Source organism: Pteropus medius, unplaced genomic scaffold (assembly GCF_902729225.1).
Source record: "Pteropus medius unplaced genomic scaffold, Ma_sr-lr_union100, whole genome shotgun sequence".
NCBI lineage: Eukaryota > Metazoa > Chordata > Mammalia > Chiroptera > Pteropodidae > Pteropus > Pteropus medius.
In genome coordinates this window covers 15,496,804-15,568,257 of record NW_024342471.1, presented here as the reverse complement: position 1 = coordinate 15,568,257, position 71,454 = coordinate 15,496,804, and the positions used below count along the sequence as shown (strand labels likewise).

General features: G+C 42.3%; 3 protein-coding genes across 6 annotated transcripts in view; 1 reads left to right on the top strand and 2 right to left on the bottom strand.

Annotated features, from left to right (window-relative positions):
• PKIG (cAMP-dependent protein kinase inhibitor gamma) overlaps positions 1 to 11,945 on the bottom strand; it is a 71,945-nt gene extending 60,000 nt beyond the window's left edge. Inside the window, exon 1 of one of the 2 annotated variants that reach the window (XM_039864404.1) lies at positions 11,692 to 11,945. The gene's annotated coding sequence lies outside the window, so the exon portion shown is untranslated. The remainder of the gene's footprint in view (positions 1 to 11,691) is intronic. The other variant, XM_039864401.1, reaches the window with a different exon arrangement.
• Positions 11,946 to 14,777: 2,832 nt separating this feature from the next.
• Positions 14,778 to 29,766, top strand: SERINC3 (serine incorporator 3). Its single transcript, XM_039864392.1, has 10 exons — positions 14,778 to 14,935; positions 17,966 to 18,127; positions 18,720 to 18,913; positions 20,095 to 20,174; positions 20,812 to 20,949; positions 23,334 to 23,503; positions 24,326 to 24,416; positions 25,179 to 25,359; positions 27,922 to 28,149; positions 28,799 to 29,766. Exons 1-10 carry the CDS (start codon positions 14,897 to 14,899, stop codon positions 28,935 to 28,937), a joined length of 1,422 nt encoding a protein of 473 aa, XP_039720326.1. The 5' UTR covers positions 14,778 to 14,896; the 3' UTR covers positions 28,938 to 29,766.
• A 4,264-nt stretch (positions 29,767 to 34,030) lies between these two features.
• Positions 34,031 to 56,678, bottom strand: TTPAL (alpha tocopherol transfer protein like). 3 transcript variants are annotated; one of them, XM_039864398.1, is made up of 6 exons: positions 56,567 to 56,678; positions 54,008 to 54,224; positions 44,528 to 44,987; positions 41,779 to 41,972; positions 40,176 to 40,286; positions 34,031 to 38,325 (listed from the first exon to the last, which is right to left on the bottom strand). In XM_039864398.1, the coding sequence occupies exons 3-6, from the start codon at positions 44,970 to 44,972 to the stop codon at positions 38,047 to 38,049; spliced, it is 1,029 nt and encodes a 342-aa protein (XP_039720332.1). In that variant the 5' UTR covers positions 44,973 to 44,987; positions 54,008 to 54,224; positions 56,567 to 56,678; the 3' UTR covers positions 34,031 to 38,046. The 3 variants fall into 3 exon arrangements, with proteins under 3 accessions (XP_039720332.1, XP_039720333.1, XP_039720334.1); XM_039864399.1 differs by lacking the exon at positions 56,567 to 56,678 and adding an exon at positions 55,844 to 56,547; XM_039864400.1 differs by lacking the exon at positions 54,008 to 54,224.
• Positions 56,679 to 71,454: the final 14,776 nt, after the last annotated feature.

Here is a 71,454-nt window from a genome sequence, read left to right as displayed (position 1 = left end):
GCAAAAATAATGAATGGGACTATATTGAACTAAAAAGCTTCTGCACAGCAAAAGAAACCATCAACAAGGTAAAGAGACAACCATCCGAATGGGAAAATATATTTGCAAGCAACGCCTCCGATAAGGGCCTAATATCCAAAATATGCAAAGAACTCATACAACTCAATAACAACAAAAAACAAGCAATCCAATTAAAAAATGGGCAGAAGACCTTAACAGACACTTCTCCCAAGAAGACATACAAATGGCCAACAAACACATGAAAGGATGCTCAACATCGCCAGCTATTAGGGAACTGCAAATCAAAATCACAGTAAGATACCATCTCACAGCTGTTAGAATAGCTGTTATCAACAGGACAAGTAATAACAAACGTTGGAGAGGATGTGGAGAAAAAGGAACCCTCATACACTGCTGGTGTGACTGCAAATTGGTACAGCCACTATGGAAGACAGTATGGAGGTTCCTCAAAGAACTAAGAATTGATCTACCATGTGATCCCTCTACTGGATATTTACCCCAAAGACTTGAAAACTGATATCTGAAAAAGATATTTGCACACCAATGTTCATAGCAGCATTATTCAGTGGCCAGGACATGGAAGCAACCTAAGTGTCCCATGACAGATGACTGGATAAAGAAGATGTTGTACATATATGCAATGGAATATTACTCAGCCAAAAGAAGAGATGAAATACTGCCATTTGCAACAACATGGATGCACCTTGAAATAATCATGTTAAGTGAAATAAGCCAGACAGAAAAAGTTGAAAACCACATGAAAATCACTTATATGTGTGATATAAACCTAAAAGCAACAAACATGACAAACAGAGACTCATGGACATGGACAATAGACTAGTGGTTACTGGAAGGTAGAGGGCAGGGGGGAGGTAGATGGGGTAAAAGGGGTCAAAGATGTGGTGACGGAAAGAAATCTAACTATGGATGGTGAACATACAATACAAAATATATGTGACTTACTGTTGAATTGTAAAAAAATAAAAATAAAATAATAAAGTTCCTGCATGAACCACACCCATGATGCATGTCTATGATTTCCAGTTTTTACTGGAAAGCCACTAGTGAAATGGAGTCTAAAGGCAAAATTCTACATTTTGATGAATTTTTGTCCTCAGTCTTTTCAGAGATCTCTTCTACCTATAATTTGACAAGAACTTGTTTTTAGTTATTTATCTTTACTAGGTCTTTCAAATGCATTCAACTTATTTTTCACAAAAACAATGTTTTTCCTTTGTCCTCATATTTCATTAGTTAAGTTACTCTGTAATTCAATAATAAACTGGCATAAACAGGGGAAACGAACCCACCTGACTCTTGTTGACAGTCGTCGTCATGGCAAATGCTTACAATGTGTTCAGTATGTGCCAGGCACTCTACATATAAGTCCTTTAATCCTCAGAGACTAGGTACCACTGTGACCACTTTACAAATAAGGAAACTGAGGCACAGTGAAGTTAAGTAACTTGCTTGAGGTCACACAACTAGTAAATGGCAGAGTGAGAATTCTAATGCAGGTGGTTTGGTTCCAAGTTGGTGACTTTAATCACTACACTAAAAGTCCCTAAAAACAAACGAGAGCTGGTGTGCTCAGTCCTCTGGGGAAGTCCTGCTCACCATAAGCTTATTCTGTGACGTAAATGTTCTATATCTGAAACAGCTGTCCAGTACAGCAACCACTAGTCTAGTCCCTAGCGGCTATTTAGATTAAAAAACTGAATTTTAAATTTAATTTAAATGAACTAAAATTTAAACAGCCACACGTGGCTCATGGCCAGTATACCGGACAACACAGTAGAGTTGTTTACTAGTCAAGCGCATTCAGAAAGCCATGGAAATTAAACACTAAGTTTCATGATGAGGGTGAAAAGGATCTGTTAATTCAGCTTCTACTATATATTAACTGATATAAAAAGATACTCATGGTGTAGTTAAATGGAATATGAATTATAAAACATTAAAGTATGATCTCATTAGTATTTGATTTAAAAATGAACAGAAAGACAGTAAACATATACCTAAAACTGTGTTTTCCTCCGAGTGGAGGCTACAGTGGACACCGTGGGCTGCTTTCTGTTGTGGGCACTGCGCCTGGCCAGGCCTACAGCCATTTTCTCTTTCTCCCATAGCAACAGAATCCCTATAGGTGGGAACAGCAATGTGTCCATCTAAAAAAACTACATTCAATAGCCTCCCTCACAGATACCAATGTGTTGTAAATTGAACATGGTGGTTGGGACTTCTAGTACTTTAAAGGGTGTCCTTTACCTTCTCCTTTCATACATCTTCCTGCCTCAAGGAATGACTGTTTGGCTAGAGAATCAGAAGCCCACTTGTGGGCACAAGGTGCCCATGACAGTGCCAGTCATGGGGTAAGGATGGTGAAGCAGAAAGAGAATGGCCTAGACTGCCTGCTGGCACTGTGAAACTGCCATCCTAGCAACAGACTGCCTACTTCAACTTAATGGTTTTTTATAAGAAAAACAACCTGTATTATTAAAAGCATTCTTATCAGCAGCCAATACAATTCTTTGCTAACCAACCTGCTCAGCATCCATTCTTCCTACTCACAGAAAAACATCCTAAAACACAATTCTGTTCCTGATTGGCCTAAAGGTAGTTTCACCCCTCTCTGTAAATGACTTGCTTAAGAAATAGGCCTAAGCCAATAAGGCATGGCATTGCCCTGGTGACAGGAATCGGTTCAGGAATGGGCACATGACCCAATTCCAGCCAATGGGATTCTAAGATTAGTATTCTGGGGGCTTCTGAGAAAATTTCTCACTCTTAGGAGAACAGATGAAGAGAGAATCTTTCTATTCCTTTGGTGGGTGTCATAGTTGGATCTGGGGCCCAGAGGATGAAGCCAACTCCCCAGGGAGGGAACAACCAAGAGAATCGTGGGGAAAGAAGCCTGAGACAGCGGATTAAGTTAATCTTGAAGTCTGTCCTACTTCTGGGACAGCATACGTTATACAAGCCAAAAAATACCCACACTACAGAGAGATCATCTTAGAGGTTAATGGAATAGATGCTAAGAATTATTCAAATATTGTGAGAAAGACAAATTTGTCAGGTCTTCTGAGTGGGCATTAAGAGTTGGGCATTGGTTCTTTAAAATATTTCTGGGCCTTTTTCATACCACGCCCAATAAAGAAGTTATTATATAGTAATTTCCCAAATATTGAGTTAATTTAGGAGAGCTTTTCATACAGGCTTTTACAAAAAATGGTTACTGAATAAGTGAACATGTTTCAAAAGCCTTATTAACAATCACAACAGTTAACATTTGTCCATCAGGTACTTACTACCTGCCAGGCCTTGTGCTGAGCCCTTTATCTCATGTAATCCTCACAAGAGACAAAGAACCTCACTACATCCATTTTACAAACGAGGAAACGCTGAAGCTTAGGAAAAAAGGTTAAGTAACTTATGTTTGCAAGTAGACAGTGCTCGGGCCAAGATTTGAACTCTTGTCCAAAAGTGTCTCCTAACCATAGCTTTGTAATGTTTCCTTAGGATACATAAAAACACATCTGTGATTTCCCTGAGGCTGCACTATTTTACTTTTTGTTGTTGTTGTTGCTATTTTTTGTTATTTTTGTTTTGTTTTGTTTCGCTTTTGCACCATTTAAAAATATTCTGTTTCTCTCAACCCTCTGAGTATACTACTCATCAGACCACAAGTTTCAATTTTTGGGTTTGGAAACATGGCCACCGTATTTACTATGTACCACATACAACATGCAAGGGTCATCAAGAACCACTGAATTTTAAACCTATGCACAAGAGAGAGCAATATAATTACATATGTTTCACTGATGCTGAAGATTAGGATTAGACCATCAACTTTTCTAAGTTTCTATTTGGTGGCAAGTAGAAACAGAGTAGGTAGGCTTGTGGCATTGAGAATGGGAGAAAAAAGACAACTCACATTTATTAAGCCCCTTCTAGTGGCCAAGTTTTATAATGGTTAACTCTCAAAGGAGCTCATGAGACATTTTACAGATAAGGGAACTGAAACTATAAGACCTTGTCCAAGGTCACCCTGATCCGCCTGAAACCCAAGTTCTTGTTCTTCCCACAACTTTGCATTCCTCTGAGTTCCAAAACTTCTCAAACATTGGCTAAAAGAAAACAATGACTCTCAGGCCATAGGAAAGCTATGCCATTTTATTAGCCTCCCTGGAAATATTTTAATTAAGTTTCAGTTATTTTCAATCAAGGCGTCTTCAGCTTTAAAGCTTATCCATAATAACTTAAAGTGAAAAGATCTAATGCCTCAGGTTTTAACTTAAAAACGACAAAGAAACAGGTACTATGTTTCAGATAAACTAATTTGAAATAATACACGCAGTATTGATTTTCTTAGGTTGTAAAAATACAAGCAGCGATTTCTAAGCTTTGATACAAATATTCACAAAGAAACAGTCTAGTCTTAAAAGTACACTGGCTATGGAGAATCACTGAAAAAACCACCACCCAAATCTCCCTCATGTATAGCTAAATATTATCATAATAATTGCTTATGAAAACTCAGAAGCTGTATTTTTAAATAACATATGTATATAACATTCCTATTCTCCATGTAGCTGAGATCCCCAAATAATGTTATAGCATAGAATAAGAATTTATTGTTACGTTGATAAAAGTAAAAATTAAAAACAATAAAGGCTGTATGTACATTTCACATGTTTTCTTTGTTCGCAAGGTATAGATCATCTGCCTGTATCTCTCCCCCAAAACCTACCTTTTCTGGAGCCACCCCAACTGGGTGCTAATTTCTAATACCTTGTAGCTATTTGTTGTCTCAAACCGAAGGAGACTGCTAATCAGCTTTTCAATAAAAAGGGCGTGTCACCAGTCTATACAGAAGCAAAGGCAGCAGCTCAAAAATGAAACTGAGCAGGGCCTGGGGTAGCCAAAGGCTTAACTATTAAACACTGGAAAACATGTTTCAGAAATAATAACAACAGCTAATATTGACTGAGTAGTTCTCATAGCCAGGCACAGTATTAAGTGCTTTAACTACATAGTCAATTCTTACAACTCTATGCAGTGGGTATAATTATTAAGGAACTGACTCAACATCATACATTTATTCAAAATATTTCCAGGATATAGCAGAGTTTTGAAATTTGCCTCCCCCACCTACTGGCTGATTTTGAGCAACTTGCATTCTCTGAACCCCCATTTCCACAGCTTTAAAATGTTAACTGTGCACTGTAGTCTAACCTCTGCATTCGAGTTCCTCGAAATATCCCACCTGCTCATGTCCTAAACCAATACTGATTAGGGCAGAAACAATATTAGGGTTTTGTTATCACCGTGTACATGGGAGGTTAGATGCCCCTGCCCCACCTCCATGCCCTAGAAGCCAGAAAAAGGGTTCAATTTCTCCAACTGCCCAGATCTGACTTTCTTCCCTTCCCAATCATTGCCTATTAATGAGGCTCCAGCATGCCTTTGAATGATGCCAGTGCTGGCTGGAATCTTGAATTCAACTAATACTAGAGGATTAGGTCATAGAGGCAGTCACCCAAAAAAGCCTTTAAAGGAAATTCTAAAATGGATCAATATACTGTACTATTTCATAAGTAGTAGATTTGAATATGACTGAATCCTTAGCTGAGAAACTTGCTATTATCTCAAGGTGGCCATCTGAACACTGAAACAATATGGCTTTGACCATGACACAATAAGAAATACATTTTATAACATGGCTCAGACAGAGGTCATCCATAAAAAGAGGTGAAACAAAAGTTACAAAACAAAGCTTATTTACTATATGAGACGCACTCTTTTTTTTCTTTGTTTTTTATTGTTTGATTTTTAAAAATACTAGAACCCTGCCCCCAAATAATTGCTCAACCTTCTAATGTCTAACAATCTGCCCTTTGAAAAACAGTGATTCAGGCAGCCTTTCTACTCTGTGGTTTTGCCAGTACATAAGACCATTCAGTGTGGGACAGAGCATTTAGGTTCTGTTTGTTTAGTTTTGAAAAATATATTAAACTGAGGAATTTTTCTCTCTCTACCAGGGTAGAAAATACATGACAATGTACAAAGGCTTCCTTGAATCGAGACAGTGGGATTTAATAGAGCAGCATACGACTTGGCACCAGAAAACCTGGATTTATTTTGCAACCCCTAATGAAATAATAGATCTAGGCAATAACCATTAATAACTGCTAAAACTATTCTGTGAAAGACTGATAATGGATGGATCATGTAAACAATACCTGAACCCAATGATCAATCTTAGTATCACAGAGAGAGGACTAGACTGACTGCTGATGTGCACACAGTACGACCATTAAGGACAATGGCCAAATAAATAAATTAAAGAGAATACAGGAACACATTAAAGAGATGCAATCAGCAAAATCTGCAATTTAGAAGTTGTACGACAAACCACTTGAATTTTTCAATAAATGAAAGGCAAGGAGAGAAAAAAAAGAGGCGAAATTGCTGTAGAGCTAGAGACTTAGGACATAATCAGATGTAACAGGTGGACTTGTTTGGACACCAATTCAAATAAACCAACAGCATAAAACATTTATGAGAGAGTTAAACAAACTGAATGGATGTTAGGTAATATTTAGGAATTACTACTGTTCATGCTTAGGTGTGATGATGGTATATGATTACAGAGAAAAAAGAGAGAGAAAAAGTCCTTATCTCTTAGATATGCGTATTGAGTATTTACAAATGAAATGGTATGATGTCTATCTAGGATTTGCTTTAAAACAATCCAAGGAAGGGAGGGTGTGTGTGGGGGTATGTATAAAATAAAATGAGCATATGTTGATCCCTGTTAAAGCTAGGGTATGGGTATATTTACTATATTATTCTTAGTACTCTTGTATTTGTCTAAAATTTTCACGGTAAGAAACTATAATGTAAAAGTAAGAAAACCTAGATTCGAACACCAGAGTTTATTAAATGTAGCACCTCAGAGCTCTCTTGAATCCTCTGATGTTCAATTTTCTCATCTGAAAATGAGAATGGTAATCTCTACCTCACAAAATTGTTGCAAGGAATGAAATGAGATCATGGATTCACATCTTTTGGAAATTTAGCTCTTATAAACCACAAAACTCTTGCAAATATTAGCACAACAGTTAGCTCCCTCTCTCTCTGCGATGCCCTGGAAGCAGACAAAGATTACAGGTTTGTGGGAGTAGAAATGGTAACAGGCTGAATCCATTTGGACTCTTTAAGAATTTTTGTTTTGTAGTAACTCCTTAATATGACACTGTTTAGTTTATATTTCTCCCAATAAGGAGAATGTCAAAGATATTTGCAATAGACAGAAGGTCTCCAACTTGAGTTGTTCATATTCCTTGTTTACTTTCCCAATTATTCATATTTCCCCTACTAAACATAGAGAGTAAATTTACAGAAGACTGTGTTGTTGAGATAAAATTGAACACAATTAGGAATCAATGTAATCTAAATAGGACTTTGTTTAAAATATTCCAGGTGCTTTTAGAAGAATGTATCTTTCAGCACTAATGCTTCATCTCAAATGAAAGGAAATTAACAGAGGTTCAAGTCTAAGTAAACAAAGGGAAATCTGGCACAATCTGGCTTCAGCTTGCAGAATGGATTGGAGGGAGCCAGAGCGATCTTTCTATAATGCAAATCTGATTAAGTCATTTCCCTTCCATTCAATGGCTTCCTTCTGCTTTCAGGAAAAAGTCCAAACTCCTGAACAAAAGCTCAGGTGGCTCTTCAGCCTTATTTCCACCCTCCTCCAGGACTGATGCTCCCTTCCCACCATATGCAGGGAAGGCTTCCTCTTCTACTCCTCTCTCCCCTTAGCTCTTAACTGTCAAGTCCTGTTGATTCTCCTGAAACGTCTCTCAAATCTGCTCTCTCCATTCCATTCTTGCTGCCCCTACCCTCGATCAGCCTTTTTTAAACCTTTCCTCGTCCATCTCCCTAAACAGAATATATCCTTATTACTTTTTCTGATTATAAAAGCAATTCGTGCTCATAAAAAAAAAATAATAATGCAATAAGAAAAAGAATAAAAGTCTCCCCATGATCTCATGACACAGACATAAAGAACTTATCTTTCTAGTACATTCACGTTAATGGTAGCATTACTCATAATAGCCCAAATGAAGAAGCAACTCAATGTCCACCTATGAAATGGACGATCTATATACAAAATGTTTATATATGTACAATGGAATATTAGTCTTAAAAAGGAAGGAAATTCTGACATGTTACAAATAGAGGAACCTTAAAAACATTATGCTAAATGAAATAAGCCAATCACAAAAGGACAAATATTGCAAGATTCCACTTATATGAAATATCTAGAATAGTCAAATTCATAGAAATAGAAAGTAGAATGGTGGTTGCCAGGGGCTGGAGGGAGGGGGAAACGTGGAGTTGTTTAATAGACATAAACTTTCAGTTTTGCAAGATGAAAATGCTCTTGCAAACACTGATTGATTGCACAATATGATTATCCTCAACACTACTGAACTCTACACTTAAAATGATTAAGATGGTAAATTTTATGTTATGGGTATTTTACCCATAATTTAAAATAGATTTTTAAAAAACTAATCTTTCTAGACATTTTTCCTATAAATGTTTTAAAAATCAAAAATAGAAACATACTGTAATCTGTTTTTCATACCTAACCATATGATGTTAAACATCTGTCTCTCATATATAGCTCCCATTCTTTTAATGGCTGATATTACCCATCATACGACTGACTGTACTATAATTTAACCAGTCTGTTTGCAGTTTTTCAATATTATAAAAATCTGCTCTCTCCATTCCATTCATAGTCAACATCTTTGCATATTTTCTCATTATGTCTTATGATAGACATCTGTTTTACATGCCTTTTTTTGGGTATCAATACCCTGATTTTTCCAAGGGAATAATATCTCTTCACCCAAACACCTATCCTGCATCCTACCTCCTCTCCAGCCAACTTTTGTTCTATTTGGCTAGCCTGGGCACGTTAATTTTAAAGTTTATTCCTAGGTATTTATTTTTCATACTGCTATTGTCATTTCTTCTACAATTACATTTTCTATTATTGCTCGCATAAAGCTATTGCTTTTGTCTACCTTGCAGCTGCTTGTTCACTTAACCTTATTATATCTATTTTTTTTTTTACTTAAATCTGTTGAATTTTCTTAGTAGATAATCATAGCATAGGCAGACAATCGTATCATCTAGGTAATCATTAAGACTAAAAGCTCTGGGCTCAGGCAGACCTGGATTCAAATCCTATGTCACCTTCCTTAAGCATTTTCCCTCAGTTTCCTCAACCATAAGCTGGGACTTATAATGGAAGCTATCTCACAGTGTTGTTGTAAAGATCATGTTAATTGAGAAGAGTATATGAAAAGTGCTTAACACAATATTAGTTCTATAAATGTCTGCTATCTGACAATAATGAAAACATAACTTTCTCTCCATACTTATACCTTTTTCTTGTTGTAGTATACTGGTGCACTTCCTTTGGCATTTATCTTGCTTCCCATTTCTCCAAAAGGAGTAGAAACCATTAGACTCCTTTTAAAGTGTCTGTCCTATGGATCTCATCCACTCCCACCTTCTCGAGAAAGTTCTGCTATTGATTTTTCCCCTTCATATCAGCCTCTCCCTCACTGCTTTGCCATCAGCGTTTAAATCTGTTCACGTCTCTCTCGTGCTTAAAAAGGCTTCATCTGATTACCCAATCGCTCTCCAGCCTTCCCTCTCTTCCCTTCACAAACTTCTTTCAGCAGCCTACACTTTGTCTTTCTCACATCCCACTCTCTCCTCATCCCACTGATATATTACACTGAACCTTTGGAAGCTGCCAGTATTATAGATTCCACCCCCACCATTTCACCAAATCTGCTCAATTAGGTCCCAAGTGACCTCTACATTTATTTATCCAAAGGACACATTTTAATGTTTAACTTATTTAAAATCTCAGTAGCATCTAGCAAAGTTCAGCACTTTCTTTGGCTTTCATTACTACACAATCTTAGGTTTCCTCCTACTTCTCTGGCCATTTCTTCTTGGTGTAGTCTAAGTGAATGGTTCTTCCAAGAATGTGCAACACAGAGGTCTGGAATGATCGGGGCCATTTTTTAATCTTTTTGGTTGGGTCTCTTCCAAAATTGACTAAGTTCCAGTTATACTGGACTGCTTTTGTCTTTTAAATATTAAGTCCTGGTTGTACTGGACTGCTTTCATCTCCATGAATGTACCTTAAAACATGTTTGGAATACATACCATGAGGGCAGGGACCTAATTCCTTACTACCTACACAATTCCTGGCACATAGTAGATGCTCAATAAATATTTTTTGACTCACCATGAATGAATGACTGCAATGTGAAAAGCTGATCGGAGGAGTGATGACACCAAGACAGAACAACAAAAAACCCTGGTCTTTCCCAAACCATATCTCGATCAAACATACATAACACGCATTGCCTGCTTAAACTCCTTTGATGGCTCCTCAATGCCATCAAAGTCCAAACTCCTCAAAACTTACGAAGGAGATCCAAGGAAAGTCTTTCACACCAGCTTATCTCTCAAACATCATCTAGCTAGACCACTTCTACTTCTCAGAGTTCGTCTCTAGCCAGCCGGAAAAATCCTTGCAGATGCCCAAGAAGCCTGCCCTCTCTCCCCAGGTCTTTGCACACACTCTCTGCCTAGAACACTGTGAACTTCACTGGCCTCATCTTCTGGCCAATACAAAGGCAGCCTTCATGTCTCCTTTTGGAATTTGTCTTCCTTTGGACTCTCTCTTTGACCATCCACCTCAGCCTCATCTCTGGAAATCTGGGTTCACTGCCTTCTCTGTGTATTCAGTCCTCTGTATGTCCAAAATCACAACAAAGTCCTATTTATGCCATAAAACTGTGGAGTTCCCTAAGGACAAGATCCTATTTACTTTTTTTCACTCCTGGGGATCAGTCCAGGCTCTGGAACACAATACATGCTCAAAGATGGACCTCCTTGTAGTACAGGCATCTTGGAGATATTGTGGGTTGAGTTCCAGACCACAGCAATAAAGCAAGTATCACAATAAAGACAGTCATAATCTTTTTTTTGCTGGTGGAACCTTGCCTTCAATTTATAAAAAGCGCAACACCTGTGAAGCACAATAAACCCAAGCTCAATTAAACCAGGTATGTCTGTAGCAGTAATAATAAAAGCTCCCCAGTATTGATGACTTACCTGCAAGGGTTTTAAACATAAATTTACCTTGCAATAACCTTATAAGACAGGTACTATCATTGTCTCCAATTTGCAGATGGGAAAACTGATGCATAAAGAAGTCAATCCCCTGTGGCCCCAGAAGAGTCGCAGAAACATACATTTTCTGCAGTTTTGAGTTATTCCCCGTCACCCAAAAGGAAGGGCTTTTTTCTTTTTAAAGAAACTTTCGAATCAGGCCAAGCATCGGCCCCCAAATATAATGAACAGCCGAAAGCGCACTCCACGCCAGCTCCAGGCAGGGTTAAAGGGCACGAGGAGGCGTCGCCCCGGCGCGACTGATGGGATAAAGGTCCAGCCCCAGCCTCCTTCCCGGAGTCCTCCACCGCCCAGCCCCTCGCCCACAGCAAGGAGTAGACGGTCTGGCGGCGCGTTTGGGCTAAGACTGCCCGCTCGGCCACTGCTCACCTGCCGCTCCGCCGCCTCGCCGAGCCGGGGCCGCCGGCCCGCAGCGCCTCCCCCGGGCTGCAGGCGCCCGCAGCGCGCAGCGGAGCCCGTTGCCTTGGCGACTGGAGCTGCCGAACTCCCGCCGCTAGTGCTACGGAGGCTCAGAGGGGACTAGGGAGGTCCGCGTGCCTTTCCGCGGCCCCCGAGCGGACGGAAGAGGGAGAGCGGATGGGAGTCGTCAGAGGCCTCAAGCGGTGAAGGACCCGGGTGGAGTCTGGCATCCTGGAATTTGTCCTCGAAGAAGAGAAGGAAAGAGATGCTGGGGGCGAGGGGGACAGCAAGGCCGGAGGATGACTTGTGCCTTGCATCTGCCTGTGCCTCAGTTTCTCTCAGTAATCGTGATGGAGACCATTATGGAAGAGGGCAGGCCGCAGGTGGAAGCTTGCTAGACTGGGAATATTTAAAGACTTGAAAACTGTGGGAGGGGTGGCAAAGAACAAATAAACTTGTTTCTTTGGGCTCAACATGAGAATTAGATCACCAGATTTCAATATGGGAAATGATCTGTGCCCAGAAATTGCACCGCTTGTTATATCCCGCAGATACACTGGAACATGAGCACAAAGGATGTTCATTGCTTCACTGTAAAAGCGAAAGGGTTGAGACCAGTCTATGTCCATCAGTAGGGGACTGAGTAAATAAATTATGGTGCAGCCATAAAACGTTACTATAGCAAGAATTAAGAGAGACTGAGGAAGATGAAGTTATAGATACAGTTTAGATGTAGACCTATCTTCAAGTTATGCACACAGCAACAGTCAGGTCTTTGCTTTTCCTCTTAACCTCAACCTTACCCCAACCTTGCCCCATCTATTCTCCACCCAGCAGCCAAAAATGTCCTTTTTAAAAATGTAAACATGATCCCTCCCACAAAAACTGCCCCCCCCTCAAAAAAAAAAAACCACACCTTTCAACAGCTTTCTCATCACAGTTACAATAAAATCTAGAGTTGTTACCATAGTCAGCCTCATCCCTCACCATTTTCCCTCTTGTCTATGCTCTAATCAAACTGGCCTTGTATTTAAGTCAAGCACGCTTGTCTTAGAGCCTTTCTTCTTGCAGCTCCATGTTAGGACCACTCTTCCTCCGGATATCCCTGTGGCTGGCTTCCTCTCTTCCCCCCTATCTCTACTCAAATGTTGGGTCTTCAAAAACATCAGCCCTGACTACTCTGTTTAAAATAGCAGACCCCATCAACTCTGTAAGCTCCTCTCCTTTATTTTTATTCACAACTCTTGTCAGTATCTGACATGTTATATATTTGTTTGTTTATTGCTTGTCTCTTTTCACTACAGCATAAGCTCTTTTAATGGCAAGCATTTTGTTTTGCTCCCTGCTTTTTTCTTATCACTGGGAATAGTCCCTGGCACATAGTAAGAGCTTGGTAAATATTTATTGAATGAATGAATAAGTAAAAAAGAAGGCAGCGTGCAACACCATGTGGTTAGAATGCTATCACATGTCAAAAGGGGGTGATATGTAGTATGTATAATGCTGGTAGATGCATATATGAACTCTGGAAAGACATCTGGGAGATTTCGGGAGTAAGATAACACATTTTCACTGTATATTGTTTTATGTAGTATTTTTAAAAACCAAGTACATGTATTATCTTTTCAAACAATATATAGGAGTGTAAATGATCAGAATATGCCACTCCAAAGAATATGCCACTTTATAAGGATTATTTTGAGCTGAAGGCACCATCTTAGCTTTCTTCTGCCCAGTCCAACAATACTCAGATAGGAAGAAGCAAGAATTTTAAGAGCTACCTGGAAAGTTCAGTGGTCCTGAAGCAAGCTGACTAGGGCAGGTTTTTGGGGGGTGGGTGGGAGCAGGGGCAAGAAAGGCTGGGGTTGTAATTCAGAAAGCTTAAGTAATTCTCCCTCCTCTGCCATCAATACTTCTGTGGCCTTGGGCAAACCATTTCACTTTGAGCTTTTTTCCATTTCTATAAAAAAAAAAAAAGGTTAGAGTATATTAATAAGGCTTCTTCCAATCTAAATATTCTAGGTTTCCAAACTCTGTAAGTTCTTATATTCCCAGGTAAATATGTCCCTACATTAGTCATTTGTACAATAGTGTCATCATTGCTGACATATCTACATACCACCTATGATGTTATGTAAAGAAATCATTTTCAAGTCTTTTCCTTTAAAGAGACTCTCGGTTTTTACTTAATTTTAGAAAGGAAAATTTACATCACTGCTTGAATGGAAACCCAGCATTGCTTGGTAGAAGTAGAAAAAAAAAGTTTTGCAAACATACACAAAAATCCTAAAACAGAAGTGTTATTTAATTGTAGATGTGGTTACCTTGGAGAGATTTAGAAAATGAAGGCTTCATCCTGTTAAAAACGGAGAAGGAAATGTTAGAAAAATAAGTACATACTAGTCTTAAACAAACCTCTTTGGTTTGAAACAGGACTTTGTCTTTCAATGTTACTTAATGTCATGTTCACGCACCCTTAGAACCTCTCATTTACCCCAAATAGTATAGAGTCCACATTTTAGGAAACGATGCCCATCTTTCCCTGATTAACTTGGACTCATCTTTCAGTTCTCAGATTAAATATAAATTCCTCAGAAAAGCCTTCTGTGACTACCCCTCCTCCCAACTAAATTGCTTTCCCCTTACCTAGTGGGCATTAAATAAACTTTTATCGAAAAAATATTCTCTCATACTATTTCTTCATAGTACTCATCATAATATGCTGTGCATTTATGTTCATCGTCAGTCCCTTCTTAACTAGGCCATAAATTCTTGTGCACTTCTGTACACTAGTTCTTGACACATAATGGGCTCCCAGTGAACACAAATGGTGAAGAAATAAAGACTTCACAACTCCTGCTGCCCCGGCCGCCTTTGCTCCAGCTTTTCTCCCAGCCAGCGGCAAACCCGGTCAGCCCGCCTTCCGCTCAGCTCCAGGGCTGGGTTAGCCCCGCCTCCTCCCTGCATTCGGCGAGGATTTAGCTCCACCTTCTCCCTCTACCAATGACAGGTGCCCTCTGGGCAGCGACCGAGGGCAGTGGGCGGAGCCACGCCGTGACGCTAGCCGCGCGTTTCCGGTCTGAGAAACCGTGGCGTTTCTGAGGAGACGCCTGAACTGGCAGTTACCACCGCGCTAGAAACCTCCTGATCCGCCACTTCCATCACCTGTGTTACCATGGGTGCTGTGCTGGGCGTCTTCTCCCTTGCCAGCTGGGTGAGTTCCGGATCTGGTGTCTCCGTCAGACTTGTGGTTTGGGGAGGGCGATAGTGAGCCCCAAGACTAGACCCGAATAGACTTCGACAGCAGAGGGCCAGGGGCTGGGGGCGACCGGCCCTGGGCTGCAGAGGGTACCCAGGGGCCCAGGCCAAACTCCGCGATGCCCCGCCGCAGGGATCAGGCAGCTCGCCTTCCGGGTTTGTTGAGGAATGTAGGAGGCCAGGCTGCCATTGTTTACAATTTCGATTGCCCCGCCCCAGCGAGCCTTCCGGCCTGTGGTTCCTCAGGTGCTGGAATAGGACCAAGGAATAAGAGTTCTCTGGTGCATTTCGAAGCACCTTCTTAAGGTGGCTCCATTTAATTTGGGTAGCTTTAATATTTTTATCCCATCGCACGGGATTGGCTAAAGCTACAGGGTATGTGGCAGAGCTGGGAATTTTAACCGAGGCCTGTTTGTAGTTCTGGTGTAAGAGGAAGAAGGCCTTTGGATTATTATCCGGAATTGGAAGCCATGGTCTGAACTTTTGGGACCCTGTACAAGTCATTTATCTCTGGGTACCCATAAGACGAGGATAATCACCCCAGCATTCCTCGCCTGGAGAACTGTTGTGAGGATAAAATGAATAAATTGGTTGAATCACTTTGTAGATTTTAAACGCCGTATTTTAAAAAGGAAATTTTAGGATCTATGGAATAGAAAATGCTGAGTTCCCACATGTACTCACTTTACAGGAGTGAGATTCCTTGAAATCATTTTCCTGTTTCCTCAACTGATTTAATTGACCAAGGACTCAATCACCTCATTTCACTGCCATTTCTTACAGGCAGAGTGTGTTTTCCATCCTTTAGGGTTGTTGATCTCAAATCCACAGGGCGAGTTCCTTGAGAACAATGGCTTTAAGAAATTTTACATAGTTTAGTTATTCTTTTTAGACACAAGTATGATGAAATAATTCTTACCTTTACCATCTGCTGTAAAATTTTTCATTTTTATCACATTAAAAAAGTCATGGTCAGTTGAGTTTTACAATCCAATAGTGGGTCAAACTCACTGTTTACAAAAAGATTCAGAAAAAATATAGTTACAAAGGTCATTAAGGAGTAAATTGATAATTTGAAACAAAGGTGTCCTTCCTATCCTAATAACCTGAAACACATTTTGGCTTTGTTGTAAAGCTAAGATTTGAATTGATGGCATCAAAGCATTTCTATCTATAAATCACTTTAATATTTTATTAATCCCTTTGTTCAATAGAAACAGCAAAGAATTCAGTGTACCAGGGAATGGAATGAATGAGGGGAAGAATACTAGGAAATGAAGTAAGAAAGTAGCGGGGAGCCAGATCACGTAAATACCCATTGTAGGGTCTTGTAGGCCAATTTAAAGACTTTGGCTTTTACTTTTAAGTGCTATTTTACAGAAAAGAGGAATGATATGACCTGACCTATGTTTTAATAAGGTTGTTGTGTGGAGAATAGATGGTAAAAAAGAAAGGTAAAGCTCTGTAGGGGAGGAAAAACTTCCACCTTATGTGGGGTTAGTGATTTGGGAGGGGCCTATGAATTAAACTGACAAAAGATTAGCAGAGGAAAAAAAGTTTATTCATGTGCAGCACAACAGGAGTGCTCAGTGATGAACAGATCAAAGGGATGGTTAGAATATAGGGCTTATTATATTCCTAAATTAATAGGGGAAAAGGAGGGAGGAGGAAAGTGCTTATATGGGAAGAACAAATAAGTTTCTTTAGAAAAGACATGAGTTTTTAGGGAGAACAAACAGATAAGAAAGTTTGTGATAATACTGTTTGTGAAATTACAGAGGTCTTTTTGTCTTTTTCATGGCCATAAAACTCCTTTGGAGAGAGAATTTATGGCAGCCTCATATCTCCAAAGTTGCTGCTTTCAGTGAAATGAGGAGAGCTCTGAGAAGGCTTTTTTTCTGTATCTGTTCTGAATCTCAGCTGTTTTCATCTTAAAATAATCTCTCTGCCAACTCTCGGTTCTGAATGGGTTGCCACAGCAGTGACAAAGGAGTTAATGCATTTAACCCAAAAGAGAGATGGTAGTAGTGTCTTGGACCAATGTGATAGCTAAGGATGCTATGAACGTGGTCAGATTCTGGATATATTCTGATGTGCTTACAGATTGGTTGAGGGTTTTGGAAAAAGAGAAGGCATTTAGGTTTTGGACTGAGCAATTGGAAGAATGGAGCTGTCATTCACTGAGATAGGGAAATGACATTCAATATAGTAGGACAGGTTTGTTCCACAGATCAAGTACCTTTACACAGTAGATACTCAGTTCATTTTTATGGCTGAATAATATTCCATTGAATGAATAGATATACCAAATTTTACTTATCAACTCATCAATTGATAGACATTTGGATTATTTCTGCCTTTTGGCAATTGTAAATAGCACTACTTTGAACATTCATGTGCAAGCTTTTGTTTGAATACCTGTTTCAGTTCTTTTGGGTGTATGTTTAGGAGTAGAATTGCTGGGTCATATGATAATTCCTCAAAAAGTAACTTTTTGAGGAATCTCAGGTTACTCTTGAATGGAGCTAAATGGCTCTATCATTTTTTATAAGGATTTCCATGTAATGTTGCTTTATGTTGTAATATCAGATTTAGTAACTAGGATTCTCACTAAATAGCAAGTGGAGTTAGGTTTGTATTTTTCTCAATATTAATATATATATATTTAAATACATTCTCTGTGTGAATATAAGTAATTTATTGAGCTCTTCATATGTTTTAGGTGCTGAGTGCTTATTTAATACAGTAATGTCTGAGGGAAGAAGAGTCTGTTGAGTCTGTTTTACAGATGGAGAATAGGTTTGCTGAACTAATTGCAGAAATGATATTGACTCTAGACCCTATGCTTTTAACCACTTACTCCCAGCTCTAATTCTCTCCGTTAATTGTCAAAGCTTGGTTTGCTTCATCTTCAATTCTGCCATACCTTTGTCATGAAGGAGTCCACTGAAGAAGATCTCAAATGGCCATGGTGTGCTTATTACAGGTTCCATGCCTTTGCGGAGGGGCATCATGTTTGCTGTGTAGTTGCTGTCCCAACAGTAAGAATTCCACTGTGACTCGCCTCATCTATGCTTTCATTCTCCTCCTGGGCACTATTGTATGCTGTATCATGCGGACAGAAAGTATGGAAACTCAGCTGAAGAAGGTTAAGTAGAAATAACAGTACCCTTAATGTACTGATTATTTTCATATTTTGCAAAATTTTAGTTAAAATTAAATTCTTGTTTTTATCTTCACTATTATGAAACTCAGTCAAGTTCATTTTAATTGGGGGTATAGTCAAGACACAGAATGTGAAGGTTTTACTCCTTTTCCAGAAATAAAGTTAGCTATAATGAACCTGTTCATGTTCTAGTCTAACAATTGAAAGAAAACAGATATTAAAAGAGTGGCCCTAAAATGTTTTCTTTCCATGTGTGTTTAAGATTTAAACTGGACTAGGCCTTCACCTTTGGAAGGAATGAGTTATAGCATGAAAATTCATGGGAAATGGGAAATAAATTCATCAGTAGAAAAGAACGAAGAAGAAAGCACTTCACATTTGTTTTCAAAATGCAAGCTGTTTATACCGTTCGGTTTCAAGGTTATAAGTGAATTGAAAGATAAAGAGAAAATCTCACAGAACAGTCTCGCAGTTGTTGAATCAGTCAGTTTTATAAATTTAGGCTCTCTTATGGTGGGATAAAATCTCTGTTTAAATGTGGATGTTCCCATAACGTTGAAATTATTTTTTCCAGATTCCTGGATTCTGTGAAGGGGGATTTAAAATCAAGGTGGCTGATATAAAGGCAGATAAAGATTGTAATGTGCAGGTCGGTTATAAAGCTGTATATCGGATCAGCTTTGCCTTGGCCATCTTTTTCTTTGCCTTCTCTCTGCTCATGTTAAAAGTAAAAACGAGTAAAGATCCCAGAGCAGCAGTACACAATGGGTATGTAAGACTGATTGATTGATTGATTGATTGATTGAGTTTTGAGGGGTTTATGAGTTTATTTGAGCCAACATGCCAAGAAGCAAGATCTCAAATGCTCCCCAGATAGATTTATTATTAACTTGTTACATTGCGGTGTGAATCCTCCCATTTACCAGTTAATGTTGCCATTCTGATGGAAGCAGTAGAATATGTAAATCAGTGGCCCAGAGGTATTCGTGACCTGTTACACCTACAAAGTTGTTTCAGCTCATTTTCAGTGGGAGCAGTTTAGCACAGGAGAGGTAGAGGGGATGAGAGACTTTTCTTTTTAATACCTTTTGTTCAGTTCCTAGATTTTTATTGAACTTCTGTGAAACATTTCAAGCACTGTGCTAGGCACTACACACACACACACACACACACACACTTTTCTATTGTTAAAAGATAAGCATGTGCATGATATGTTCAAACAGTACAGAAAAATAAACTGAATTTATTTGGGCCACTGATTTACATTTTCTGTTGCTTCCCATTCTTGGCCCCTAGTTCCCCTAATTCTTGTTTGAAGACTGAAGGGAGTTTTTTAAATTTTATGTGTATTATAATCCCTTTTTTACAGTTGCAATAACTGAATTTCATAGAGGTTAAATAAATTATGTGAGATCTCTCAGCCAGTGGAACTGGAATTAAAGCTCAGGTCTATCCAGTTCCAAAGGCTGATTGTTTCCACTCTGCCATACAGGCAGTCTTTAAAGATTGTGGACTGAAAGCCAGGTTTGGTCTCGGCTTTGCCAGTGGTGAACTCTGTAATTGTGGGGTAGGCATTTATGTCCCATGGTGTAAAAGAAGGATTAGGTGATAACTTTCCCCCAGATCTAATAGTTACTTGCTCTATATTTAGCTAACATTGTTAGTTTAGAATGCTATAGAATTCTATAAGAATTCTTATCTTTAGGTGCTAAAAGTAGGGAAATTCTAAAGATACGTTTCTTGTAGTATAAATGTGAATGTTCCGTTGGCTGTGCTGTTTGTCCTTAAATTATATGAGATATTGAATGAAGTAGCTTCGTGTCAAATGAAGACCTAAACCCAGTCATGTTGGAACGCTACTAAGGCTTATTTTTGCATTTCAGAAATTTATTTGTCTCGGTGTAAGGGTGAAAATTAGCATCTAATAAATGCATTTTATATTTTAATAGGTTTTGGTTCTTCAAAATTGCTGCCATTGTTGGTATCATGGTTGGATCTTTCTATATCCCTGGGGGCCATTTCACCACAGGTACGGCTCATTGTTAAGGGGGTTGATTATAATATATAGAGACTCTACAAATGATTGTGTTAAAGCCGCATTTTCATTACTGATTTTGAAGAACTGACAATTTAATGAGGTGGTGTCCTGTTGTATGACTTGGTACTAATATTAAGATATTAATCGATTGATTAAAACCAAGAGGCATTCCGCTTCTTAGCTATTCTAGAACCATATGTTAATTGTTTGCCAGTGTTTTAGTAGTTTACCTTCTGTCTTGACAATACTAAGTTAATTGGAGAGCTTGTCAACATATGGACTTGTAACTTATGTGCTCCACTGCCCCTTACTTAACCTGCTTCTTTATCATGGCATCAAGTGACTTCTGTGGATTTCCACAGTGATTTTTTTTCCCCCTATAAATTCCATTTGGAATGTCAGATCCTAGGCTCTCCTAGATAAAAGAATAAGTTTTTAAAGGTCTGAAACCCAACAGAACACTTCTCAGAAAATACCTCTGAGTTTGGAATTGGAGCAATCTTGCTGTATTGCTGGAGACATAATATGCCTTTATCACCTCTCTTGAAATATTTTTAGAATGTTGGACAGTAACATTCTGAAATGTTACTTCTGTGATAAAGAATAACTTTTTTATTTTGGTTTATAGCCTGGTTTGTTATTGGCATGTGTGGAGCCTTCCTGTTCATCCTTATCCAGCTGGTGCTATTGGTAGACTTGGCTCACTCTTTAAATGAATCATGGGTAAATCGAATGGAAGAAGGAAACCCCAGGTTCTGGTATGCTGGTAGGTATCTAAATTTACCTGTGAGAGCCATACTGCTTTGTGCTGCGTTAAATAGGGTGTACAAAAAAATCCCCATTGATTTAAATGTATAAACTCTCGAGATAGACCTGACTTTGTAAACTATGACTTCTCATTGAGTAAATTCTGAATTATATGCATTCCTGGAAGGGAGTGGCACATAATATAAATCATTGGATTCTCTGAATGTATTTACTTTGTAATTTAACTGCATGTGTTTAGGTAAGGGAAAAAGTTGTATTTAGTGACAGAGTTCTAGTTTTGATTTCCTTGTTTCCCTGGACAGGGGACTCAGATGCATTCTATATCTGGGACATCTGCCAACATAGGCAGAAGTGCGACCCCACACTCGCAAAAACTTTTTGGTGGGTAAAGGGTACCTAAAGTTTTGAGGTTGGGAATAGAATTTACAGCCTGTAATAATGGGGAGGGACTTTGGAGCCCTCTGTTTATTGGGAGCAATGACCCAGCTGTACTTTAGTTTTAAAAACAATGGAGATTCCTTGCCCTGATTCCTCATGATAAAATCATAGATGCTCTGTGTCAAGAACTTGAACAACCAAAAATCACAAAAGAAAACACATTCCCCCCTAACCCAGCACCCCAGTAATTATTACTCACTGTTAACATATTAGTCTATATCCTTCCAGTCTTTTTTTCCTCTACGTACATATGTATCATTTATGTGTAGAAAACAAATCATTGAAAAACATAATACATTTATATCTTATTTTTAAAATGTATTTATATTAGAATAGTTTGACTTTTTTAAACTTAGAAATAACTTGTGAATGTTTGGCTACAGTACAGCAATAAGTATCAAATAACATTTTTGAGTACATTTCTGATTATTTCCTTTGAATAAATTCGCAGAAGTATAAGAATCAAAGGGTATGGATATTTTCAATGCTTTTAGTACATATCAAATTTAGTGTGCTTCTTTTTAAATTGAAAGAGAAAAAAAATACCATTTTACCATAAACACAAAATGATAGAATTTTGTAAGGAATAAAACATATCACTCTCCATCAGCCTGCAACCCTCTTTCCTTTCCAGATGTAACCACTGTTACTGGACCTTTGTGTATTTGTGCATATCCGCATGTTTTTATATTTAAATGTAAATAGGTTTATACCATATATTGTTCCATGACTTGCTCTTTTCACTTACTATATGATGAATATCATTCCATATTAGTGAATATAGCTATGTCTTATTCATTTAACAGTTGCATGATATTCTGATCTATACAATTCCTTGGTGTTCTGTGGCATGATATGCCATAATTTATTTAACTATTGCCCTCTTTTTGGTCACTTAAATTGTTTGTAATGGCTTTATTGGAGAAAAAAAGATTTTTAAAATTGTCTATCATTTATTATTATGGGTTGGGAATCTTGAAACTCTCCTTTCTTTCTGACTAATAAAAATTTATTTCATTTTTTACCTATTTACTTCTGTTTTATATAATTAATTTTAGATTATTCAACTCCAGAATTTAAAAATGAATTGTAGATTTGCCATAGTTGGGAATAACTAAAAGTAGAGAAATCTTGTATTATGTTAAGATGGAAAAACATTAAGAACTGTACTTAATGTACATCACCATTTTATAGTTAACGTCATACACATTTAATTTTAAACATGCAAAATCCATTGAGATTGAGATAAGTAGAAACTAGTTTTCTCAAATAAGTTTATGCTTTGAATTAAACACAAGTTAACTGAGCTCAGCATTGTTACCGTCTGAGTATAGTGTATACTGTTTCATGTTTTCTGTTTCTCAGCTAATTGTTGATTAGCCATGTGAATAGAAAGGAACATCGCTTTAGGTATTTGAAAGTAGCAAGTGAGCCACTTTCCCACAGTGATGTGGTCTCATTGTGCTAGGAAATGAGTTTATGTAGTCAGCAGCTACAGAGGAAACACTGCCATAAAAGATGCCCTTCTGTTCTGTTTTCTGCTAACACCAACTCTGGCATTTAGCTTGCTGTGAACTGGGCCATTTCGAGGGCCCAGGAGTCTTTTAGGTTCCTAAAGAAAACCTGTAATGAACAGTATTTAGCATGTAGTTAGAATTTGCTCTGGTTAGAATGATCAAATGTCTGGTTTTTCAGCCCATAAAATCAAATTAGGTATCCAGGAAGTGAATTCAGTTGTTTGGTGAGTTTTGAAATTTAACATTGAGCCAACTCTCTAACAGTCTGAAACTTCAACCTTGGGGCTTCTGTCATTTCACTGTAAATTATTCACCACTATATAGGTAAAATAATGCCTTTTGATTTTTATATGGAGTGAAAGGAAATTAGTCTTTATTATAAGTTTGTTAGAATTGCGGGCATTCATACTGGTTTCCCTTTTTTCAGTTTTACTTTCCGTCACAAGCATCCTATATATCGTGTCAATCATCTTTGTCGGTTTGCTCTACGTATACTCCACCAAACCAGATGGCTGCACAGAAAACAAGTTCTTCATCAGTATTAATCTTATCCTTTGCATTGTGGTTTCTATTATATCCATCCATCCAAAAATTCAGGTACAATTGTTTTCTGCTTTCTCCTCCTGTAGATTTTTAATTAATGCTAAATTTGAAACCTAGGTAACCTTATATATGAATTTATGTCCAAGTTTTATCTACTTAAATATTTTTCCATATAATAAACTTCATAATTATAACTTAGTAACTATAGAATGTGCCATTGAGTTGCCTGTATCATAATTAAATAATTTCCCTATCATTAATTTAAAAAACTAGGTAACTTGAGAATTTATAATTCTTATAAAATTGTTTACATCATAAGAATGATTCTCATGCATTAGCTAAGATATTTTAGGGGAATTAAATGAGAAAAAATAATTGATTTTTTAATATTTAAAAATAATTGATTTTTTAATATTTAAAAATAAAACTCATATTCCTGAGTTTCATCATTAAATACCATACTCTTAAAAATTCATGGAGTTTTATGTATGAAATAGGAAAAGAACATCTAGACATCACGTCTCTTTTTAAAAGGCAAGAAAAGTGAAGTTCCCGAGAGATGATGGGTCACCTAGCTAGTTAGTGGCAAAGCTGAGTTTTGATTTCAACTACATTAAGGGACTAGTAAATTAAAGCCTTTGTGTGATAAACAGGAAAATCCAAGATTATGAAATGCCTTGAGAACCAATAGTACATGCTTCCTTTTTCTTGGTTCTTTTTCAGGCTAACTCAAACTGAAAGGTTACTTGTCGTCTTTCAGCTGTCAAGCAGAATCAGAAGGTTGTTAGTTAATACAATTCAGTGGAAAAGTGCACTGAGGTTTAGAAAGTCAGCCTTTGCAGTTCCAGTGGCATTGTTTTCTTTTTGATTCTATAGGAACACCAGCCTCGTTCTGGCCTCCTGCAGTCCTCTGTCATCACCCTCTACACCATATACCTCACATGGTCAGCCATGACTAATGAACCAGGTAAGGGAATGTCAATGGCAGACTCATCTGATGAAAGTAGGAAGTTACTCCTTTGGTGGGTGCAAAATCTAGAGCTAGAGCAGATGTTAATCAAGTGAACAAACAAAAAACTTCACTGAAATGTATAATGTCTAAAGTATGTTGCAGATATTTACCTTTCAGGTTTTATTTCCCATGTTTATTCATACCTTTTCATAGCTGACAGTCTAAAGGAGACCACCATTCTTTATATTAGTCTAGGCTTCCCCCCGCCACTGAGTCAAACTAGTTAAGAGCTAGACAAGGCAACATTGTTTTGGCCCTTCGTAGAATTGTTTCGATTGAATTTTACTGTGGTATTACAGGCTCTAGAAGAAACAGCTGTAGGAAATGTTTTGTAATAGGGTTGTTTCTCAACATGGTATTCTGTGGACTCCTTATAAAGGAAAGCAGTTATTGCAGACCCTCTAATAATGACCCAACTCATTTTTATAGGGTTCCTGTGCAACAACAAAACTAGAAATAAACTTGTGCTTAAAGCCTTTGCACAACTGTAAACTTCAAAACCAGTAAAATCAAGATGGACATATATAAAATTTGACAATTTTTTTTTTCTAAAACTAAAGTCACTGGTTGCAACACAAATATATTATTGACTGCTAAGTTTCAGGTTCTTTTAAATATAGCATTCCTATGTTTTACATCATGACTGAATGATATGTAACCACACCCTCAAACTAGACGAGTTGTAACTAAAGATAATCAAATATTTCTCATTTTTAGATCATTCCTGCAACCCAAGCCTCTGGAGCATCATTACGCACATGACTGCACCAACCTTGGCTCCTGGAAATTCCACTGCTGTAGTCCCTACCTCTGCTCCACCATCACAGAATGGGCATTTTCTGGATGCAGAGAATTTTATTGGGTTGATAGTCTTTGCTTTCTGCCTTTTGTATTCTAGGTAAGTTAAAAGTACTTAGAACAATATTCTTATGAAAGTTAATACTAGAGTGAATCAGTTATTTTGCTTTGAAAAGTCAGTGTGAAGAATTTTAAAAAGCAGTTTAACTCTTTTTTGTTGAATGTACTTAACTCACCTCAGTCACCCAGCCATGTGCATTTCTTAAAGTTCATTGAATCCTCTCATCAAGTAATTCTTTCCAACCTTACAAAGAGATACCTTCTCCCTTATATAGGAGGATAAAGTCTGCACCTGACCTTAAATCAACTAGAATAGTGGCTCTGAAAATGGATTGGCTTATCTTTAAAAAAAAAAATAAAAATCTGTATTTCCCGATCATTGTAAATAATGAAACCACTATAGAATTATGCACATCTAATGTTAAAGACTAGGAAATCCAAGACCCCAGATATAACCTTTGTTAGCAGTTTGCACTTAATCCTTCCACTCATTTTTATTGTTTTCTATATAATAGCATATGTTACTTTAATTATTTAAAAATAGTAATAAAAATGGGCAAGGACACATTTATATAAACTAATAACATAAGTGAGAAAGGTATAAAGTAGGAAATGAAAGTATCCTCCCTCCGAATTTACCTCTTCTGTGGTTGATATTTGGTACCTATTATTTCAGGCCTTTTTCTTTTGCTCATACTATCGATCTATCTGTATTATATAATTACACATAATTTCACATATAGCCAAAGCATGATTTTTTAATATCACTTGATATATAATTTTTAAAAATAAATTGGGAACATACTATAAATACACGTGCTATTCTGAGATATGAAATTGTCACTATAATCTCGACAGCTTTCTATAACCTGTGTAGATTTACCTTTTTTTTTTTTTAATGATTGCTTAAAATAGGCTGTCTGCTTAGTTTTGTAAATGAAGTTTTTTTGGAAACACAGCTATTCTCATTTGTTTTCATATTGTCTTTGGCTGTTTTTGTTTGTTTTGCTTTTGGCCTTTATTTTTTTCTTGAGATATAATTCACTCTTTTAAAATGTACAATTCAGTAGTTTTTTAGTATATTCACAGAGTTGTGCAACCATTACCACAATCAATTTTAACATTTTATTTTCCCCAGAACCCCATATCATTAGCAGTCACTCCCTATTCCCCTTACCTTCAAGCCCTTGGCAGACAGTAATCTTTTTGTCTCTGTAGATGTTTATTCAAATATATGAAATCATGTATAATGTTTTGTGATTGGCTTCTTTAACTTAGCATGTTTTCAAGGTTCATCCATGTTGTAGTATATGTCAGTATTTAATTTCTTTCTATTAGAATTAATACTTCATTGTGTGGCTATACCGCATTTTGTTTATGCAGTCATCAACTGATGGACATTTGGATTGTTTCCACTGTGGGGCTATTATGAATAATGATGCTGTGAATATTTGTGTACAAGTTTTTTGTGTGGCTGTATGTTTTCATTTCTCCTGGGTATATACCTAGGAGTAGAATTACTGGATTATATGGTACCTCCATGTTAACCTTTTTGAGGAACTGCCAAAGCATTCTCCAAAGTTACAGTCCCCCCAGCAACAGTATGAAGGTTTCAATTTCTTCACCTAATCATTACAGTGTAATTGTCCTTCTTTTCGATTGTAGCCATTCTAGAGGATACAAAGCAGCATTTTATTATGGTTTTGATTTACACTTCCCTAGTGACCAATGATGTTGAACATTTTTTCATGTTCTTATTGGCTGTTTGTATATCTTCCTTGAAGAAATGTCTGTTTAAATCTTTTGCCTATTTTTAAATTGAGTTATTTATCTTTTTATTGTTTTTGCATGTGATTTGATGTAAGGGGTCCAACTTCATTCCATTGTATGTGGATATCCACTTGTCCCAGCACTATTTGTTGAAAGGACTATTCCTTCTCCATTGACTTGTTCAGACATCTTTGTCAAAACTCAACTGATCACAAATATTTTTTTTATATCTATTGAGATGATCATGTGGTTTTGTCATTTATTTTTATGTACTTTTTTATTGAGTCATTTCACATTTAGTGAGCATCTGTGTGCTAGAAATGCATAGATGACTAAGGTCATTGTTGTTAAGGAGTTCCTTGAATGACAAGAAAGGCAGGCATGGTAAATGCTATGGCAGAGGGAAGCATTAGGAGCTACGGGGATTTAACCCAGCATAGTGATGGGGTGATGTCAGGGAAAGACTTCTAGAGGACATGGCACATAGCCAGGGAATTGAAGGATGAGTAAGTTAGCTGGGAGAAGGTTGGTGTGTGGTACATTCTAAGCATAGAAGAGGTATTTGGGAAGTCATGGAAGGAGATATTGAGAGCTTGGTATGTTTTAGGAAACTTAAGCAGTTAAACCATGAAGTAGTAACTGATAAGAAGAATTCTGTCTGCTTTGTGATGACAGGTAACCATAAAGAACTTTACGTAGGGCCCTTCAGAAGGCTTTCAGTCCCCAAAGTGTAAGAGCAGTTCAGAAATAACCTTCATCATGTACACAGGCCAGTGGCAGCAGTTCATTTTCATAGTCTTTCTGATTTGTCTTCTTTGGGATCACTCTCCAGCATCCGCACTTCCACCAATAGCCAAGTAAGTAAGCTGACGCTGTCAGGAAGTGAAAGCGTGATCCTCCGTGATACAGCTACCAACGGTGCCGGTGATGAAGAAGATGGACAGCCTCGGCGGGCTGTGGACAACGAGAAGGAGGGAGTTCAGTACAGCTACTCCATCTTCCACTTCATGCTCTTCCTGGCTTCCTTGTACATCATGATGACCGTGACTGGCTGGTACAGGTAGGAGGCACTAACGAAACAGATGAAAGACCATTTAGCTCCCGTGGGCTGCCCGTAAAATCTCCATCCATTTTCCTGACTTCAGAGTCCTTTTCTTACCCATATAATGAAGGTTTGTTCAGTACTGATCTTTTCTGAAATACTTTTCACTTTTTCTCCTTTTGGATTTAAAATCCAGTTGGAATCCTTACCGTGCAATTGTGGGGAGTTCTTCCAAACTTGAGTACTTGAGAAAGAAAATCTTGACATAAAGAGGGATATGACCCATCTTTGTTCACTAATTTTCTCTGCCTAGAGAGGGCCATGTAGAATATTAAGATTGAAGTAATGATGTGGTAAGGAAGGAATGTTTCAAGGAGGCATTTTCAGTCTAGACTTTTACCAATATCTAGAACAGCCAGTTGTTCCTGAAGAACTTTTCCCAAGGATTAGAGACTCAGGGTTCTTCATACTGGCAAGAAGATAAAATCCTTGTAGAGGTAGAGTTCTCTGCTTAGAGAAACCAAAAACAGTTTCCTAAGGCCCCTTCTAGAACATTACTCGGGAGTAGTGTCAGCCAAGTTTCACTGGAGAATTTCTTGTCCTGGGCTGGGGGGCTGCTCGATGCTGATAGCAGGCTCCATTACTTGACACTCTTCTGTTTTCTTAGCCCTGATGCAGAGTTCCAGGTCGTGACCAGCAAGTGGCCAGCTGTGTGGGTCAAAATCAGCTCCAGCTGGGTCTGCCTCCTCCTCTATGTCTGGACCCTTGTGGCTCCACTTGTCCTCACCAATCGAGACTTCAGCTGAACCTCTGAGTGCCAGGAATACCACCACAATTCATCAAGGTGTCCTTTGCTGAAAGCCTTTTTGCTTTTGCTTCAACTAAAATACTAAGTGAATGCTTTGCAAATGTGACTATATCCAGGTTTATATCAGAGGGCAATATTGAATAATGATTGATGCAGGATCTCAACTTCTCATTTACACGTCTGTTATGTTTATTTGTAAGGACATAGCGCAAAGGGAACATTTTTGCATTATAAAGTGAGCTACAGCTGTGCTGTGCAGAGAGTTCTTTATTAAGGCCTGTAGTTCCTACGACTTTGATTTAAAATGTGAGATAGAAAAATGTTGGATATTTGAGGCCATCGTTAATATATTTCTATTGCAGTATCCTTAAAGAGCAAAAAAAAAAAAAAAAAAAAAGAAAGAAAAAGTAATAATGTATTTCTGTGAGTTTTCCTCTGTGAAGATCTTGTGTGATACAGCAACTCTGTTCAGTCCTTAAACTCTTCAGAGGTGTAGTAGCATCACAGTACTTGGGCGAAGGAGTGTGTGTGTGTGTGTGTGTGTGGGTCTTTCCCCAGAAGACAGGTTGCTGATATGGCTGCTGCTTCTACATCCTGAGTTTTTTCATTCACCTTTTTTTTATACTACAGCATTGATTCTGTGGCTTTGCCAGAATGTTAATTTCAATAAACGCTTTGTAGGTTTGGTTAAAATGAAGATTCACTTGGGAAAGCAGTACAACTTAATGTAACTACCTTGTTATGACTATGTAAAAGCAAATGCATGTGAGTTTATTATATTTGCACTATAAAGATAATTTGATTAAAATAGAGACTTGAGCTTTTAAGGCCCTTTTTTTTAAAACAACTTTTATGAATTAACAACCATTCTATATTTTTCTGAAGCCATTCTATATATTTTAAACTTATATGGGCAGCCAGATTTATCAGGTATCTAACAAAATGAGCCTATTCCTTCTGAAACTTAAGAGCTGGTGTGAGTAAAGTCTTGAACTCATTCAAAAATTGTACTGAATATCTTCTCTGGGTAAGACGCTTGAGTGGATGAGAGACTAGGGCAGGAAGTGCAGGAGAGGTAGCATGCAAGGAGACAGGGGTTTGTTCCTTCAATAAAGATTCATTGTCTGGTTTTCCCCGGCCCCTGTCAGGTTCTGGAATACAACTTAAGTATGACAGACACCGGCTCTGCCTTCTTGGACTTAGTGGTTTCAAGGAGGGTGTAAAAAAGCTGACAAGTGGTACAATGTGGTGTAGTTAGTGCTGTGATTTAGGAATTGCAGAGAAGTCAAAGAGAAGGTGCCCAGGGTAGAGGGTGACATGGTGGGCCTCCTGGGAACAGTGATGTCTGAGCCAAGAATTGTTAGGAGTTACCTTAGAGGGAAATGGGGAAGAGGGATGGCATTGCTGAAGGCGGGGAGGTTTAAAAAACAAAACTTGCTCAGTAAAGCTGGAATGGGAGAAGTAGGTAGGAATTAGGTTATGAAGGGCTTTGTAAACCACACTAAAGAGTCTGGACCTGATGTTGAAGGCAGCGGGGAGCATATTCATAGTGGCAGGGACACACTGTGTCTCAATCATTGTGGCTGATATAGAGACAATGGGTTTAGAGAAAGAAGACCAGGGCAGTCCATATAAGATTTGAAACAGAAGTAAAAGTGAGGATGGGGAGAAAGTGACCGCCCAGAGCTACTTAGTAATTAAAATATTTAAATTGGCAACTGATAGATTTGAGGGAGAGGTGTATTCCTGAGTAATACTATTTTTATCACCTGGGTTGATGGTGGTTCCATTTGTGTGGTGAGGGACAGGGAGAGGGACAAGTCATGCTAAAAGAATGGAGGTGACCCCTTAAAAACAGCTAAGAGCATATGCTTGGGAGTCACTTGGGGTTGCATCCAGTTTTGCCATTCTCTGTCAGACTGGTCAACTACTATTTACTGAGTACATACTGTGCTTTATGACTTGGGCAAATGACCACCTGTTTGAGCCTCAGTGTTTGTATGAAGAAAAGATAGTACCTACTACATAAGATTGTTTAGAGAGTAAAGTTACCCCCACCCCACCACCACCATCACCACCCGCCCTTAAGCCCTTTGGTAGTAGCTGCTAATCTCAACATGCGCTAAAGAGACTGGACGGTATTCCGAGGTCATAGATTTTCAGCCAAAATCTAATGGAGGCTAGACTGGAGGTATTCTTGCAGAAGTAACTAGATGGTATGTACAGGGCACAGTCTCAGTTGGGGTAGAGGTTGGGGGTAGGAAAGCAGGGCTTGATATGAATTGTTGGAACCACGTCTTTGACCAGTGTTTTATGTTAGGGCACAGAGTTAGGTTGGCAAGGGAGTTGAGGGGACAGGAAGGGGATGGCAGTGTAAAGCAGACACCCCACTTTTCTTAACAGCAGGGCCAGCCAAATTAAGACCGTCAAAGATCCTATACTACAAAAACATGGCGCACCATCCCCTACCTTATGTAATTCAAAAGCAATACCGAACTGTAAAATAAGTGTAACAAAGTCCAATAAAGTTTTTATTTTTTTCCCATGATGATAACTTTGATATTAATTGAAGTAACAGATTTTCTTTAAAAATTAGGAGGCAGTGTTCCTGCTGTGTTTGGTCGTACCCTAAGAATAAGCTACTCAAGACTCAGGTGGATTATACACAAGCATAAATGTCAGCATTGTGAGTAAGCCCAAATCAAGCTTTAAAGCAGGGGAGTATTTTGAATCATCAGACCTCATGGTGTCATCTCACTCCAGATGAGTCATCTGTTGCTTCGGCACCATGAACAAAGCCTGTCTGTCTCCCAAGATTGCAGATTGAGGGCCCTGGCCTCGAGGTCCTCAGTATGCTCTAGGAGTTCATCAAAGGCAGCAGCAGTGGCTGCTACTTTCACCTAGTTACGTCTGGGAGAAAGCTGTAGGCCCATGCTGGATGTCGACTTTCTAGTTTGATCTTGCAAGGACTCAGTTGGAAAATAAAACTTCCCTGTTAATCAAAGATAACTGCCAAAGAATGGCCATGGACCCAGTTTTCAGTGCTATTGGTGTTCTGGACCAAGTCATAATTCAGGCTAAATTTAAATCAGGACAGCATTTTTGTCCATTACCAGTCTTTGCCTGCTTATTTATTTATTTATTTATTTATATGCATAAATAAATAAATAAATTTTTTTTTTATGTATATTCAAGCTAAAGTGAGTATTCAGTAACATGAGTCATACATTTGATCTCTGCAGATCGATGGCAGAGACCAGGCTTATGCTTACTGATGGCATCCACAGTTCATCTCTTTATTCCTTTTGTGTTGACCTACTGTATCCGTCCTGTTACCTAGATGCCCAGTCAGGTAGCCCGCTCAGTGATAGCCTAAGCACTGCTGGGTGCCTCAAGCCACAACAAATAATGGCTATCACATAAACAGCTACATGTACCAAGCAATGAACAGACATGGTCTACACCCCTGCAAGGCAGTGATTATTCTCCCCTTTTAGTGATTTGCCCACAGTTAACTCAGTAAGAGGTGAAGCAGAAAAACAAATCTCAAATTTAAGAATTCTTTTTTCAATTAGCCCCACTGTCTCTTGGCTTATTAGGATAGAAGAGACAACATAAACTAAAGACTGCTTAGAGACATGGGAGTCAGCAGGCTCTCTGAGCTAAGGTCACCAACAAAGGAAAGTCGGCAATCCCTGTAGGCAGTAGCTAGTATCTTACTAGGTCACTATGTCCCTAATGGCTGGCACCTTATCAGGTAAGAAAGTGAACATTTGATTAAAATTTCTTTTTCCTAGAAAAGGGGCACCTTAAGGAGTTTATTACTCACCAGCTTTAAATGCAATAACATGAAACATTTACTGCCATTTATTATAGGAATGCCAAGCCAGGACTAAGTGAAGAGTGGGCGCTGGGGAAAATTTAAGATATTTTAGACAAGAAACTAGAAAATGCTGACAATAACATGGCTTATAAAGTGCCTCCTCATAAGTATCCTCGTAATACTCCTATAAGGAAAAAAGGCTTGGAGCCATTAGCTCCAATTTTCCAGATGTGAGAAACAGAGTTTAAAGTCTATAGCTTCCTTGGGGAAGGCTGACCTGAAGAGCTGGTATGTTGCAATATAAGTACTTACCTGTTGCATCATCAAGAGCCAACGGTTAAGTGTAGGGACATCCTGCATGAGAGTATTTCTCAACCGAGCCATCACCAACACACCAGACCCACCATGAGGACCTGGCTTTTGTCTCTTCTGGGGCAGAGAGCGTGCTCCTCTATAGAAAACAAACGGGGCGGGCAGAGAAATGGCTAAGCATGCAGAGGACCAGAGTTGATTAAGCCATCCCCTAGTCACCCCGCCTCCCCCTGCCTCCACCCAAGGAGTCTGGGTTTACTTACAGGTGTACTGGGAATAAAATGCTCAATTACATTTTGGGTCTCAGAAGTTAAGAATCTCTGCTTTATATTTTCCAAGAAGCTAGAAAATAAGCCAGTTTTTAGACTGATGCTTCCCCGCGGTATAAAAAGTCCTTCCCTCTTTCCCTCTGTGGGCTAATAGAAGCATGCACAGCCTAACACCAGTCAGAGCCTGGTTTTGAATCCTAGTTCTACTACATGACTTGTTGTGTATCTTTGGGCAAACTGCTCAACTTTTCTGTGTCTTACTTTCCCCCCAGGGGCAATAATACTGCTTCATTCAGGGTACTTGACAATTAAATGAGACTGTGTATGTGAAGCACTTAACGTGATCGATGCCCAGCCCACATGAGCACTCAAGACTTGGTCGCTATCACAGGAAGGATTCAGAGCCACTCTGGGAGGTACATCTGGGCCTCTAGAACTGAAAAATTTGCATATCGTCTCTATCACTGTGTGCATCTACCTCCTTTCTACAACACGCTGGTGTCTTCCAATTGTACATGATCCTCAGAGGCAGCCAGCCCAACACCTTCAGAACGTGCTGTGCTGCCACAGTGCCCCTCCCTGCCTCAGCTGGAGGGAGGCTCTGCCAGGCCACTGGTACCATGAATAATAAAGCCTTGGGACCTTTATCCAAACTGTCACTGTCACAAAAGGACTCCACACACACACTCAATCTTACAGGGATTTTTATTGTTTAAGACCCAGTCATGCATACTAAAATTACATGTTTTTACCACTTTGACTTAGAAAATGCACTAGAAAAATAAACTTTTGGTCAAAACAAACACTGAAGTAGATGAGTCCACCATTGTGCATCCTTATACCCAAAGCCAAACTGAACTTCAGTTTGAAGTAAGGAATGTGACCAATGCTGAAATGGTGCCCCAATCTGGTCAGAAAAGAAGCCCATCCTCCCACCCCGTTAGAGTGGTTGGTGTCAGAGGCTTGTGGCCCCAGAGGTTTCAAGTATGTCACTTGTAACAGGTTCCCACCTGATGTGCCAAGAGGTGAGGCATATCCACAAGAATCCCCAAAGAGCAGCCACCTGACTAAGCACGCCGCCCGGGAGATGAAAAGGGAAATACGTGGCGAGCACCGCCATCCACGAGTCACACTGGGCCTCCCCACGGAGCAAGCTCTATTAAGGAGGAATATTTGACTCTGATGATGCCTGTTCCTTGCATTTCAAGCAAACTGTTTCTGAGTCAGGAGAGCAGAAAGGCATTTAGATTTACAAAGTTAACAACTCCCAATACTGAGAGCTGACATCGTTTCTGAACAGTGGATAAGTTTCTGGTATCTCCATACCTCTCACATCACAGGACGGCCACAGTTAGATCATGACCTAACATTTTACTTCCTAAATAAAAGAAGAGATTTCAAAAGAAAACCTTAAAAGCTGAAAAGTTTAAAATGAGGTATTATAAAAATGCCACAATAGTACTACAGCTTTTGCCTACCCAAATGAAAAAGTGATCCCATGAGACTCAGATGGCATTTAAAGAAACTGCCCACCCGGGGAGAATTCAGAAAGTCTATCTCACAGGAATTCAGAGGAAATACTCTTACTGCCCTGACACTTTCTGGCAAAAATGTAGTATCTTAAACGCTGAAGTTTTGTAAACTCAGGACAAGTGGCTCCTTGTGAAAGCAGGATGAAGTAAGAGGGACTAACGCCACCCATGCCAAAAGCAAAGAAGCTCAAAAGGGGAAACCAGAGTTGCACATGTGGCTGTTTCTGTGAATTTCTTTGCACAGGTTTCAGCCTCTCCCCGTGAAGGTAGAACAGGACTCCAGGAAGAGGCACAGTTTTTCAGAATTGTGTTTAGGCATGTGGGTTAGGAAGAAGGAAGCCCCCATTATTACTGAAGCTTACAGATTCGTTTGGAAGATTTAGGTGCCAATTCATTCTGGCCTAAATTTCCTGGATACTAACCCGTGTGGGGAAAAAAAGAAAAAAGCCTCTAAAAAGAGTGCAGTGTCCCTGTGGCAGTGAGGGTGATGCCGGGAACAGAGGGCTCGGAGCTCAGGCTGCAAGCCCTGTTTAGTATATGAAGATTCAGGAGTGTTCAGTGGCTCATCCAAGGCCACACAGCAAGGTGCAGCTGGAACTCAGGTCTCTGGATGTACTGTTTTCCCTTCCCTACATCACACTACCCTGAATTTAGGGAAAAGTTAATTTTCAGGTGTCTGAAATGGGCTGGAGCTTTTCCCTGAAGGAATGCACACCCAGTTCCCCCGAGGTGCTGTTGGTCTCTGTCAGCGGGCCTGCACACGATAAGGCTCCTGTGTGCTCCCCCGCCCTCCCTGCTGGGGAAAAGGTATGAGGATTTGAGTGTCTGGTGAAGCCGCACGGAGACTGCCTTGATTTCTACCCAGGGAGGTCCCGGTTTCGCAGCCTGGTGCAAACCTCCTGAGGTGCCAAAGTTATTAGATCTCTCTTTGGAGCCAAAACAAAGCACAGCAGTTCCAGAAGGCAGACATACCTTGGCTCTGACTCCTTTCAGAAGCTGGATGAAAGAGCGCCTTGGTCCAACTGGAAAGGTCTGAGTAACATCTTTCTGGTCTTTGAGATATTTCTCTAGGTGAGCTTGGCCGCCCCTGTGTAAAGTCACATAGACAAAGGGCCAGGAATGCAGTGCAGAGTTTAAACTCTGGAAATGTGGTGGGGCTGAGAGATTCATTTCTCTCTCTGTCTAGCCTTTGTTGTTGTTGTTGTTGTTGCTGCTGCTGCTGTTGTTTTAATCTTTTCTTTGGGGCCCAAGAAAGCCTCTAACCAATTCTCCCATCCAGGCAACTGAGTTCTGAACCCTCTACATTAGCCGTCTCACTTGTCCTGTTCAGATCTTTTCAGCAATGCTGGTCACACCACATTGTGAGATGGAACTAGAGGCAACAGGGGGTGCATTGTGGCACTTCCAGCTCAGCCAGGTCCCAGAGGATCTAGGGTTAATATCGATGGTGAAAAGAGCTTTCCCTAGAATTGGCACGAATGAGGTAAGTAATTTCCACCAACTTCTCCAGACATTTTCAAAAGTGCTATAAAGGTGAACAGCTTATTCACAACAGACTGGCCTTTGAATTTCAGTGTACCTGTTCTCTTCCTAACTGAGCTGTCCTCCTTGTCTGGTGGCCTAATAAATGCACAGAGAAGGTACACACACAACACATAGTATCTGTCACTATTTAACACCAAAATCTGCATGGAATGAATATGAAAGGAAACAGGTCAAAAGCCACCAGATGAACCACCTAATGTGGGCTATGTAAGGCTAAGTTCTGGACAGGAAGGGTCTAAAGTGCTGCAATGCAGAACTGACATTCGGTCCGGCTGGGCAGACTAAAGTGTGTCCGACCACATCACAGAGAGAAACAAGTGGGGTTGGGAGGGCAGGGGCCCCAGAAGTGACCCAACAATAACCTGCCCTCACGTTCATTTCCAGAGACCAAAATTCCAGAATCCCAAGTACTTTAACCACTCCCTCTTGCCAGGTTTACAATACACCACCAGATCCTCGGGATGGAAGGAATTCATATAAGGTCCTGGTCATCTCACCTGCCCTCACAAAAGCCATCTTTTTCAAGTTTAACCCTCACTACGAAAAGAAGTTGGTATTGCTGAGTACCAGGAATATACATACTTGTTTCTTTCAAAGCAGGGCCAAACAGTAAGATATTCCTCTTGGAAAGACCCAGATGTACCACAAAATCAGGATCCAGCCACTTGTATCTAGAGTCATCTTTGTAGGCCGAAAAGCAATGTCTAACATTCAATAACTAAACTGAACCCCAGAACCTCAGCAGCCAAAAGGGCCCTACGTGTCATTTCATTCAACCTCATTTTACAGAGGAGAAAGCTGAGGCCCACAGAGGCCCAGGTCTTGTCCACCATTACACATCGGAGGCTGGAGCCCAGGTCTCATCATTCTTAGATCTGAATTTTTTTAGCTACACAGGCCTGGCATGCAGTATTTTAGGTTGAGTAAAATCACATATTTCTAAGACCCTGAATGATTCTATTGAGAACCAGGGCTAAGGCTTTATGGGTTTGGGAAAACTTGAGTTCTATTGCAAGAGTCAGTCAATGAATCCCAGAGGTGCCTGAAGTCTCTGGCTCCCAAATTTAACCACGAATTATGTCCCGCTGCGTGCCTGATTGAGATTAGGTGCCTTCCAAACCCAATGATGGCAACTGTGGCCTGGACCTTAAACTTGAAGATTCCTGATAAGCAACAGAAGTCTGCAGTTAAGGTTCATGCGAAAGGCACAAACTCCCAAAGTCTCACATGTGGCCACCTTGCAGGCTTGGCCAAACTGTTTCACAGGAGTGTGCTGACAGGTCAATTAAGATGTTTTCTTCTGGAACGTGGCATCAAAGTGACTTTGGTCCTGATTTTTCTTGCTTTCAGATGTAAAAGAACCAGATACAGCGTCTGGATTAATGGTTGCAAACTGGGATTCCAAACATTTGGGAATCAGTGGGGAAGTTTTCCATGTCTTCCATGGAATAATTCAAGTAATCAAGGGCATAACGCTTGGCTCACCCTCACGGTTCTACAGCCTTTTCCTCCACACTGCAGTTTCATTACAAGGAGCAAGACTGAATCCAAAGACCTCGAATTCTCTTTGTGCCTTGCTGAAGGAGAGAAAAAAGATTGAAAGATGGTGATGCACAGGGGGCCTGGCTAATAGCAGGAGTACAGCTGTGACTTCACAGCCCGCACAGAGTCATCACACTGCACGTCTGAGGACAGCCCCTCGGGCGGCAGGCTTTGGCTCAGGATACTGTCGCAGGCAGGGAGAGGTTGGCAGAACTCTCTCACGAAGTCCTCCTCCGAGGCCAGGAGCACCTCGTTCCAGGTGGTGATGTCCAAGTCCCCAGCGGTGCCCCCATACTCCTTGGGGAGAATGCTTCTTGGAAGATTTGTGTGAAGAGAGTTCAGGTCAGATCCATGGAGGAAAAACTAAAGCATAAGGAAAGGAAAACACACATGTCCTGAGGTGAATCAGTATGTCGGTCACCTTCATAGTAAGTGCTCAAATAAATATCTGTTGAATGAATAAAGGAACAGTTGATGGCAACTCTACCCTTCCAGTGCCTCAAAAAGCTTAAGGATCTTTCACTCTCTTTTCCTTATACCCTGTGCCCTGTTGGCTGGTCTTTCAAAATAGATCCAGAATCCAAACACTTTGCCGCCCCTCCAGTGGTACCATGCCACCATCATTTCTCACCCGGACTCCCACAGGGGCCTCCTATCTGGTCTCCCTGCTCACCCTGGTCACAGCACAATCTGAGCTCTTTTCAGTGGAAGTCAGGTCACGTCGCTCTTCTGTATAACCCTCCAGTGCTCTCATCTCACACAGATTAAAAGCCGAGGTCCATCTTATGGCCCACAGGGCACAGTCTGGCCTCTGCTACTTCTCTGCCCGCACCCCTCCGCCCCGCTTCTCACTCCCCCTCTGCTGCTCCCCCAGCATGCTGGGCACGCTCCCACCTCAGGCTCGCACTGTTGCTGGTCCCCAGATATCTGTAAGGCCTCTCTCACCTCTTTCGAGTCTTGGCACAAATGGCAACTTCTCAATGATGCCACCTCTAACCACCCTTCTGAATACTACAACCCCTTCCCCCATTCCCTCACTATCCCCTTTCTCTGCTTTTTCTCTATAGCACTTAACACATTCTAATACTAGATAATATACATAATCTATTGTCTGCGTCTCCTTAGAAAGTAAGCTTCCTGGAGGTAGAGATTTTGGCCTGTTTTGTTCATCTAGAACATATGTGTACATAGCGGTTGGTCAGTATTTTTAAATGAATGTATGAACATACAAATGAAGATTATGAGCCACAAATAAAGTCATTTCACAGATGTACACAACCTGGTCCAAAGGCTGCTTGGTAAAGGCAGATTCCAAACAGCACCTCCAGAAACTAACGTAGGCTCCAACCCAGGCATAGAGGCACTAAGTTAGCGGTTCTCCAACCTAACTGTGCATCAGAATGACCTAGGAGATTTTAAAAGCACAGATTCTTGGGCTTCACCCCTGAGCTGATGAAGTATAACCTCAGGGAAAGGGCTTAGGAACCTGGATCTGGACTTTAAGTTTCCTCCCTTGCAATCTTGAGATTCTCCCTCTCTGTGTTCCCTCTTTGAAAAAGAATATAAAATTCAAGACCCAGTCTTTAGAGTGATCACAATGTTCCCAGGCCTAGAGAAGGAGGAGAAACATACCACCCACCACATTTCAATCACGGTACTGGGAGAGGTTAAGTAGCTCTTGCATCTTTTAAAGTGTCATCTATCCTTTAAGTAATTAAGCTAAAAACACAAATATCTCATAAACCTTGAATTATTCCACAAACTTTATACAGCAAGACAACGAATTAGGTAAATGGAAAGGTTTAAATAGCATTTTTAAACCCCAAGGAGCTATCAACAGAATTTGCTATAACTCTCTTTAACTCCCTGCAACAATGGATATCCTTTCCCATGTCTTCTTATGCATCAAATACAATGCTAGTTCACAATGCCCAGGCCAGAATATTAAAAAGTCCAAGTGATGACAGAGCAGGGAAGCTCTTGGAATAACAATCTTATTTCTGTTCTCTACTATCAAATATTATATTCTTCCCTTCACAGAAAGAATTGTTCATTTATTTTCTCTGTAACGCTGTCCTTTCCAAATTAATAGTTCCAGGGCAAAAATAATGAACTACGATCATTTTACTGATGTCACAATAAATTTACAGATGTCACAAATAAGGGAGTAAAAAAAATTAAAGTATCTTTAAGTCAACAGGATCATCGCTTACTCTGTTTGCTATTTTCTCCTTCAAAAACGGTTTGATGATGGCGAAAATGCCTTTAAATATTCGCGGTTCATTCACTACATGGACCGCTTTTATCCGAATGGGGAAACCATCCTGTGGGGGAAGGAAAAAGAATGTTAGAACATACGAAATATCTGCAAACCATTTTCGCAAAGTGTCCATTACCACAGTCTGCCTCCTCCGTGTAGTTCTTCACTCTAGGCCCCAACACCGGTCTGGTCTGATTCTCGCGGCCTCCTCAAAGACAACCCCGGTGCAGGGCGAAATGGGAAGGAGTCTTTCTTAGGCTCAGGGAAGGAGTCTCTCTTAGGCTCCAGAGCTGGGTTAGGAGTGAGGCAAACACGTGGAGAAAGCTGCTCCTCTGGTGGCAAAAAAAAAAATGGCCTGAGCTCCTGCCAATGGGTCTAGCAAGTTTCAGACCCTCCGGTCACTGTTGCCCGAGACATGTTTCTTAGGATGTTACCAGGTGCAATGCAAAAAAGGGCTCCACAGTGGGTAAAGTTTAAGAAACAGGAGGCTAAATGAGTCTAACCGGCTTCCTTAACTGCAGGATTGTTCAGAGCTTTTAACATGCAGCTGTTTACAGTGAAATTCACAAGGAAAGGGCTTACTAGATCACACTTCCCAAACTTACTTGACTCCGGAACTTTGTCGCCCAGATCATCTTACAAGACCAGAAAAACACTGATCCAAACTCTCTCTTTAAGCTGATGCTTGAATCTACATGGTGTTGAACAGAGGCATCAGAATAAGAGTGGAGGCTAAAGAAAGCTGGGTACTGCCTCAAAGCCAGAATTCAAATTTCTGATAATGACCCAATGTGACACTGATGTTTAAAATAGTCAGCCTGGTGCACAGTAGGGGCTCGAATACGCCGTGGACTTCAACCAGGAGAACTGGTCTATCTCTGGTGCCCCACGGCTCACAAGAGAGCACCCCACGGGCTGGGTCGGCATGAACTAGGAGTCAAACCTGCTAGAGACCTGGGCCAGGCTACTTCCTCTAGGTCTCAGTTTCCCTATCTATCAAAAAGGAAAAGTAATTCTTGCCCTGTCTATCTCAGAGGATTCCTTGAGGACTGAATGGGTTATAATGACTGTAAAAGTGCTTTGCAAACCATTACATACTGTGAAGCTATGTAAGGAACTTTGTGGTTAGTGACTTGTGCTCTGAAACACAGAACGTGAGGTATGAAAGCATCTGGCCAGAATGGTCCAACAGAGATCCTTGTCCCCAGGTCCCACAGAGGGCAGGACAGACTCTATCACCTCTGGCAGAAGCATAATTTCTGTTTCATTTGTTAGGAGAATTTCTCCTCTGCCTTCTGAAACCCCTCCCCCCAAAAAAAGGCACAAAGCATTTCTCTGGTTTTTGGACTCTCCCTAAAGCCGATCTCACCCAAACTGAAGGGACCGCAGAAACTACCAGAGACCCTGATGGGAGTGAGTGGTAATGGAATTTTACATTTCCTTCCAAGGCTTTTACATTTTTCTGATTGTAGGAGTGCAATAGTGGAGAAACAGACAGGGCCCAGGAAAAGCCAAAACACCCACAAGAACAGGCAAGTGACAAATAGCGGCCATACCTGAAGGATGCCAATCACCTTTTTGGCTATAAAAGGGCCAAAGTGAGATGCTTTTGATAAGCTCACTCCTTTGTAGTCTGCAAGAATTACAATTCCATTCACTTGGGTTTCTTCAGACTGAATGAGTTTTTCTAACGTCAAGTAAATGGCGCGGATGTTTTCGGTAATTGGATAGTTGCTTGGTATCCATCTGTCTGAGGTCGTAAGAGACGGACAGCATGTTACACAAAATAAATACAAACACTCAGACAGGCTAAGATTTATCTCCGTGCAAAAAGTGTTGTTTAAAAACGGAAAAGCAAGATATTCTACTGGCATGATATTCTACTACATAGGTTAGTAAATGGGACACCTTCGGCAGCTTCTGTTTCTTAACTCCAAACACAGCAGCACTTTCTGAAATGGAAATGCAATCGAGCGTTGAAGTTAAAAGTATAAGCTCTGAAGTCAGACGCACCTGGGAGTTTGACTCTCACCAGGTGAGTGACCTTGGGCAAGTTACTTCCTCACTCAGCCTACGTTGCCTCAGAAGTAGAATGGGGTTAACAGTAGCTTAATGGACATCTGTGCCTTCTGCCATCAGATATCCATCCTTATCTTCACACCACCCTGATTTTCCTTGGGGAACCACCTCCTCCCACGCTAACTAGCCATGAAGCTTGGATACAACTGACTTGACTCCTGGCCACGGTGTGTGATCCAAGCCAGGTTAACTAGAGCCAAGGGGACTCGATTCTGGGGCTCTGGCCCTTTAGAAAGAGATCTCTCTTTTGTCTCATAGTGGTGAAGCTGGAAGCCTGAGACTCAGGGACCCCATGAGGCAAGAACTGGTCTGAGAAGGAAGCCCATGTTGAGGACAGCAGAGACACAAAGGGCTTTCCAATGCCGCAGTTTGAGCAAACTCCCTTTTCCGGGCTGGATGTTCCTTTAATACTCGCCCCCCTCTCCCCCGCCCAATATATTTAAGAAGTCTTTTCCTTCTTTGGGAAAAAGATGGAAATGACAACTTTTGACTATTAACCACTATTCTCGAGAAAAGCCCACCAAGATCTGTGTGTCCCTTTGATTGTTACCAAGGGGATATATAATACATGCAAAAATGCCTATGAAAAAAATTTTGTCCAAAGACTGTCAACTTGCTGTTGTTTAATGCTGCTGCCAATTAACCCTGCTTCTACATAACTGGCTGTCATCCTTTTTAACCACATATGTCTCAAAAGAGCTCATAAAAAGGCAGAGCCAATCCGCAGTTGAGGACAAAACTTCCTGTGTATGCCTCCTCCTGCAAGGCTGAGTCAGTGGGAAGGGGTCTAGATCTGTCCAGATATATGGGGGAAAAAATTCATCTCACAAGCAAAGGGCTGAAGCCAGTGTGGTAACATCTGACTGTTTTGTAAGAACTCTTATGAGCTGAGCACAAAGGAGCAGCAGAAAAACCCACTGCCTGGTTCTTAGGTCTCCTGGCACCTTGAAATCTCCACTGCATTGCTTATTTAAAAATAAACACCCCTCATTTTGGAAAGTGCCTAAAATAGCAAATAAAGCACTTAGTTAACACTGCCTGGTACATAGTAAAGGCTGAAGAGAATGGCTTAGTTTCCAAAGAGGGTTTGGTAAACGACCAAAGGGAACGGTGACGAGGGGGATTGAAGGCAGAGGTCTCCAGCCCCGTCAGACATCCCCTCGAGGCATTTGTACACATGAACAAAGAAAGCTGCCAGCAAGCTCTCATTTTCTTGGCTTGCTGGGAAGAACATGGCAATCCTAGTTTCGCATTTTGTCTCAGCTCTGGCCTGATGGAAAACGTTGCGGCTGGGGGTGGGGTGAGTTTATAATGCATCTGGTGTCACGGAAGAGAAGAGGATGAAGAATGAGGATTCTCAAGTTCTCGCATCCCCTAGTCGTCATGTCGACTAAACAATGTCCACACACATCTCTAAATGCCATGGGGGTGGGGAGCTGCCCGCAACTGAAAACTACCGTGCCAAAGAAATATAAGGTGTCCTGATCACCACCGTGAAGTGCTAAGATCAAAAAGTCAATCTAAAGTGCGTCCTTTCAATGGCTTAACTATGTAAAGGAAAGGAGGGAGCGGTGGGAGGAGGCACACGGCAGACTGACACCTTTCCAGGAGACGCCCAGCCCACCCTGATATCTGTATCTCACCTACTACGAAGGAGGGATGGGGCCAGGGGCTGCTGGCAGCCCTGCTTGCATCCTATGAACAGGGCAGCTTTCTCAGCCCTAGAAATCTGGAATTTGTATTGAAGGAGCCTAGTTGGGTGGCCAGGTAAACCTGGGAGCTGAGGGGTGCCAGATCTGACCACGTGCACAGAGGCAGCAAAAACCAGCATACAGAGAAAAGAGTGAAGAAGATATGCAAAGGGCAGCAGAAATATGAGGCCCAGAGAGACACACTGACAGACAGACAGGCAGAGGCAGAGACAGGGAGAACAGCTGGCTTAGTTCCTGAAGAGGAAACAAACTAGATTCTGGTTCTGGGTTCCAGAGCCTAGTGAGATGCTGTGCCTTCAGTTCACTGGTTGTGAGACACTCCTGTCTCCTTAGACTAAATCTTCCCTTTTTAAAAACGCTGGGTTGAGTAGGTTTTGTTATCTGCAATCAAAAGACTTTTGACTAAAACAGGGAGGGGACAAAAAGGAAAAAAGAAAGGGGAGAGGGTGCTGGACAGACACATCCCAAACAGAGAGACCGTACACACGCACTCCGCAACAGTCTCGCGCAATACCTGGGCGGATGCAGAGGACGTGGCAGCCTCGGGGGTCAGTGTGGGGCAGCACGGTGAGGAACCCAGAGGCGAGGACATCTTTCAAGGCCGATGGCTTCAGGTTATTGAAGACTTCGGGCCAGCTTCTCCTGCAGCTGTGGTAGTTGACCAGGAGCTGCAGGGCCCGGTCGTAATCAAACTTGCGGGCTCGGAGGAAGCGCAGCAGGAAGGCGTCGTCCAGTGAGGTGCCCAGGTTTGGGCATTCCTTCCTCACCATGTCACGGAGGGCCTGCACATCCCGGAGCCTCCATTCCGGCTTCTCCTGAAGCTCTTCCCTGGCCTTGGTGACCAGTTCGTCTGTCAGTGAGCACACGTAGCCAGGAGGCTCGGGTGCCGGCGGCAGCTCATTTTCAGAAAGCGAGGCCGCGGAAGGGCTGGTTCTCAGAGAGTCACTTTCTTCTGACATTAGCTACCAGGATCCCTGTCAAAACAGAAGCCCCAAGCGAAGTTAATAAAGTCCACGGCTCGTTTCTCACCTCAGGGCAGCTGATGTAGGGGGACAGGAAGATTTTTGTCAAGCCGAGTAACCTCAAAGCAGTGGTTCTCAACAGGGGGAGTGCACTGGATCTGAACCATGTGCCCAGGTCCAAGCCCAGACTGAATGAAGTTACAATCTCCACAGAGGCACCCAGTCACCCAGATACATGCACTCCTCATCAGACATCATGGCTTTGCTTACAGATGTATGAATGGGTGCTCGACCTTACTTATAATTAAAGAAATGTGAATTAAAACAACTTTCAAATACAGACTGGCAAAAATATAAAAGGGTACTCTGATATGCTTGCTGTTGATGGGAGAATAAACTGACATAGCCTCTTCAGACAGTAGTTTGTCAATATCAAAATTTAAAAGTACATACCCTTTGGCCCAGCTTTTCATTTCTGGTACATATACTTATATGTGTATACAAAATATGTATACAAGGATGGCCATTACAAGTATTGATTATAATGGCAAAAGACTGAAAATACTTTTTATACCATTTGGAGACTGGCTAAATAATATCACTGTATGAATGGGATACTATTTAGTCATGAAAAAGAATTAGGCAAATTTTCATAAATTGATATGTTAAGGAAAAAGTAAGTAGGTTGCAGAACAGTGTACATACAATAATCACATTTCTATTTGAAATACACATATATGTACTTGTGAATGCACCTACAATTTCTGGAAGGAGATGCAAGAAACTGTTACCAATGGTTCCCAGAAAACAGACCTGGAGAACTAGATATTCAAGATGGGAATGACTTTTTACTGTACTGATTTTTTTTTTTTTTTTTACACCATATACCCATGTGACTTATCATGGCAGCAATGAAACTGAGCTCATCAGATTTCCTGCTGGGTGGAGAAAAAGTGATGGATGGCCCCAGCTGCTGTCCCTCTGGATCCATCATCCCACTGGATGTCATAATTTCCACAGACTGTCCCCAGCCTATGACTAAAACATGGGGCTCCTCTAACAGGCAACTCTGCCTCGAGGACTCCCTACCAGCCTGGTTGGATCTTTCATTTAACTGCACTGCAGTCTGGGACTTTCTGCCCAAACCTCCTTCACAGGGGCTGGGCTCGCGTGGCTGGCCGAGGGCTCTCCCTGACTTCTCCAGCTCCCCTCTCTTTATACTTCATGGGCGTTGCCTCCAACAAATGCCTAATCTCATCCTAGTGTCTGTTTCTTAGACAACCTGATCAACACACTAATTGAAATGAAAAACAAAAACAAAACAGTTGCCTTAGATATTCCAGGAATAAGGTAGCAGCAGGGCTGTCCTGTTCCAAGGCCCACGCTCTTGTCCATGCGCTGCCCCTGATCCCCCACTCAGAGCTCAATAGGAAGGCAGGGACCACCTTAGGGGGCTCTGCACACAGCCAGCCTCCCCCCAGTGCACAGCAACCAGGTCACTCCCTCTAAATCTTGTCTGCCCACTCCATTTCTTGCATTCTAACCTCCAGCCCTACCCAGCTTCTTCCACTCTCTCCCAAAAGTGTTTCCTTGTCTTCTGCACATCCTGATTCCTCTGACTAGCATGCTTTTGCTCTAGTTTGTCACCTGATTGATTTACCCTTGAGTTCCAATTAGATGACATTTCTTTTATTCAACAAATAGTGAGCAATTACTATGTATCAGGTCCTCTTCCAGGCATTGGGAATACAGCAGTGAAAAACTAAAAAATTCTGTCTTCATCGAGCTTACATAGCAGTAGGGGGAACTATAAGCAAAATAAACTATAGTCTATTAGCAGACGGTAAGTACAATGGAGAGAAACAAAGCAGGGCAGGGGGTTGGATGTATCTGGGGATAGAAGTTAGGATCATAAACAGAGTAGTCACGGAAGGCCTCACCCAGGCGACATTTGCGCAAAGACAAAGGAGACAAGGGAGCAAGCCATGCAGGTATCTGGGGGAAGAGCAAGTGAAAAGCCTGAGGCAGGAACATGCCTGGCGTTTTTGAGAGACAGAGAGGAGGCCAGTGTGGCTAGAGCCAAACGAGCAAAGCGGAGTGTATTAGCAGATGAGTTTAGAGAGGTACTGGGGTCCCACTGGTACAGTGCTTTCAGGGCCAGGAAGAACTTTAGCAGGAGGCCTTCTCTGGCCCCAGGCCAGGTTAGGAGGCTCCCCACTGGAGCTCTCTAACATAGCTCTCCTCCCACTCCACTGTAATTGTCTGTGGGTTATCTGTGGGCAACATTCACATCTGTCTTGTTCATCGTCTTAAACCCAGTACCTAACAGGGTGTCAGACACATAGTCAGCACTCCATAAATATTTGTTGAATGAGTTTAATCTGCTTGGTAGAGGTATGCAGAGTGAAAAATGGAACAACAATCATAGTTCACAGGACCCACCCTGGGCTTGTTTCCACGGGAGTCATCAACAGATACCTGTAATCCCAATCCAGTGCTTACCCAGGAGGCAGACTGTAGTGTCCAAGTCCATGTCCTAGCCTCAAAGTCCCCTCTCCAGCCTCTCTCCTATCCTTCCTCCTCAATGCACATTAAATGCCAGTCAAAACAATCTTATGACCCACCACTCTCAGAATACTTCATGCATTTTTGATACCACTGCCTGGAATTACCTCTCATTTTTTCCCCAACCAGACAACTCATCACCTTCTAGGCTCAGTGTCTATGTCACCTCCTCTGTGAAGTCTTCCCTGATTCCCCAGGATGATTCACTCTAATTTTACACAGCACCAAGTTCCACTTTTTTTCAGAAATGGCACTCCAGTATCATGGGTCTTTACATGAAACTCCTCAGTCAGTTTTACCATTCATTCACTATCAAGTAATTATTGATCACCTACCATGTGTCAGGTGCTGTGCTCATAGGCATGGGGCACACAAGAGAACAATATAACTCTTTGCCTTATGAAGTTTACCTTATACTGGAATAATGAAAAGATAATATGTACTTGAGCATTTTACCATGTTTTAAGCACCATGATAAGCACTTTGCATCTGTCTCTCATTTAATCTTCACAATATTTGGTGAAAACACTATAACTGTTTCCATTTACAAAGGAGGAAACTGCCCACTAGATGTAAATTCCATGAGGGCAATCTGTATGGCACGTTCACAGCTATCCCCAGTGCCTGGCACATGACGATGCTCAGTAACTACTGGTGGATGATATGATGTGCCCAAGGGTCCACACCCAGAGAAGCAGAGAAGGCTGTGTCTAGCCCCACACGGGGCTCTACACTCCACCTGACCTCCAGGGTGTTGGCAGTGTCAAGCACAGAGCAGGGCTCAGTCACAGTACGGTGAATAAACTGATGGGTGGGCTGGATGGGTACAAACACCATTTGTCAGCCTATCACCCTGTGAGCATCACTTTCCTTCCCACCCCACCCAAACAAGGAGAGGTCAGAATGTCATGGCTCCGGGAGCCCCAGAGACCCCACATCCCATCGACAGCCTTCCAAGGCCCTGTTGTCACCTGTTAGGTTCGCCAAAGGAGGAACGCACAAGGCCAAAGGGATTAAGTAAAGTTTATTGCGGCATAGTAACGGCCGGGCTGGGCCAAAGATGGCGTCAGCCCCCAATGTAAAGAGGCGCGAAGCTTATATGTGGCTTGAGGTGGGCGTTTTTGGCAGGAGTTTTCTAGGTGGGTAAACTGGCAGGTATGGTGGAAAGTCCTTTAGTCCAGTGAAACAGGATGTGGGCATGTAGCCATTGCCAACCCAGATGTTGCAAGGTCAAGCACCCACACAAGGGGTAGGGGATATGGCCCTCTTGGACCTAACATTCCAGCTTTTTGTTTTATGGAATAGGGATGGGGACGGTGGGATCTGGTAGTGGATGGCCAACCTGGAGTGTGGCAGAAACTGGTAGGTTCTGCCAGCTGGAGAGCTTGATACTGTGACCTGGAGAGAGGTAGCATGACTTCTGCTACAGACTGGTTGATAAACGAGTGAAAACAGTCCTAGAGGAGAGAAGAAATCTGGCGCAGTATGCAAGGTTCAAAGACCAAAATGAGGGTTAGAGGCCCTATGAAGGGTAAGAGCCAGGTACTCCAGTTGTTTTTTAGCCAGGTGTCCCAAGAATTCATTTGGTACTCTCTCATCTATTGGCTCTGTACTTTAGTTTTTTTTTTAGCTGCATCTCTTACTAGTCCTGATTGGCTAACATAAAAACAACATTCTTCCTCTAAAAAGAGGCAGAGACCTCCTTTTTCAGCCATCAGGAGATCTAGCCCTCGTCTGTTCTGTAAGTGATGGCTGCTAGGGAGTCAATTTGATTCTGTAAGTGAACTATACTTTCTGCAATTTCATCTAGGCTTTCTTGGAAGTCACTGGATAATGCTTTGAAGTAAGATAGAGTGGTGACAAGTCCCCCTGTGTCTGGTCTCAGTCCGGTAGTAACCCCTAGTGTGACTCATATAGTGTGTGATGGGGACTGGTAGGGACTGATTATTGGAGGCTACTTCTATATTTGGAGAGAGATAGACTAGAGTACAAGTTCCGGTCCAGTTAGTGGGAAGGCAGAGGTAAGCGCTAGTTCCATATAGAAAGACCCCGTTGTTGGGTATACAAGTGGAAAGGTGTATGGAGAACAAATGAGTAAGAGGGTAGGTTGTTCCCATGCGCCCTGTCTGGGGCTCAGAAGAGCTGTCGCTACAGCAGCTCCAGTTAAGGGGGATAGGTGAGTAGAAGTATTAGTAGGTCTGCAATGAAAGTGTTGGGGAACTGCAGAGACAGTCATAATCCAAGGAAAGAAGGAGAGGGAGGGTATGGAATAGTTGTGAGAGGTCGCAAGGACTGTAGGGTAACTTGTGAAGCGGACGGGTTGTAAGAAGAGACCAACAGCCTCTGGGGAGACCTGGTAAGTCTATCTGTTGAGTCCAGTGGCTGTTGGGTAGTTGGACTGTAACCATCTAGCTGCACAGATTGGAGGGTAGGTGTCCTACAGATATGTTGCTACCAATCCTTGTGAAACAAAGGGGAGCCTTGGAAATTAAAGGGGTAGTTAGGGTTGTGGGTCCTATTATTGGTATGGAGGAATGTGCTTCCTTTGCAAGAGACTGGGTATAGGTATTACAGAGATCGGAAGCTTGATTAGCCTGTACTGTGGAGTAAGTCCCAAGGAGAGTATCTGCCCTTTCAAGGAAAATGGATCCCTTTCTTTTTGCTACGAAAGGGTTGTTTGTACTTGGCCCCGTTTGATGAGGGGAATGAGGAGGGTGGAATATGCTGAGGACGGGAGGGAAAGGCAAGGCCGCAGTCCTTGGCTAACGCAGGGCTGGACTTGTTGAGGAGAGAACGGGTGAGACTGAGAGCACTCGGGATGAGCAGCAGTGAGAAAGCTCTGCAGGGAAGCCGAAGAGGAGGCAGACGACTGGGTGAGATAAGTGAGTTAATAGGGTGGATATGGGAGGTGTCCTTGACCTATGTGATGAGGAACTTCGCCCCACGGGTCTAACAGGTGAGTGATACAGGTCCAAGAGTAATCAAAGTTTCCCTGTAAACGTGATTCCCATAAAAGTTAAAATGCTGAGACAGAAAGGAAAGGGAGGCTGCGCTCAGGCTGAATTTGTTGGGGTAATGGTGTTATCTATTCTGGAAGAAGGGGAGAGTCTGAACAGAAGGGACAGGGACAGTAAAGTTCACTCATTTGTCCTCCTTCTTCAGGAATTCGGGTTAGCCGAAGCTTTGTAGGTTCGATGGAACAGTTGTGGTATTTGGGATGTCCAGTCATACTTGGTTCCTGTTTTAGTCTGAAAAGATGGAACCAGTTGGGTGTCCAATAATCTTAACTACAGTTGGAATGGTTAAAAGTACCTGGTGAGGGCCTTGCCATCTTGGTTTAAGATCATCTGAGTGGAGATTCTTAAGTAGGGCCCAATACCAGAAATTACAGGAGTAGGTGGAAGATTTCCTGCGAACGGCCTTGGCAGGACTTGGCCTGCATGTTCTCTTGGTATTGGTTTAATTAGTTTAGCATGGGTATGTAATCTCCCCAGGGGGATGTCGTGGTTAGGAAGGAAAGGTCTTCTGTACATGAGTTCAAAGGGGCTGAGAAAAGAGGGGGCCCGAGGGGGGGCACTGATGTGCATGAAAGCACATCAGGGTTCTTTAATCTCTAGACTGTTTATTAACTGAGTTTTTATTAGCTTTTTCTACTTTTCTCGAGGACTTAGGTTGATAAGGAATGTGCAGGTTCCGTTGAATTGATTGAGCTGACTTCCTGTGTTATTTGAGATATGCATGCTGGGCCATTATCTGACTGTAGTGAGGCAGGTAGTACGAAGCAAGGAATAATATCTTTTAGAAGTGCCTGGGTATCTTCAGAAGACTCCTCAGAGGTGGTGGGGAAAGCCTCGACCCATCCAGAGAAGGTATCTACGAGGGTTAGTAAGTGTCGGGTTTTCCTGATGGGGGCATGTGTGTAGAGTTGATTTGCCAACCTTGTCCAGGGTTGCTGCCTCTAGCCTGATGGGTGGGAAAGGAAGGAGGGTGTATGTATCCCTGTGGGGGAGACTATGGGGCTGATAGAGCAATTTTTCATAATATCTGGAAAGAGAATGTTGAAGTTATTGCAGGTAATGAGGGGTTTTAGGAGGTGTAAAAGTGGTCTAAATCCAATGTGTAGAGTTATGAATATCTTGTAAGATATTCTGAGCTTGGCCCTGTGGTAAAATATACCTTCCTTGCATCTCTCACCAGGGGTCTTCCTTATCTGCTCCAAGCTTGAGGAGAGACTGATACTCTTTAGGAGAGTATTGCGGTGTGAGATGAGAAATAGCTAAGAGTTGAGAGGAAGTGGGTGGTTGCTGCACAGCGCTTTTGGCCTCTTGATCTCCCTTATTATTGCCCTGTGTGATGGGGTCGTTTCCTGCCTGGTGCCCCTTACAGCTAACTCCTGCTGCTGCCTTGGGGAGATGAGCTACCTGAAGAAGTTTAAGAATTAAGGGGACATTGGTTACAGGAGAGCCTTTGGTGGTAAGAAATCCTCTTTCTTCCCAAATTGAGGCATGTGAATGGAGAATGTAGAAGGCATATTTGGAATTTGTATAAATGGTAACATCCTGCCCAGGTGCTAAGGTTAACGCTCTGGTGAGGGTGATTAATTCTGCCTTTTGAGAGGTAGTCCCTACAGGAAGAGGACTAGATTCTATGACCGCTGTGAGAGAAACTACTACGTAGCCTGTCAGCCTTTTCTCATCCTGGGAGAAAGAACTACCATCATTAAACCAAGTGTGAGAGGCAGTGGGTAAGGAAGAGTCTGTTATATTTGGGAAACAGGGAGTCTTAAGGTTGAGGATTTCTATACAGAAGTGTGAAGTCTCTTTGTTGGGGATGGGACTGAGTGGAGGCCATTTGGCTAGGGTAACATGGGGAGATTCAATAAAGATCAGGTGAAAAGTTCACATTCTGGATGGAGAGAGATTTGGGGCAGCTTTGTGTGTTACGAGGCCAGAGAGGTTACGTGAAGAATAGACTGTGATGGGTTGTCCGAATGTGAGTTTCTGACTTTCAAGAGTTAGAACAGCAGCCTCTGCCAGGGCTCTTTGACAGGCTGGCCGACCCCAAACTGTAGTATCTAACTGTTCTGATAGATAGGTGACGACTGAGTGTCGGGTCCCTGAACTCATCCTAAAAGTCCAAGTGCTATGCCTTCCCTCTCCATAAAGTTTAAAAGGTTTGGAGAGATTCAGAAGGGAAAGAGCTAGGGCTCATACAAGGGCCTGCTGTAACTTCCAGAAGTAAGGGCTAATATTAATGGTGAGATATAACGGTTCAGTCTAAGGACCTTTAGAGGCCCGATATAAAGGGTGAGCTAGAATGCTGAAGTTAAGGACCCAAATGCGGAGAAACCCTGCTAAACAGAGGTAAGAGAGGAGCTCTTGTTTTGAGGTGGGAGGTGAGGGGGAAGCAATGAGGTCTTTTCCGGCTAAGGTAATGGCACGATGTTGTGGTGTAATGGAGAGACCAAGATAAATGACTTGAGAGGAAGGAAGTTGGGCTTTCTTAGGGACTAGCTGTGTGTTTATAAGAGAATAGGATGGACTACAAAGGAGGAGATCATCTACATACAGGAGAAGAGTGCTGGGATGGAGATCTAGTTTTGCCAGATCTGATGCTAAGCCTTGTCCGAAGAAATGGGGTCTATCTCGGAAACCTTGGGGAAGGACAGTCCAGATAAGTTGTTGGGATTCATGAGTAACAGGACCTGTCCAGGTAAAAGCAAAGAGATTTTGGGAGTCTGGGTGGAGAGGAATGGTGAAGAATGCATCTTTTAGGCCAATTACAGTGAATTGGGAAGTGTGTGGGGGAATAAGGGACAGGAGGATGCAGGGGTTGGGCGCTACTGGGTGGGTTGGGAGGACTGCTGGTTTATGATGTGGAGGTTCTGGACTAAGCGATATGAGCCATTTGGCTTTCTGACCGGTAAGACTGGGGTTCTGTGTGAGGAGTGAATGGGCCTTGGGAGATTTTGGGATAGAAGGCGCTATGTACTGGGTTAGAGGCCTGTCTGCTTTCTAAGGATAAGGGGTATTGGGGCTGACAGGGGCCTACTGAAGGGTCTTTTAGTTTTATGTGGATAGGAGAGTGGTGTTGCGCTATGGAAGGGGTGGAGGGATCCCAGACCTTGGGTGTGACTAGAGAAGTTGGGAGGGGGAATTTATCTGGAACAGGCTTAGTGAGGAGGAGGAGGGATGGATCTGAATTAGAAGTGAGAGAGAAGCATAAGTGAAGCTCTGAATTTTGATTAAATGTCTCTGCCAAGGACTAGGGTTGGGTACCTGGGAAGGACTAGGAGTGACTGAAAGGTGTTCCTAGTAAGAGACAATTTAGGGAGGGTGTGATTAGAGGCTTGAAGATTAGACCATCAACTCCCACAATGGAGACTTGATAGGGGCAGGTAGGACCCTCAAATTCAGGTAAGGCAGAGTAAGTGGCCCCCATATCAATAAGAAAGAAGATTGGCTTACCTGCCACTAGCAGTTACCCTGGGCTCCGAAGGAGTGATAGGCGTGGGGGCTGTGGGGCCCGGGCACCCTCAGTCTTCAGTGGCGAGGCCTAGAAGGCTGGGCAGGCTGAGGTCCAGTTGCTTCGGTTTTTTGGAGGGAAGAGATGTGACCCTCCCGTGAGGGCGCAGGTCACAGTCAACTTTCCAGTGACCTTTCTTGCCGCAGCGTGGACAAGGGCCTGGAGGAGGACGAGGATTAGGGCAACCTTTGGCCCAGTGTCATACTTAAGGCAGGGGCCCGGAGGGGCCTTGAGGGTTCTGCCCTTAGGAGTTTGCTTATTTCTGTGGGAACCCTGGATAGCTGCCACCAGCATCTGGCATTTAGCCTGATCTCTTTTAAGTTTTCATTTGTTACCTCACCTCTATTATTGAAAACTTTAAAAGCAACATTTAAGAAGTCCCTTTGTGGGGTTTGAGGGCCATCCTCCAGCCTTTGTAATTTGCATCTGATGTCAAGAGCTGACTGAGAAATGAAATGAGTATTTAGGAAGAGGAGACCTTCTGCTGAAGATGGGTCTAGTTTTGAGTATTTTTAGAGCGCCTCTGTTAGGCAAGAAAGAAAGATGGCAGGATTCTCGTCTGCACCTTGGCTGATCTCTTTGAGTTTTTCATAATTAACTGCCTTGTGTGATTTCTGAAGCCCTGCTATGAGGCAAGTTACCATATGATTTCAGTGTCAGCTGCCTGGGGAATCTATCTGATAGTTCCAGTTGGGATCCTGTCTGGGGACAGCTCGCCACCAGCTGTGGCTTATCTTGCTGGTGGAAGTTATCGGCCTGACCCTGAGCGGCCAGCCAAACTCTTTTCTTCGGAAGAAAGAGTAGAAGAAAGGATAATGCAGAAGTCATGCCAGGTAAGATCACAGGATTGAGTTAGATATTCAAATTCCTTAAGTAAGTGGTGGGGTCAGTGGAGAAAGACCCTAACTCTCTCTTAGTCTGAGAGAGGTCGGCCATGAAGAGGACATGAACGTGGACTATACCTTCGGCTCCAGCAACCTCCCTTAAAGGAAATATAGTGGCAGGCTCCTGGGGATGAGTTCGAGAACGCATTGTGGGGGGTAGGGTTCTGAGGGATCTGAGCTGGCCTCATCAGGAGCCAAGGGATTAAGGGAGGAAGGAATGGGGGTCTTCTGAAAGAGGAACATATGGGGGGGGTAGGGTGGCCCATGATCAGTGGGATCGAAAGAAGACATTTCGGTTTCAGACCAAAGAGAAATAGTGTTTCGAGTAAAGAAGTAAAATGTGATAAGTAGAGCAGGATTTACAGAGAGGGTCTGGAGCAGAAAAGAAGGTGGCCTGGACATAGAGAACTTCAGACTACTTTCCATTACGGTGACAGAAGTTGTCAAGGTCTCGTGGCATGTTATAATCAAAGGTGCTCTTCTCAGGACATTGAAACCCATTATCCAATTCATATTGTGGCCAAGCAGTGTTACAACAGAAGATGAGATGCTAGGGTCTGATATCACCCTCGAGGCTGAGGTTGTCTGGGTTTCCTTAAAAGGCAGCCAAGAGGGGTGGTGCTGGAGGATGTGGAAGGTCTGTTCCCTATGATGAAGAGGATGCCAACGATAAGGAAAAGAGGAGGGCGAGTGGAAGACAATGGAAGAAACGGCTCTTTGGGTGGGCGTCCCCGCTGACAGAGTCCGTCTGGTAGAGGAAACGGGTTCTTTCCGAGTCAGGCGTTCCCAGTTCAAAAGAACTCGAGACCAGGAGGCCGAGGAGTGTTCTGACCTCGTGCTAGGATTTGCCAAAGAACAGACAGAAGACCCGAGAAGAGATGGATAACCACTCACTCGAAAATTAAGTGACCAAATGTGGACTGGCAGGTCAACAATGAAAAGGTGAAGCTCCCGATCTGGCATCCTCCCTGGCTGGGTTCGAGGAGGATTTGGAAAGTTAAGGCTAAACCCCTCAAAGCCCAAGAAAGAGTTAGGATCCGGCGGTTAGCCCGGGCGAGCTGCCACAGCCCACTGCTCTGTGGGGTGCAAACCAATAACCTCGGGGCCCAGAGGAATGGCCACTAAGCCTGCACCAAACCCTCCCGGGTTTCAGCACCGAAGGTGAGGTTCCCCAAAAGAGGAACGCACAAGGCCAAAGGGGTTAAGTAAAGTTTATTGTGGCATAGTAACAGCCGGGCTGAGCCGAAAATGGCGTCAGCCCCCAATGTAAAGAGACTGGAAGCACAGGGGGCTTAAGGTGGGCTTTTTCGGCGAGAGTTTTCTGGGCAGGTAAATTGGCAGGTATGGTGTAAAGTCCCTCAATCCAGCGAAACAGGATGAGGGCATGTAGCCAGCTGTCAACCCAGATGTTGCAAGGTCCGGTTCCCAAATAAGGGGCGGCCCGGTTCCCACACAAGGGATTGGGGATAGGGCCCTCCTGGACCGAACAACCCCTTCCCCAGATGTCCCCATCTCCTGGGGTCTCTTTCCTCAGGTCCCCCACTTCCGGTTGTCCCTCCCTCTCGGGGTCCCTCTCCCCGGGCCGCAGGGCACACGGACAGCCTCGCGGGAACTCACCGGCCGGCTACGGGGCGGAGCGCGGGTCACTGGGCGGCGGGAGCCTCGTCCGGCAACGCACACAAAACCGACCCGCACTCCTTGCCGGGCCGGCCGGGCCCCTCGCGCCGGAAGTGACGCACCCAGGGCGTGCGAAGGCGGTGCACCGCCTGCAGTGCGCATGCGTGACGTCTCCCCGCGGTGCCGGCTTTCGGTCCCCACCTGGCGGCCTGGGAAAAAATCGGTTGAGAGGAACAGAGAGCGCCCGCAGGTTTAGATGGTATAGCTGGAGAAACTGAGGCCCAGAGAAGGAAAGAAAGAAGCTGCTGTTTTCCGAAAACACACCACTAAGTACGTGGTGTTTTATATCCACTGTCTCATTTAATCCTCACATTTATGGAAACTATTTCGTGAAAGGGAAACTGACAATCAATGAAGTAAAAGACCTTGAGATTAGCATTCCAAGATTCTTCCCTGCTTTGGAGTTCATGAAGTCCCCTTTAGAAAGTGGTAGCTTGAAAAAGGCATTACTAGCCCCTACTCCCAATGCATTAAAATCCCCTGCCCTGCCAATATATATTTTATGCAACTACGACTTGAGACAAATCTCCTAGGTCCCTCTTTGAGGCATCGTAAAGACTCTACACCGTTTCTAGAGAGAAATTCTGTGGCCCAGGAGGACTCAGAGCCCAAAGGAGTATCCAAGAGATGACTTTAATCCCTTCCTTTCCCTACCCCAGGGGTAAGAGGTTCCAGGGAGGCGGGAACTGATCCAAGAGGGCCACAAGAATCTGGCAGTTTCTGCCACGTGCTACATTGTGTGTTGGGGGTGGGAGGTGGAGATGTGAATCGGTAATTACAGAATCTTTCAATTTTATCATCGCCTGTATCCTTGAAAACCAAAGATTTAAGTGTGGAAGAAAGGAGTTATAACAGATGTAATACAGAAGAAGGTAATTAAAAGCCCCATAATGCTATCTTTGCATTGGAAATATTAGTATGAATTCAAGAGATGATTTGTTTAAATAGAAATTTATATGTGTGTATATATATATACACATATATACATAAATATATAAATATATATACTGTATATATAAAATTTATATGTGTGTATATATATACACATATATACATAAATATATAAATATATATACTGTATATATAAAATACCTAGTTCTATCCACGAGAAAGGCCTAGAAATAATGACTAATCTAGTAGCAATGAGCATACCTAGCACTCAGATTCTAGTCTTGAAATGCCATTTCTATTTTTTAAAAAAAGATCACTTAGAGAAATTTCTGATTACAGATCAGTAGCAGGAAATATACAAGATGAGGCTGGAATATCTTGTCCTATTAGATAACAAAGAAGCTTTCAAAGGCACTAGAGTCAAATCAAAAGGACTAGAAACTAACCTGAAGATGAGACCATCTCAGCTGCAACAAAGATAATTGCAATCGATAAAAATCGCCAAAAAAAGTTCATAAATTCAGCAAAACACTAATTAATCATCTTCCAAGGATGGCGTGGAAACAAATTATATTCTTGAAAACTAGGTGATAGAAGGAAAGAATCAAGTTTATTTCACCTTTTGTACATGAACTGTACCACTGGGTAACCAAATATTAGATTAAGAAAATTAAAATTAGTACAACTAATACATGAAAACAAAATGATACAATATTGCCATTTTGCAACCCACAATAAATTCATATCTCTAGCTAAAAAAAAAAAAAAAAAGATCAAAACTCCAGGCATGTACATGTTTCTTGATGAAAGAACTCAGGACCGCCTATGATCATGCCAAAGGGATGGAAACTGGGTCTGATCCAGCTGCTAATTTGCAGGAAATGCAGCGGTCAGAGGACCATGTTGAACTTTACAATGAGGATGCAATTGACAAAATACAGACTTTGTGAAACTCTATGAGTCAAGCAGCCCAAGTTCTTCAAACAGAAAAACTGCAAGGAAAAGAAAGAGATGGAGTGGGGAACCTCTGCATTAAAAGAGGCTTAAAAGACAAATTAAGTTTTTTAAAAATAGGCTGAATTAAACTATAATGTCTAGGAGTACCCACTTGGATGATTAAACCGGAAAGGAATGCAAGGAAATAATGTAATACAGAAGAAGGTAACCTGACTATAAAAGTCAGGTTAGTGATTACTTTGGGGGGAGGGCTGTGATTGGGATAGGGTACATGGAGGGGCTCCTGGGAGGCTGACAAACTTCTATTTCTTGACCTGGGTGATGGTTGCAAAGATGTTTGCCTTGAAGTAACTCACTAAGCTACAAATTTAATTTGAATGATTTTTTGCATGTGTGGTTTGTTTTATAATAGACAGGTTTTAAAAAATGAAAACAGAAGTATCTTACTCTGTGCATGTGTGTGTATGAGAGAGAATGTGTGTGTGAATATCTATACATATGCATATATGGACATATCACTTCTGGGAGTACCAAGTACACAGTAGATGCTCACTAAATATGAGTTCTCTTCTCTATTAATCCTGTCAAAAACCCTTACCTGTGTGATTTCAGTGCCATTACTAACATTACTAACTTATGCGACTAATTAAAAATGGTTGATACTTATTAAGTGATTATTATGTGACAGGCACTCTTCCCAGTGCATCCAATCTAACTGAATCTTCACAACGTTATTATCATTCTCATTTTATGGAGAACACTGTGGCTCAAAGAGGTTATTTGTGGCCACACAGAAAGTGGTAGAGTAGCCAGGTTCTGAACCCAGGCAGTCTGGCTCCCCAGTCTATACTCTCATCCACTGTATATATACCTTACTGTTTGGTTTTTTTTTTTAATTTGGTGTTCAGTGCCCCTGTTTGCATAAATAATAACTCCCCTTTATGGAGTACCTGCCAATAGGTATGTCACCCCTTGACACTCATTACCTGAGTCTCACACACCCCTGGAAGATGGACTTACTCATTAGTTTGCATGTAACAGATAGGAAGCCTAGAACTCAGAGAGGTGAAGAAACTTGCCGAAAGTTATAAAGTAAATAAATGGCAGTGTTGGAGGTTTGAGTTGTGAATGGGGAGGGTTCATATTCTTTGGCCCTTGGGATTCTAAAGAACAAAATGTTCCATATGCTTAAACAGATGCTCAGCTGATGGATCTGACCCAGTCTGAGGTCATGGGTTGCCCAACCAGTGGTCCGGAGCCTGACTTGGCTTGAGAAGTGTCCAGACTATGGCTGGAAGAAGCCCAGGGCTTGGCCAGTGCCAGACGTGCCTGACCCCAACTGGAGGGTCGTGTGAAGCTTGTGGTCCATGGGCCTGGTGTGCCTCAAGTAGCCAGAGACTTGTGTGTGCCAAGATTTTGTTCATGAGCCTTGGAATCAGGGCCTAGATTAGAGCCGTCCACCTCTCCGAGGACGAGATAAGATGTGCCCAGGGCTGGCTGCACAGATTTCCCAGAAGAGGCGGGAGCCAGCTGTGTTATTCTGGTCACACATTGATTTTCTAACCTGAGTCAGCGTGACTGCTTGGAGGTACAGCCCGTCCTCTCTGTTCCCAGGGGCCCCCAGCCGGGCTGAAGCATGTCCAAAACAGAGCCTAGAATGGTAGGGGACAAGGGGGAGTATAGACATCACACCCCCTGCACCACAAATACCAGTCTCAGAGCCCTCTCAGCCAGCCTCTGCTGTATTATTAACACCCAGAAGGACCAAGTTCTTAACAAGTGCCGGGCACCACGCTAAGCACTTTATCTGTGTGTTCACCAAACTAACTTTGCAGAGAGGCTATTAAAGTAGGGGCTCTCATGAATACCATTTGACAAATGAGAAAACCGAGACCCACAGAGGCAATGTCACTTGTAAACTGTCACACAGAGATGGAATCGCAGATCTGTGATTGTGGAATCCTAGGCTGTGAGATCTGGCAACATTCTCTAGATTCACTATGTCACTCAGCCTTCACAACACCCCGGCTGGGTAGTATGATCACCTTCATGAAGATAGTAGAAAATAGGTCCAGGGAGGTGGACATGACTTGTACGATGTTGCTCAAAAGTTCTGCTGTGACAGCCATCCCTCACTTTCGAGAGTGTAGTCAAAGCCCACAATTGCTAAAATGTGACTCAAACCCTTTTTTATGTTATTACCCCTACACTCACCCACAGCTCTCCTATGATGGGAAGAAGGGAATCCATTGGTGGCCATTTTCTCAAAGGAGCAGAATAGGGGTAGCGGGGCAGGTAGGCGACTATTTGGAGAGCTTAACATATGACCCCTATGCGAGGACCCAATGGTCTGATGTGGCCAGGGACATCTAGACGCTGGAGAAATGGGCTGCCCAGCTGCACTGATGAAGGAGCCAGAGATAGGTATGCTGAGGTCAGCTCACATTCCCAGGCGTTTCTGGGCAAGTGCTTCCCATGGACCAGTGTGGGCAGAGAACACCTACAAGGGGTCAAGTTTGGCCCTGTCCCGTAGGCCTCCAAGAGGGGCAGTGGAATGGCAGCAGCAGGAAGCTAGAGTTGGATGTCAGCTTCTCAAAATTTGAAGAAGAAATTGCAAGGGACCCCTAGGAAGAAGGGTGCATCCATCAAGGTCAAAAGTGAGCAGGGCTTGAGCAATAGCCATCTCCATGAGCCCACAACAGTGTCCCAAGACAGAAAGGAAAAGCTTTAAATATCTACTGAGTTCACAGCACTGGAGGCCAGCTCCGATGGTGGCAGGTCACATGACACCCTTTTCCTCCTCTCGCCATCTCCACCCAGTTTCCCTCTAAGACCCACTGAGGCTCAGAAAGGCTAAGTAACTATCAATGGGGTCCGCTGGTTAAAAATCAAAACCTAATGCTTCTAGAATGCTTGAAATTAAAGAGATTTCACCCTAGCAACTGGAACTCTTGGACACTGCTGGTAGGAATGCAAAGTGGTACAAATATTTTAGAAAATAGTTTGTAGCAGTTTCTTAAAAAGTTGAACATGTACAAATATGACCCAGGGATCACTCTTGTAGGTATTTACCCAAGAGTAATGAACGAATCTCAAAATAATTATGCTCAGTGAAAGAAGCCAGGAAAAGAAGAGTATAAATTGTATAATTCCATTTCTATCACATGCCAGAAAATTGAAAGTAATTTATAGTGAAAGAAAGTAATCTTTATTGACTGTGGTTGCCTAGGAATGGGAAGAGGGTGGTAATGAGAAGGAGATAAAGATAAAGGGGTACCAGGAAACTTTTGGGAGTAACGGAAGCATTCGCGATCTTGATTGTGGGTATGCACATATGTCAAAACTCATCAAATCGTGCAATTTAAATAGGTGTAATTCGTTGCATATAAATAATACCTCAATCATGGTTTCTGTTTTGTTTTGTTTTTTAACTAGACAGTGGCAAAATTAGATTTTGAATCTGTGTGTGTCTAATGTGAAACCACTCAGGAGGTGGTAAGTTATTAAAAAGCCTCCTTTCTTGGCTGGAGATGTACAGTCTACATGGCACCACCTCCAGGAAGCTTTCCTGTTCCCTCCATGGTAGACTGTGGCTTTTCAGAAATTGCCTCCCCCACGGCCTCACTCTCACTGCCCTCCTGCCTATTTTGAGAATTTGTCAGTGGCTCCTTTCTCCACTTGGGGACCTTCCCTTGTGTCGTCCCCCATATATTCCTTCAAATATGCTGCTTGAGATCCCAGTGCCAGAATCAGACTGACCTAGGTTTGAATCCCAATTTGGCCATTTGCACCAGCTGTCTGACCTTGGATGGTTCCTTTACCTCTTTGAGCTTCAGATTCCTCATTTGAATAATAATAGCAGGTACCTCGAGGTTGCCTTAAGGATCAAATGAGAGACAGTTCATGTTAAACAATTAGCACAAGGCCTGGTGTGTAATAAAGCACTCAATAAATGTTAACTATTATTGATCTTCACCTGGGCAGTGGCTGCTGACTGTTTGAGTTTCTCAGCCTTTGAATCAAGTACTTACCGCCTCAGCTATATTTATTGACATGGAAAGATGCCCAAAGCATACTGCTGAGGGGAAAAAAATCAGACTACAAAACAATATATGTCTCACAGGTCATTTTAAAGATTAAAGGAAAAAAATAGGCACATACATCTCTCAGCCCGGCATCCGCACACAGGAAGCTAGTTGTGATTATTATTAACGTGAAAGCATTTCGTAGCCCACCCAACGCTACTTTCAAATATTATCATGTGAGTTCCTATGAAACAAGATAATGTTTGCGATTGTGCTTTGACAGTGAGGCAGAGAGAGACCTGTGCCTTCCTTTCTGCTTTCCTTCTGACACACTTGAGGGAGCTATCATGGGCAGAACTGGAGTTGGACTTGGGACTCATTGGTCTCAGGTGGATTTTGGTACTTTCTTATGTGGTCCTGGGGCAAAAGCAAAGCAAAGCATTGCTCTTTGAATTGAGACTTCAAGCTTGGATAAAGGATATTCTTTGCCGTAACTGAGGTGCTATGTTTCAATACAGACACTTGAGGGCGCTCCAGTCAATTTGCAATAGAGAAAATCACAACAAGAATGATAATAATAATATAAATGCCTTTGTTATATTTTACAATAGCTTCCATTTATTGAGTTCGTACTACGAGCTCCTAAAATGTGCTAAGAGACTCACAACCTTTATCTCCTTTTATTCTCCCGAGCACCCCATCATTTAGACACTATTACTAAAGATTTTATACAGAGTGTATTGCTCTTTAGAATTTTTTAAATATATTTTTTAAGAGTCATAATTCACAAATCTTGTAAAATGCACAACTATTAAGTTTAAAGCTTGGTGAACTGTTACAAGCATATACTTGTAACACCCAGATCAAGATACATCCTTTTATTATTTTTTAAATTAAATTTATTGGGGTAACGTTGGTTAATAACATTATATAAATTTCAGGTGTGCAACTTTATAATACAACATCTGTATAGGCTAGTGCATGCTTACCACCTGAAGTCCAGTTTCCTGTCACCTTGTGTTTGACCCCCTTTACCCTCTTCATCCTCCCCACAACCCCCTTACCCTCTGGTAACCACCATTCTGCTGTCTGTACCTATCTATGAGTTTGTGTTTTGGAAGATACATAACTTCTTTTTTCGGGTTTTAAAACTTTTTATTTGCATATTAAAAATCGTGCGTTCCAATAATTAAAATCATTTGAACAACAACGAAAAATGGCACTCTGATTAAACTGCATTTTACAGCCTGCAGGAAACCTTGAACCAGCTTGGTTTTTACTCTAGATTTCACTGTCATCCCACCCAGCTTCTGCCTTCACCAACACGCAAGTTCTTTTCCTTTCCGGCCAGCTAGACAGGCAGATTAACCTAAAGTAAGACGGCAATGCTTGTAGAATGTACAGTGCATATTGGTGGTGAGTGCCTCCTTACGATTCGCCTGCTTGCTTCTCCTATTCAATCGTTTCTTTTTAAGGCAGTGGATTTCTCTCTTGCATTTCTGTCTTCTTCCATTTCGACTTATAGGATTTCTCAAGCTCAGCCATATTAGGTTTGTCAGACATGGCTGCAGAGGAATTGGAGTGAGGTGCACGAGTGGAGTTCAATCTGCTCAGAGTCTAAAGATATGTAACTTTTTAAACACCCTTTGCACTCACCCTCACCCCCACCCAAGGCAACCACTATCCTGACTTCTATTACCATTTATTCATTTCACTCATTTTTGAACTTCAGATAAATGGAATCATACATACTTAACATTTAGGGTTGCCAGATTTAGCACTTAAAAATCCAGGTTGGCCGTTAAATTTGAATTTCTAATAGGTTATATTTATACTAAATAAATATTCATTATTTATTTGAAATTCAAGTTTAACTGGACATCCTATATTTTATCTGGCTACTCTCGTAGTCTTTTGCATCCTGGCTCCTTTCAATATAAGTGTGAAATTCACCCATGCTGTTGTGGTTATCAGTAACTTACTCTTTTTCGTTGCTATATAGTATTCCATTTCATGAATACATTTCAATGTATTCATTTCTTGTACTTAGAAAGGTGCTATAAGTAGTGTTAAGCAGGTGTGCTCTCTGGTGTCAGAAGCCTGGGAGTTTTGAATCCTAGCTCCACCTCTTACTACTTGTGAGACCTTAGCCAAGTGACTTAATCGCCCAGTGCCTCAGTTAGTTTAACCTTCATGGGGGCAGATAACAGTACCTCGAAGATTTAGAGGAGATATTGCATAAAAGCCACTTATAACAGGGCTCAGCACAGAGTTAGTGCTCCAGAAATGTTGCCGGTGTCATTATATCCATTAGGCCTGGGAGAAAATTGAAGTTTATAGGTGTAAAGAGACTTGCTTGAAGTCCCATGCCTAGTAAGTAACAGAGCCCTTTTGTCACTGATAATGGATAAATTAGAGTTATTCTTTCATTCAATAATTTTGTTTGAGCATCTACTATGTACCAGGCACTGTTTTAGCATTTAAAGTTACATAATGAGCAAAATAGCCAAAAGCCGTCCCCCGCTCCCACCGTTATGAGACAGACCTCTGGGGGGGCTAATGTTGCCACTTGCACACTAGGTGCTTTACCTGTGCTTCTCATTAGTTAAAGGATATATTGTTTTAGCCTACTCATTACTGTTCCAGAAATAACAGCTATTAGCCTGGTGGTAGCAATGTCAATGGCAACACTGTGTGATGAGTATCAGCAGCCCCATTTTACACCCAAGAAAACTGATGCTCAGGGAGATGAAAGGACTGGCCCAAGGTGACACAACTGGTACTGGCAGAATAAAAATTCGGTCATGTCCACCGGATTGCACAACCCTCTTGGATTTCTTAGTGCTTCTTTTTCAGTCTTGAGCTTCGCCTGTGGAGTCTAGATGTTAGAGGTTCAAGTCCCAGCTTTGTGACCAAGGCAAGTTATTTGCTGTCTGTCAGTCCTAGTTTTTATACCTCTGTATAGGATCGCCTTAGCAATCTGCAGAAAGCAGATACAGGCAGAATATAAACAGCCTCTAAAGGGGATCTACAGTGAGGAAGGGGCTCCTGAGTGAGTAAGCTGCTCAGCCCTTAAGTCAAAACCTTACTTACATAAGTGAGCTTAGAGACATAGAAAGATGCCTAGGATGTCTTGTCGAATACATTTAAAAATCAAGTTCTAAAACCACAAGCAGGTGTAGTCCATATGAATGGCGCCTGTCTGAGAAGGATTCACTGAACACTTAGATAGCACTTATTGTGTGTCAGTGCTGTGTTAAGTGCTCTGTAATAGTTACCCCGTTTAGTGCTCTTGACAGCCCTGTAGGGCAGGTGCTACCATTAGATGATTTTGCAGGTTGGAGAAACTGAAGCAGAAGAGACTTGATATTCTCAGTGTCACATGGCTAGCTTGTGAGCTGGGCACTTTGGCCTCAGAGGCCGTGCTCTTCACCGCTTAGCTCTGCTACCTCTCCGCTCAGGGAGGTTTTACTCTGGGCAGTAAAATGTCGGCGTTTTGAACTTTTTTTTTGTACTTCTCTGCATCGTTTGAACTTTTATGATGCATAGGTTTTGTTTTTCTAAAAACAACAATATACCAGGGTTCCGAGGTGGGTTTTTGATGTAAGAACTATCTGTGAACACTTGTAGGAACGAGCCACTCCCAACCTTTTTTTCGTGGTGGTGAAATCACACCTCTAGGTGTTGGGGACCCAGAGTCTAGACCTGACGTCCCTCCAACCCAGGTGTCCAGTCATCACCTTCCTCCCAGCAAGGCCCCTGGCGCAGAGTGACCCTCAGTAAATGTCTGCTGGTGGTAAGAGGGTGCCCTCTGCTCCCCTGCATTCTCCTGGAACCCTGAGAATTAATGAAGGAACCCAGTCACTATAAAGTGCTAATAGTTTACAGGTTTTTAGAAAGATCAGCGGCTAGAGATACGAGACCCAATGCCTAATGGTGGCCCATTGGGCAAGGCAGGGGGAGCATGGCCATCTGAGAGCCCCAAAATTCACCCCTCAGTATGAAAAGGGCTCAGGCCTCACGCCAGGAAGGGGCTGCTGGGAGTTTTCTGCCTGTGACCCCACTTGTAACCCCAGCTCCTATCACGAAAAGGCTGGGCCTACAGGGCCATAAATTCCTGCTATCATTAGTCAGTATCTCTACAGCTCAGGCTGTTTGCCAGGTGCCCTACAGTTATTTTTATCACTCAGGAGTTCCATAATTTTTTTTTTTTATCACTTTTTTCTCACAGCAGCTTTGCAAACAGGGCTAGTTTTGCTCTCTTTCGATTTGGATTTGGGAGAATCCAGGCCCCAGAGACTTTCAGGGGTTTCTTTAACTTGCCCAAAGCTCCAGAGAGGGTCAGGGTTTGACGTACGGCCTCTCCGGGGTCCAGGCTGAGGCTTCCATGTGAGTCCAGAGGCAGTGGGAGTATTGGGAGGAAGAAATTGGGAACCATCAAAGCCAGGGAAAGACGCTAGAGTTGGCTACTTCTGAGCTGTGTGACCTAGGGCAAGTCACTCAACCTCTCTGTGCCTCAGTTTGTTTATCAAACGAGAAAGTAATAATAGTATCCACCTCATAAGTTAGTACATATAGGTGCTCAATAACTGTGAGGTTCTATTTAACCTTGAAATGGGACCTGGATTGTAAACTCAGACCCTGGCCTTCTGGATGCCTTGGGCAAGTCTCTTGCCCTCTCTGACCCTCAGATTCCTCATCTGTAGAAAGGGGCATCATCTTGCCTGCCTCACACCCTGGCTCTCCCGTCTCCAGTCCCATCAGCTTGGCCTTCTTCAGGTCCTCATACTGCCAGCTCTGCTTGGCACTGAGTCCCCCCGCAATTTGCCTGGTTAACGCTTCATTATCATCCCTCCCTTTCTTCTTCTTCATGACATATTTAGTGAGCACTTCCATGTGCCAGGACTGTGCTAAGTGGTAGATAAGACAGGAAAAGCCCCTGTCCTCGTGAAGGGGAGATAGACGACACACTAAAAAGAGATGAAAAACACAACACAACAAAAACCCAAGGCAATTATACACGGTATTAAGCATGCCGTAAGGGAAAATTAAAGCACCAGAAAAGGAGGCAAATGAGGAAGGTGGCTTTCTAGAAAGGCCTCTCCAAGGAGACACTTCTGTTTGAGTCAACAATTTATTTGAATGTGCGCATGGTACAAAATTCAAGAGGTGCACACATCACCCAGTCCAAAGTGCTCCTCCCTACGCACCCCCCGCTGCCAGCTTTGCAGTCCTCCTCCGGAGAGGCCCCTGTGTTGCCAGTTCCTTGAGGGTGGGTGACATTTGTGGTGGCATCTGAACCACAAGAAGCAGCAGCCTTTTGAAGACGTGGGAGAAAAGTCTAGGCAGAGGGAACAGCAAGGACAAGGGCCCTGAGGCTGGACAGCGTTCCTGGAGAGAGAGGTTGAGCAGAGGCGATCGGGGCGGGCGGGCCCTGGGGAGGAATTGGGCTGTTTCTCTACGTGGCCTGGGTATAACTTTCAAGGTGGGGGCAGGGTTGGGGCGAGAGCCTTTTTGATTTGTGATTTATAAAAACACTGCGGAGAATGGGTTTAGGGGTCCGAGTGGGGCAGGGAGACCATCGAGGTGGCAACCAAGCAGTTGGGGATGGTGAAGACCAGGGCCAGGATGGAGGAGTGGGGACAGTGAGCCGAGTTGTTTGGGAGGTGGCATGGAGACCAGTGAAAGGTCCCCAGGCCGTATGTTCTCACGACACCTTTCCACTGTTTAGCAGCCCCGTCTTTGTCGCTATGGGACTGACGTTGCACCCTGTAACCTGGCACGGAGTGGGTACTTGGGACATATTTGCTGAAGAGATGACTGAAGGATAAAAGGGCTCTTTGTAAATGGAGACGCGCCCTTTGAGAAATGGCAGCAGTGGCTCCTCCGGCCCCCGCCCCCATGTATGGGCACTCCCCTCCCACCCCTCCTCTAGGTGAATCACTCCCACATCCACCCTGATACTCAGAGCCTGCCTCTGACAGGTGGAATTTTTGAATCTCAGCCTTAAGGTTCTCAGATCTTCTTAGCTGCGAAACCCTTTTCCCATGAAAGCCTGATACAGAAAAGTTATTTTGTACCTAAGAACTTGAGTGAAAGAGGTGAGCAAAACAGACACAATTCTCAACACAGATAGTACACGAAGCCATTATGGATACAAAACAAGGCTGTTTTATTAAACATCACCGTTTCAAATTGAGGTACAACCTGGCAATTGAATTCTTTTCATTTATCCAACAAAGAGCCATTGGACACTGCCTGCGGAGAAGCCGGCCACCGAGTCTAATTATCTCAGCATTTGGTTTCCTATATACCCAAACACAATCCTGCTTCATCCAGAGAAATATTTCCAAATGGTCAAACTTTGTGTGTGTCTATGTTTCAAAATTTTTATTTAATTTAAAGTACATAACATACATTAAAAAGTGGACAGCTCAATATTCAGCACAAAGAGAACACCACTTCTGTCACAGGGAAAATCACCCAGGTTCCCCGAGTTCTGTTTAGTCACTGGCACCCAGATGAAGACACAGAATCTGGCTGGCCCCCCAGAAGCCTTCCTTGTGCCCTCTTCCGGTCACTCAAGACCTGCTCCTCACGGGATAACCACAGTCATGATTCCTGACACCCTAGATTAGTTTTGTCTGTTATTGAACTTTGTAGAAATGGGATACACAGAGTGTATTCATTTATGTCTGGCTTATATTTGTGAGATTCATTCAGATTTTTTATGATGAGAGTTCCTTCATTCATATTGCTATACAGTGTTCCATTGTAGGGGTGCACCGCAGTTTCAAATAGTGATTTTTTTTTTAACAGCTTGCAAGGGTTGGGGGAAAGGGACAGGGACAAATAAGTTTTATTTCACACACCTCATGTTTTTGTTTTGTTTTCGCTGAACTAGTTCTTGTTAAAGATGGACGTCAGGCTTCTCTTGGAAGATCTGCCATTGTTGGGACCCCCAAACTCAAGTGCCTGGAGTTGAGTCCTTGGCTGCCCATTCTCTGCACATGCATTCAATTCCCATTTTGCCAGAATCTCCACCATCCCCTATTGATTACACCCAGGCCCACCTCACTCACCAATATTGCCAACCCTGCCTTATAAACATGTGAGTCTCCCACTCCACCTTTAATTCGGCAGAGGTGGCTCCAAATACTTTATTCTGAGGTCTACACAACAGTGGGTAGATCTGGCAGCCCAAGTTAGAATATAAGTTGTCACCACTGGGTCGAACTTTGAAATACATATTTGAATGCTCAAAAAATGTTATTATTATCATTATCACTATTTCCAAAAATGTTTTAAAATATATTTCTATTATTATTATTACCATTCCAAAAGATGTTTTAAAATATATTCAGATGTATAGGAGAGGTCCTGGATAATTACGGGCACTCTGGACCCAGATGACCTGGGATCAAATCTTGGCGCTATTACTTAGGAGCTGTGTGACCTCAGGCAATTATGGAACCTCTCTGTGCCACTGTACAAAGGGGGGTGCTAATGATATTTACCTCACTGGGTTCTTATGAAGATTAAATGATCTAATAAGTCATTAGAAAAGCATCTGGCACATCATAACATATGTTAGCTATTAATTATTTTAAAAATTATGTGGCAGGCTGATCATCTGACCTGCTAGCGTTGACCAGCCATCCCAGTTTGCCTAAGACGTAGGGTTTTCAAGACACAGGAATTTCACTGCTGAAACTGGAAAAGTCCTGGGCAAAAGAGGATGAGTTGGTCACCCTGAGCCTTCCTGACTGTTATCTCTCACTGTAACTTAACGGACTGGCCTTTTACTTTTATTAAATTGTAGGTTCGGTTTTGAAAATAATATGCGAAACAGATGTGGAACCCCTAAAGCATCCTTTACGATATAGTTTCTGCAAAGCATTTACCTTACCTACATATTTCCCATTTTGCATATTGGGGAGCTGAGGCCCAGGGGTGCAAAGCAGCCCCGTGTTAGTGCAGCGCTTTTCCCCAGCCCCCACCTTGATGCTTCTCCTCCATCACTCCGTCAGACAGCTAGTGGGTACTGTGTATTTTGTACTAATCAGGTACTAGGGGACACACTCAATGCTTTTCACTACTTTTAGTCAAGCAATAGTCTCATGAGGTGGTTTCTACTGTGATACCCATTTGAGAGACGAGATGCCTTCTTGTTGTCTTCTGTCCTGCCCACCGATTCATACCTCTGGGGACTACCATTCATTCTGTCTATATTTGCCTGATCGTGGTTTCCTTGGAACTTCTGTCACAGGGAAAATCACCCAGGTTCCCCGAGTTCTGTTTAGCCACTGAATCTAGTCCCTCATCTTCTGGTTTTAAGATATTGTTGAACAATTTTTTTTTTTTAGTTCAATCAGCAAACGTCCGATGACTTCCTCCTACTGGGACTATGTGGTGAATGACACAGAAACTCTGCCCTCAAGGGCTCAAGTCTGATGAGGCATAGAAATGAAAAGACCCAGTCTTTGCCCTCAAGTCATCCACCCTGGTGAATGACTTGAGGGCAAAGACTGGGTCTTTTCATCTCTATGCCATCAAGAGGAGGCCAACAATAGCTGTGTAAACGAGAGGATCAAGCCGCAGTGCAGAGAAGGCGGTGGGCGTCTAGAACTGTCAGGATCCAGGCAGGCAGCAGTTGTCATCCAGTCAGGGTTCCTTAATCTCATCACCATTGACTTTGGGGGCCAAAACATTCTCTGTTGTGGGGGGCTGTCCTGTGCACTGTAGGATGTTTACCAGCTCCCTGGCCTCTCCCTACGGGATGTCAGTAGAACTCCCACACAGTCATGACAACTAAAAATGTGTCCAGAAATTGCCAAATGTCCCCTGAGGACCAAAATCACCCTGAGCTGAGAAACACTGGCGTAACTGAAGCGAATTAATGGAGTATTTGCAGAGGCGTGGGTGGGCGGGGTATGGGAAACTTCAGGGAATGGA

Excerpts from the sequence above, each read along its gene's own strand:
- SERINC3 (XM_039864392.1), top strand. The coding sequence starts at position 14,897 with ATGGGTGCTGTGCTGGGCGTCTTCTCCCTTGCCAGCTGG. Across the intron at positions 18,914-20,094 it reads AGAGCAGCAGTACACAATGG|GTTTTGGTTCTTCAAAATTG; the intron begins GTATGTAAGACT and ends ATATTTTAATAG. Across the intron at positions 24,417-25,178 it reads AGCCATGACTAATGAACCAG|ATCATTCCTGCAACCCAAGC; the intron begins GTAAGGGAATGT and ends TCTCATTTTTAG.
- TTPAL (XM_039864398.1), bottom strand. The coding sequence starts at position 44,972 with ATGTCAGAAGAAAGTGACTCTCTGAGAACCAGCCCTTCCGCGGCCTCG. Across the intron at positions 41,973-44,527 it reads CGTCCTCTGCATCCGCCCAG|ACAGATGGATACCAAGCAAC; the intron begins GTATTGCGCGAG and ends TTACGACCTCAG. Across the intron at positions 38,326-40,175 it reads AGGAGAAAATAGCAAACAGA|TTTTTCCTCCATGGATCTGA; the intron begins GTAAGCGATGAT and ends CTTATGCTTTAG.